Source organism: Rutidosis leptorrhynchoides, chromosome 4 (genome assembly GCF_046630445.1).
Source record: "Rutidosis leptorrhynchoides isolate AG116_Rl617_1_P2 chromosome 4, CSIRO_AGI_Rlap_v1, whole genome shotgun sequence".
NCBI classification, from domain to species: Eukaryota; Viridiplantae; Streptophyta; class Magnoliopsida; order Asterales; family Asteraceae; genus Rutidosis; species Rutidosis leptorrhynchoides.
In genome coordinates this window covers 539,081,379-539,153,467 of record NC_092336.1, presented here as the reverse complement: position 1 = coordinate 539,153,467, position 72,089 = coordinate 539,081,379, and the positions used below count along the sequence as shown (strand labels likewise).

Genomic DNA, 72,089 nt, shown 5'->3' with positions numbered 1-72,089 from the left:
ATATAGAGGTCAAGTACCTCGTGATGTAATCAACTGTTGTGAATCGTTTATAATCGATATGGACTTCGTCCGGATGGATTAGGACGGGTCTTTACAGTTGGTATCAGAGCGGTGGTCTTAGCGAACCAGGTCTTGCATTAGTGTGTCTAACTGATAGTTGTTTAAATGCATTAGTGAGTCTGGACTTCGACCGTGTCTGCATGTCAAAAGTTTTGCTTATCATTTCTAGTCGGAAATCATTTGCTTATCATCCTTAGGAAAACTACCTACTTATCATTCTTAGTCTAGACACATCTTACTGCAATGATTGCATGAATAGTGTATAGACAGAATTCATATCTTAGCGTATCTGATAATTCATATCTTAACGCATCTGTTGCTGTAGATTTGCCTCACATATGCCGTAAATTTCTCCGTAGTCTACGAAATCTTTAGTACTATATATATAGATATTCTATGTAGTTAGAATATCATCCAATATTCGAAAATCATTTCATATCGAAAAATCCTCCATCTGATCGTACGAGATCAAACTCGCAACTAGTTCAAGTCCCTCAGATTTCGATAGCTATTCTGACATGGATATTCACCTATGCTCCGGAAGCGGTGTCACCAGAATGAATCAATCAATCAACCATTCCTAATTCATCTGATGGGTTCGTAGTCGACTTAATCAATGGAGATGCGAAGAAGGCGATCCCTTCCACCAACCGAATTCACCTCTTGACGAAGAACCTGAAGCACTTACCGGCAAACTTGTCCGAAACAACATATTCACCCTCATTGCCAGGATATTCCACAACGATTATATGATATCCCAAATTCTGAACCTTATTCATTCGCTCATTCCTATCAATAATCATTCCGGGGTAATAAGTCAACGAGCTTCGCGCCCGAGTTGTAGCCTTGGAAAATATGGTGCAAAACGTACCAGCTTCAGCAACATCACCGGCACTAATAGTACCATCAATAACAGCATCAGTACCATCAACAATCCATGCCTCGACATCTCATTCTGTACCTCGAATATAATTATTGTTCTACGAATCGTTCTACATCATTTATCTTCGTTCGACATGGCGATTATGTAATCTCTAATGTTTTAGAGATTATATATTCTTGTTCTAACGATAAATCAAATGAGTTTAATATCATATTGACTCATTAAATCCATGATTACATCTGAAGAAAATATATATGTATATATGTTTTCATAAAGATTGTAATTAAAAATTCTTTTGTACAAACTGTTAATGGTGAAAATATTTTAACGGGTAGGTAATACCCGAGGAATATTTAAATTTCACATTAATAAGTTACACTGTATATTCTTCGAATCTGATTCAACAGTTATTCACTATCCTACTTACATCCACCGGTATCCGTATCCGTTCACCACAGAATAACCATATTCATCCAATTTCATATTTGGATTTTGATTTATCATAATCCAACAAGTGGCATAATGAAGAAAACATTGGACAAAATAAAATTTGTTAGAAACAAACAAATTAACTATGAGAAATTTTGTTAAGAATCCACGCTAACTGTTTCCAGCTAACTGTTCCTAGCTAACTGATTACATTTTATTTATCACAGTTTATTTATCGCAATTTAATCATCGCAATTTTATTTATCGTCATTTAATTTTTGTTATTTACTTTACGCATTTAATTTATTGTCATTTAATTTCTGTTATTTATTTTACGCACTTTAAATATCGGGACACGTATACAAGGTTTTGACATATCATATCGACGCATCTATATATATTATTTGGAATCACCATAGACACTCTATATGCAGTAATGATCGAGTTCTCTATACAGGGTTGAGGTTGATTCTACAATAATATATATAGTTTGAGTTGTGATTGAGTCTGAGACTTATACGGGTCACGATACGTATTAATTAATTCGAATATTATATAGTAAACTATATATGAATTATTATTTGTACACTGCTAAATGTGGACTATCAGCTGAAGACCATCAACATTGGACAATTAAAATGAATTAAAATATTGACTATAACATATGAAACTAAACAATTCTTCAAGTTTGCCACTTGATTTCATCTTAAACCTCATTTGTGTCTTGACGATTATGATCTGCGTTCAAACCTATCATTATTCCTGAAAACACCTCAAACGAGAGGATTAACCTACCGAACTTCATCTACGGAAGGAAAGATTTATGTATATAATATCGCACCTGAGAAACTCTCGGCAATTGAGTAAAAGTTTAACACGTAGCCTCGTCAGATCCTTTGGCATTTATTAGCAAAAATAACTTTGCGATCCCTTTTCAAAATTAGCCAATTTTGTCACAGCTCCAACAAGTCAACTTCGACTTTTCGTACAAAACAACTTTATTATAACGTTGATATATACGCGTGCCCTTTTATTGTTACCAGGGAACCTTTCATATTCCACCATATTACCATCAGCGTTTAATCGTCTAAAAACACAATTTTCCTGAAACCACCTCGGATTAATAACCGATGATTCAGATATCATAGCATTAAATGCAGAGGAAACGGAAAAATAGTAGATGGTCTAAACGACCAAAAGTTTTATGATAAAGAAAGGAGTGTTAGGAACGCTCGATAGAAAAATTGGGTATTGAAAAACAGATTAAGCTACCCATGAAGAAGACCAAGAATAAATACAAGGACCAAACCCTATATTCAAAGGATTCAGGTAATTTTGGATCCGGTGAAATCTTTAGAGAATATATTGCTCCGAAGTCATGTTAAAATCTTGCGGAAAATCTTTCTTCATCAACCATCGAACTTAGAAATTCCAAAATATCATCATCAATATCTTCGATATTTCTGAGGATATTTTCATAAATATTCTCGCCCGAAATCATCTATCTCCTCGTGCTTCCTGTGTATCATTATATTGAAAACATTCAATAGAAAATTTAGTACCGAAAAGCAGATTAAGCGAAACTATGAAGGAAGCTGTGGACAAATCACAAAGAATAAGTTTGACTTCAAAGAATCCAAATGATTCAATACCTGCGGAAGTCTTTAGTGAATATCTTGCTCCTTACTCTAAACTCTTGCGGACAATACTCTTCATCATCCTCTGATCTTAGAAATTCCAAGATATCATCGTATCTTTCATTATAAATATCCTTCATATTTCTGAAGATATTTTCATAACTATTTTTATCTAAATCATTAATCTATTAGTGCTATCAGTGTTACATCATATAGAAACTGTTAGTTTCTATATTCTGTAAACTTTCGAGCTTAAAATATAAATGTTATTGAAGTAATGTTGGGAACGGATGCATGAGTTAGTATAATATAATGACACTTGATCAACGTGATTATATTACAGTAAGTCATGCTGAGTTCTAATGGGACATGATGGTTCACAGTAGATCATACCACCATCATGTGTCATGTTACATAACTCTTTCATTCTAATTAACTTCTGAACATATCAAGAAAGTATATTCTTGATAACTCTATTCTCAATGATTCTGGTAATTTGACAAATCAAATCGTGCGATCACGTTCTTTCTTGCTTAGAACATGGAGTTCATTCGAAACTCCATATTTACGAATTCTGGACCATTACTCGCTTTATTAGAGGTCGAGAAGAGAATAAAAAGGCAAAGAGCTCCAAAATATAAGAGAAAATATAAAGCCCAATAACAACACCGAAATTACAAACTGTGGATATCAGTGCGTATAGCAATATAAAGACACGGGAGGATTACAAATACAAGAATCCCTAGAGTATAATAGAAGTGAATAGATTCCTCTGGTGGTAGATGAAAAAGAAGAACGATAGATATGAAAGTTAGGAGTATATCAAGAATCAGAACTGGATGAAGCATGTTGGCGAATGCTAAAAAGTATGAATTTGGGGAGAAAGAATAGAAGGTGTGAGTTGTAAGGAAACGAAGGGGGTGAATTTATAGTAACATATCCGACAAAGCAATCAAAACGGATGATCGCATTTAAAGCGGATCCTAATTTCCTTGAGTACCGAAGAATCAAATCTTATAACAAAAATTTTCTCCAAATCTCTTGAACTTCGAAATCAATCATATCTACGTCAAAAGATATGACGAATCTATACATACTCATTTCACTCTTTGGTGATAGCTTCACCCGTACTTTTCACAAAACCAAATGGTTTTATCCATATTACTAAATGATGATAAGACTCTATTTATCAACTCAAATTTGTCATGAAAACATTCTTATTGTATTCCATGACGACATCTATCAAATTTCGGGGACGAAATTTCTTTAACGGGTAGGTACTGTGATGACCCGGAAATTTCTGATCAAATTTAAACTTTAATCTCTATATGTTTCTGATACGATGTAATATTTTCAACACGATAAGAGATGTCCGTTAGGTTGAGTCTCAAAAATTTTGAACTGTTTTCATATATTCAATTGACCTTTGACTGTTCTCGAAGATTCACGAACAATTAAATTGTAAATAGATATGTGTGTAGGTATATATAAATAATAATTTGAAATATAATTTGAAGTATTATATGTTGTTGTTATTAAAATAAAAACAGGATATTATAATAATTATTATTTAAAATATATCTCTATATATAAATAAAGTATATTAAAAATAAATATTAAATGATTGTAATACTTGTTTGATGGTTCGACTGATATTAAGCAAGTTAAATACAAACTTATGTAATTTTAAAATAAAAGGTGATCCGAAAATGAGATATATAAGTTATAGGCCTTTTAGTTTAAACAAAATGAGAGGGACATTTGATGTAATTTTTATTTAATAGATAATGACCGAATTTTATACCATAATAACTGAAATAAATAAAGATGATTAATATAAAATTTTGGAATTTTTTCGAAGACTTTTTATCCGCCACTAAATTAATCACGGGGCACGATATAGTAGTCCATGATAAACTGTCGGCACATAATTCTAACTAATAACTCATAAAACCGTTTCCTTTTCTTGAATTCACACATTATATTTATTTTATGTTATTATTAATAACTCATGACGAACGAAACAACCAATAGCTTCTTTACTATTCGAATTACTATTTAACATAGTTGATAATATTAAATATTAATATTGTTTACTGTGTTTGTATGTATATATATGTAATAAGCATATTTCCTTTCATCAAACGAATCAATCCATCATGTTAGTTACATTTCTCTATCACTCATATATATTATATATACATATATGCATGTAGGACATCACCACACCCACTACTACTTCCCTTTTTCTTTTCTTGTCTTGTTTTCTTTGTAAATCCACTATCTTATCATCTTTATAAATCACCAAAACCTTTATCCTCCCCATCGATCACCTCCTATGATATTAACCGAAATCATAGACGACTGTGTTGCTACTACTAATCCATTTATGTTTCTGAACCAAACTCACCTTACTCTCTAATCTCATAACGTTTTCACACAATCTCAGTTTCCAAATAAGTTTCAAAACTCATTTGTTTATCTACTCCTCTTACTAAATCTATGCTTAACTTCAACTATGAGCTATCAACAACCATCAAACCACGTAGTTTCTATTTTCTTGTTTTTAGTTCGAACACCACACAATAACAAAAGGGACGATTGCAGCTGCTACTACTCGTTGGTTGCTGCTATCTGTGGCAACCCTCAACTACTGTATCCATTCCAATACCACTATGTAAACCATCACCCAAAACTACCTGATGATTTCTGTTTTTGTCGCTACAACTTATGTTGTTTAAATTTCTGTTGCAAACCTAAGAACACCACGATCTGCTATGTACTTCTATTAGATATCTTTCAACTTTCTATTTTGGATCGAGCCACCACATATCAATATACATTACCTATCGTTCTTCTGCCTCTTGGTTACCTGTAAACCCAAAACCAAAACCACCAATCATCCTCCATACGTATCTTTCTTTCTTTCATTTCCATTTCTTCCTTTTGTTTCGTATTTAAATTTCGAACAGCTGCACTTGTGTTACTACTGCTTGTTCTTCCTGTTCTGAACGAGCACACCCACCCAACCTTCACCTCCCCGACACCGTGAACAACTATATAACCTATCGTGTTTATTTTGCAACCCCACTAAAGAACCCACTTGCTGCTACTGTACGCCTTCTGTCTCCACTTCTGTTCTCATTTAAACACCCTCAGTTACTATCACGATATGGTAATGATAATTAAATGATAATGATTCTGTTTTTCTATTTCCTGTTGCACTTTAACCAACCACCGAAACCAGTCGCTACTTCAATTTCTATTTGTGTTATCATAAAGATAACTATGGTATTGATGATGCCACAAAGTTAAGAAAATAATGATGATAGGATTACTGACGATCTAGGCATATTGTATAAAGCTTTGTCAAGTGGGATGTATTAGGTATTATTATGTTGAAAATGGAACTAGTTACAACTTTATGCCAGACAAGTTGACTATTTAAACAATTCATGTAGCCCATGATGGTCAAGCACTTTTGCTTTTCAAAGTGAGATTGAAATTAATCCAAACACGAGGATAGTGTTGCTAGGTAAACGAAAATAATATAGATATATGATGTCGTGATGATAATCATATAAAGATGATTTTATGATAATGATAAAGATGGTATGAAATAAATGATGGGAGTTTAAAGGATAATGGCGATTGATGACGTTTTATTTTTACTCCACAAAGTCAATTACACCTTTTAGTTTAAACAAAATACACTACACAATGGGCCTATAGATCCATAAAGCTTGATAATTCCAGTTGGGCCAAAAACTTATCTGTTGGGTCGAATCAAGCCTGGGCCGTATTTATTTTGATGTTGGACTGAGACAGATAAAACGGGTTATATTTAAATGGGTTACAATTTAATTCACAAGGGTGTTAGAGGGGGAGCGAGAGGTCGCGGGTTCGAGTCCTGTCTGAGCCATTTTGTTTTTGGGAAAAGCTTTTGAGGTTCGTGAATCCGAGGTCAACCCTACACTTGTTAAATGCCGTCATATGTATTTTTACTACAAAATACAGTATAGTGAGTTTCATTATTCCTTTTTTATATATATTTTTAGGCTGAGAAAACATGCAATGTTTTAATAACTATTTTACAATATTTATATGCGTGAGTTTCATTATTCCCTTTTCATATATATTTTTGGGCTGAGAAAACATGCAATGTTTTAATAACTATTTTACAATATTTATATGCGTGAGTTTCATTATTCCCTTTTTATATATATTTTTGGGCTGAGAAAACATGCAATGTTTTAATAACTATTTTACAATATTTATATGCATGAGTTTCATTTGCCTTTTTACCCTTTATATTTTTGGGCTGAGAATACATGCGCAATTTTTATAACTGTTTTACGAAATAGACACAAGTAATTGAAACTACATTATATGGTTGAATGATCGAAATCGAATATGCCCCTTTTTATTAAGTCTGGTAATCTAAGAATTAGGGAACAGACACCCTAATTGACGCGAATCCTAAAGATAGATCTATCGGGCCCAACAAGCCCCATCCAAAGTACCGGATGCTTTAGTACTTCGAAATTTATATCATGTCCGAAGGAGGATCCCGGAATGATGGGGATATTCTTATATGCAACTTGTTATTGTCAGTTACCAGGTGTTCAATCCATATGAATGATATTTTGTCTCTATGCATGGGACGTATATTTAAGAGAACTGAAAAATGAAAATCTTGTGGTCTATTAAAATGATGAAAATGATTATTTATGTTAAACTAATGAACTCACCAACCTTTTGGTTGACACTTGAAAGCATGTTTATTCTCAGGTATGAAAGAAATCTTCCGCTGTGAATTAGCTCATATTAGAGACATTACTTAAAGTCATTCATGGCATATTTCAAAAGACGTTGCATACGAGTCGTTGAGTTCATCAAGATTATTATTAAATCAATTATAGTTAGATGTATTATGAAAAGTTATGCATGCCGTCAACTTTCGATGTAATGAAAGATTGTCTTTTCAAAAACGAATGCAATGTTTGTAAAATGTATCATATAGAGGTCAAGTAACTCGTGATGTAATCAACTATTGTGAATCGTTTATAATCGATATGGACTTCGTCCGGATGGATTAGGACGGGTCTTTACAGTCGATATCCTGGTGTAATTATTAAACAAAGTATTAAGACCTTGTTACAGTTTAAGTCCCCAATTAGTTGAAATATTTGACTTCGGATATAAGGATAATTTGATGAGGACACTCGCACTTTATATTTATGACTGATGGACTGTTATGGACAAAAACCAGACGGACGTATTGAATAATCCAGGACAAAGGACAATTAACCCATGGGAATAAACTAAAATCAACACGTCAAACATCATGATTACGGATGTTTAAATAAGCATAATTCCTTTATTTTCATATTTAATTGCACTTCTAATTATCGCACTTTTATTTATTGTCATTGTATTTAATTGCACTTTTAATTATCGTACTTTTTAATTATCGCACTTTTATTTATCGCAATTTCATTATCGTTATTTACTTTACGTTTTAAATTAAGTTGTTTTTATTTTTAATATTTTACATTAGGTTTTAACTGCGACTAAAGTTTTAAAATCGATAAACCGGTCATTAAACGGTAAAAACCCCCTTTTATAATAATAATATTACTTATATTTATATTTGTATTTTTATAAGTTAAAACTAATATAGCGTTAAGCTTGTTTAATTTTCCCTGTGGAACGAACCGGACTTACTAAAAACTACACTACTGTACGATTAGGTACACTGCCTATAAGTGTTGTAGCAAGGTTTAGGTATATCCATTCTATAAATAAATAAATATCTTGTGTAAAATTGTATCGTATTTAATAGTATTTCGTTGTAAAAATAATACTATTTCCTAGTACACCTCGCACACATCAGTATTTCGTAGTCATAATATTCCAATTATGACCAAAGTTAAACGTGTACCGACAAACATAGCTCGTTCTAAACGTTAAGTGACACTAACGGTCGTAAAGGCTTCCGGGGATCAAGTTAAGTAACCTACGTACTTAATGACACGTTTTAATATATAAACGAAAGTAATCCACATGTAGTAAGATCCCATAGTATAATATAGCTCAGTATGCACAAATACGCAGTTTCGTGAAGGCACAAAGCACAAAAGCAAGTCGAAAAAGTCGGGTCGTTACAGTTAATTTGGTTAACCATCTACGGGAAAAAAATTAATTTAATAAGTTTGTTTATATAATACATAAATAAATAACATTTTAATATGAGACTAGGTCATTGTCTCATATTTTTAATCGACAATTAAAGTAGATCAATCTCGTTTTTACACTCTAAATTGATGCAAAAGACCATAAGTTCACGTAAAGTTTTTAATAAATAAACTTTCCTTCAAACTATATCATCCCTCCATCCGAGAGTCATTGATCAAAGTGTCTTTCATTAGTGTGTTTCCCTTTGGTATAATTAATATGTATGCTTAACTTTTCTCTAATATAAAAGTCAAAATAATATTACACATTGATCTACAAGGTTTAATATTTCAACATTTTGACCACCTTCCATAGAAATGATCATATATAAAATACTAAATGATGCGGGTGCGGTTAATTCAGTGCGGGTACCTACTATTTTCATAATCGACCCATAAAGTGCGGTTAACTTAAAAGTGTTAACCAAACCCGCTGTTATCCATTTGGTTTGGTTAATTTGGTGCGGTTTTATCGGTTAATATGGTTACGGTTCGATTAATGCGATTTTTTTGCTCACCCCTAAATCTACTCACCCCAAAAAAAGTATGGAGTTGTGAACAATCAAATTTTGGGTCAAACGATGAGGGATGACTTGAATGAATGAAACAGGTGACTAAGTGTATTGATTCTAGACATTAAGTATAGTTTGGAAGTTGAATTCTACGTGGATTCACTCCACATAATCTTAACGTGCATACAAGTAATGTTACTAAGTAGATTACTTCTAGATGCACTTGGGGGAGTATGGTGAACTTGTGGATGGTATGAGTCAGGAAGTTGTAGAAGTGTGTTGACATGGGATATAAGTGTGTTATCGTAAAAATAATTAAGGTATATGAATGACAATCTCATGCTAATATATATAAATGTAAATATGAATATTAAACTAAAATTATACTCCGTACTACATAGTAGCTTAGTCATACATTCTAGACAGGATATATTTATACTTCGATATATTAATTTAACTAACTTAATTATTTCTAAAAATACGTAATTCGTTTATTCATTAGATTATTTGTAATATCAAATTAGTAGGTTTATTATTGTAAATATATTACTCCGTAGTTAAAAAGTCATAGGATGTTACATATGTGTTTGTATACAACTGATATCTTAAATGGTTTATGATGTTTGTTGATTTAGTGTATGTCTCAAATGATGTCAGAGATGTTCCAAATGTTCGTTCAGTTACGTAGTTCTAATTAGATTGTATGACATATTCAAACGGATGTTTCCGTTTTTCACCGATAAAAAAAAATTGATTTGGTCAGGGGAGGAAAAGTAATGTAATACACGTTAATGATAGGGGTACTGTGGTCAAAGGAAGAAAACAACAGAATTCAAACGTGATTTCCAATTCCAATTCAAAGTCCAAGAGGCGGAAATTTGTTTTTACATATCAAACATTCTAGTATAGAGGACCAATGACATACGGAGTACATAAAGTCCACTATGCTCGGTAGGCTGGGAAAAGTCGAAGATAACGTACCAATGGCTACTTTTTAGGTGATGTGACAAAATGATGAGTGAAAGTAAATAATGGGGAGATATATTGCCATCATCAAATTTACTTCTTCTACCATATTTTGATGTTTATTTCCCAGAATACCCTTTAATAAATTATTATAAAAAGTTTTACAGGTTTTGTGTAAGACATTCATTAAGGGTAGTTTAGATAATTTTGGTGGAAGAAGTAAATTTAATGTTGGCAATATCATCTCCCTAAATAATGGGGCTTCACTTTTTTTCACCTTTTTAATGTTAAATTTATGGTGAGGGATGTGGTGAAATATGATTAGAAGTTGTGGTAATGTGATTGAAAGTTGAGGATAAAATAAATAAATTAATATTATATAAAATAATTTAGTAAAATCTGACTGGTTAAAAAAATCACTTTTTTCAGTCAGTTCCACGAGTGACGCCCCAATTTCATCAAAAACGATGCCCCGTTATTTGTATCTGTGGGCGTCAGTCAGTTTCACATGGGATGCCACATAAGTGATGAAAAAAAGAGAAGCCCCGTTAAAAATGGTCTAAGAATGCAAATAATAGTCGACGAAAAGTAAATTAAATACTCAACACATATGTAAGAAGGCATAAAAAGAAAAAATAATGTCTTTAATTTTTATACTCCCTTCCTTCAAAAATAACTAGTTTAGTAAGAGTTTATGCATTGTAGCGAAAAATCGTTTGAAGAAATACATTATTCTATTATATACATTAGATGCCATTTTAGTATTTTATAATTATGTACGCACATTGAAGATTGATATAAACACTTTATTAAACGAAAAGTGAAAAAATATAAAAATACTTGAAGAAGTTTAAAGGAAAACACCGATGAGAAAATATTTTAAAAAGAAAAAATCATTTCAATAGTTTAAAATTTCAGTACATACAATACATTGACGATTGATATAAATCATTTATTGAATGAAAAGTAAGGATAAGTAGTCTACAAAATTTAAAGAAAACTTTTGGGGAAAAAAGATTTAAAATGTTTAAAGTAAAAAATAAATTGGGGAAAAAAGGTTTAAATGCTTAAAGAAATTTAAAATAAAAAAAACTATTTACAAAAGTGAGTGTAACTATCACTTTTGGAGGAAGAAGTGTACATGAAACAACTCGAAGTATTTGTAATGCTTGGACAAGAAAATAAAGTGTGCAAGCTAGTTAAATCATTGTGTAGACTGAAACAAGAACTCAAGCAGCGGCATGAAAAGTTTGATGATATTATTTTGTCCAATGGTTTTCAAATAAACCATTCTGACAAGCGTGTGTATAGAAAATTTGATTAATAATTTGCAAAAGGTGTGATCAGTTATCTATATGTTGATTACATTTTGATTCGTTCGGGTGTGTCACAACTTGGATATTCTCAAGGAATTGGTTGTAAAATGTATGCTATGACTAGTACACGACCTGACATTACTTATGTTGTTGGAAAGTTGAGTAGGATGATCAGTAATCATTGATAATTAAGAGAATTTAATTCTGTAAATATGATTTGTATTGATCAGTTTAATGTGAGCTTTGAATTGATACAACTATTACAGTTTTTACAAGTGTAAGTGTGTTTATATACACTTAGGACCTTAACAGCTAATTCTAGTTTGAGGTTAGGCTCCATTGAACTTTTGGAACCACCTCTACAAATAAGGAAATATGCTGTTTTGGCTTGGGGCTTGTAGCCGTTGAATCTGTGCAGAATCTGGTTGCCTTGTGACGTGTACAAATCAGGAAATGATGAAGGATCCCTTCTGATCCTAAAGTCAACTTACCATAAAAGGTAAGTTGACTATTCTTGACTTTTTCTTGAACGCATTCTAACACTCCCCCTCAAGTTGAATAGTGGGGTTTTCAATATTCAACTTGCTAAGCACTTCACTGAATAATCTTCCATTGACATACTTGGTGAGAATATCGGCTAACTGGTCTTCTGATCTGATAGATGGGAGAGAGATGATTTCACCATCTAACTTTTCTCGAATAAAATGTCGGTCTATTTCCACATGCTTGGTTCGATCATGCTGAACTGGATTCTCTGAAATGGCAATTGCTGCTTCATTGTCGCATAAGATTTGAATAGCTTCTTTTAGAGGGAATCCTATTTCTGTCAAGAGTTTTCGAATCCATAAATCTTCCATCACTCCCTTTGCGATTCCTCTAAATTCTGATTCAACACTTGATAAGGAAATGACCTTTTGTTTCTTACTCTTTCACGCAACTAAGTTTCCTCCAACTATTGTGAAGAAACCTGAAGTTGATTGTCTATCTCCTTTTTCTCCAGCCCAACTTGCATCCGTATAAACTTGTGCTTCAAGGTGCCCATTCTTTTTTAATACAACTCCATTGCCTGCAATTTTCTTTAAGTATATGATGATCCTCATTACAGCTTCCATATGGTGAACCTATGGTTGATGCATAAACTGGCTCACAACTCTAACTGCATGTGCTATATTTGGCCGAGTGTAAGCAAGGTAGATGAGTTTTCCCACCATCCTTTGGTATTGCCCTTTGTCAGCAAGATCAGCTTCGTCTTCCATATATAACTTTTGATTTGGAATCATTGGAGTATCAGCTGGTTTGCAATCAATCATACCTGTTTCTGCAAGAAAATCAAGAACATACTTCTTTTGACAGATAAATATTCCCTGTTAGGATCGTAATACATTAATCTCCAAAAAATACTTAAGTCTGCTCAAATCTTTCATTTTAAATTCTTTAAATAAGTTCATTTTTAAGTTAGAAATTTCATCTTTATCATTTCCTGTTATTATCATATCATCAACATAAATGATTAAGCATGTAATTAAATTTCCTTTTCGTTTAAAAAGGAGAGTATGATCCGAGTTGCTTTGTTTAAAATCATATTTTTTCATAAATAGTGTAAATCTCCCAAACCAAGCCCGTGGTGATTGTTTTAACCCATATAAAGCCTTTTTAAGTCGACAGACTTCCCTGTTTTTAAAGTTGTCGGTGAATTCGGGTGGTGCTTCCATATAGACTTCCTCTTTTAATTCACCATGGAGAAAAACATTCTTCACATCAAATTGATGAAGTGACCAATCTTCATTTGCAGCGATAGAGAATAGAACTCTAATGGTATCAATCTTTGCAACTTGTGAGAAGGTTTCGGAGTAATCAATCCCGTATGTCTGAGTGTACCCTTTCGCAACCAGTCGTGCTTTGTATCTTTCAATAGTTTCATCGGGTTTATATTTTATCGTAAATACCCATCGACATCCCACTGGTTTCTTTTCTTGAGGTATGACACATTTTCCCAAGTATCATTATCATTCAAAGCTTCCATCTCAACTTCCATTGCTTTTTCCAGTTTTTTGATTTTAACGCTTGTTCAACAGAAGTTGGAATATTTGTAGTGACCCGAACTTTTCCATGTTTATATATATATTAAATGAAATTGTTATTTACATGATTAAGTGTTTCCAACATGTTAAGCAATCAAACTTGTTAAGACTTGATTAATTGAAATAGGTTTCATATAGACATTTGACCACCCAAGTTGACCGGTGATTCACGAACGTTAAAACTTGTAAAAACTATATGATGACATATATATGATTATATATATAGTTAACATGATATTATGATAAGTAAGTATCTCATTAGGTATTTTAACAATGAGTTATATACATAAAATTGAGTTTATTGAATTAAGAAACTCGAAACGATATATATAACGATTATCGTTATAACAACTTCTTACTAAATACATATGAATCATATTAAGATATTGATACACTATGTTTAATCATGATAAATGATAAGTAAACATGTCATTAAGTGTATTAACAATGAACTACATATGTAAAAACAAGACTACTAACTTAATGATTTTGAAACGAGACATATATGTAACGATTATCGTTGTAACGACATTTAATGTATATATATCATATTAAGATATATTAATACATCATGATATCATGATAATGTAATAATTTAACATCTCATTTGATTGAATAAACAATGGGTTAACAACATTTAACAAGATCGTTAACCTAAAGGTTTCAAAACAACACTTACATGTAACGACTAACGATGACTTAACGAATCAGTTAAAATGTATATACATGTAGTATTTTAATATGTATTCATACACTTTTGAAAGACTTCAAGATACTTATCAAAATAATTCTACTTAACAAAAATGCTTACAATTACATCCTCGTTCAGTTTCATCAACAATTCTACTCGTATGTACCTGTATTCGTACTCGTACAATACAAAGCTTTTAGATGTATGTACTATTGGTATATACACTCCAGTGATCAGCTCTTAGCAGCCCATGTGAGTCACCTAACATATGTGGGAACCATCATTTGGCAACTAGCATGAAATATCTCATAAAATTACAAAAATATGAGTAATCATTCATGACTTATTTACATGTAAACAAAATTACACATCCTTTATATCTAATCCATATACCAACGACCAAAAATACCTACAAACACTTTCATTCTTCAATTTTCTTCATCTAATTGATCTCTCTCAAGTTCTATCTTCAAGTTCTAAGTGTTCTTCATAAATTCTATAAGTTCTAGTTTCATAAAATCAAGAATACTTCCAAGTTTGCTATCTTACTTCCAATCTTGTAGAGTGATCATCCAACCTCAAGAAATCTTTCTTATTTATAGTAAGATATCTTTCTAATATAAGGTAATACTCATATTCAAACTTTGATTCAATTTCTATAACTATAACAATCTTATTTCGAGTGGAAATCTTACTTGAACTTGTTTTCGTGTCATGATTCTACTTCAAGAACTTTCAAGCCATCCAAGATCCTTTGAAGCTAGATCCATTTGTCTCTTTTCCAGTAGGTTTATCCACAAAACTTGAGGTAGTAATGATGTTCATAACATCATTCGATTCATACATATAAAGCTATCTTATTCGAAGGTTTAAACTTGAAATCACTAGAACATAGTTTAGTTAATTCTAAACTTGTTCGCAAACAAAAGTTAATCCTTCTAACTTGAATTTTAAAATCAACTAAACACATGTTCTATATCTATATGATATGCTAACTTAATGATTTAAAACCTGGAAACACGAAAAACACCGTAAAACCGGACATACGCCGTCGTAGTAACACCGCGGGCTGTTTTGGGTTTGATAATTAAAAACTGTGATAAACTTTGATTTAAAAGTTGTTCTTCTGGAAAAATGATTTTTCTTATGAACATGAAACTATATCCAAAAATCATGGTTAAACTCAAAGTGGAAGTATGTTTTCTAAAATGGTCATCAAGACTTCGTTCTTTCGACTGAAATGACTACCTTTACAAAAACGACTTGTAACTTATATTTCCGACTATAAACCTATAATTTTTCTGTTTAGATTCATAAAATAGAGTTCAATATGAAACCATAGCAATTTGATTCACTCAAAACGGATTTAAAATGAAGAAGTTATGGGTAAAACAAGATTGGATATTTTTTAATTTTTGTAGCTACGGGAAATATTAACAATTCTATACAAATCATATCCTAGCTAACTTATATTGTATTATAAATGTATTCTAATATATTATGTAATCTTAGGATACCATAGACACGTATGCAAATGTTTTGACATATCATATCGACCCATGTATATATATTATTTGGAACAACCATAGCACTCTATATGCAGTAATGTTGGAGTTAGCTATACAGGGTTGAGGTTGATTCCAAAAATATATATACTTTGAGTTGTGATCTAGCCTGAGACGTGTATACACCGGGTCGTGGATTGATTCAAGATAATATATATCGATTTATTTCCGTACATCTAATTGTGGACAACTAGTTGTAGGTTACTAACGAGGACAACTGACTTAATAAACTTAAAACATCAAAATGTATTAAAAGTGTTGTAAATATATTTTGAACATACTTTGATATATATGTACATATTTGTTATAGGTTCGTGAATCGACCAGTGGCCAAGTCTTACTTCCCGACGAAGTAAAAATCTGTGAAAGTGAGTTATAGTCCCACTTTTAAAATCTAATATTTTGGGATGAGAATACATGCAGTTTTACAAATGTTTTACGAAATAGACACAAGTAATTGAAACTACATTATATGGGTGAATGATCGAAGCCGAATATGCCCCTTTTGCTTGCTAACCTAAGAATTAGTAAACCGATCTACTAATTGACGCGAATCCTAAAGATAGATCTATTGGGCCTAACGAACTCCATCCAAAGTATCGGATGCTTTAGTACTTCGAATTCGTTTTTATCATTTCCGAAAGATTTTACGGAATGATAGGGGATATTCTTATATGCATCTTGTTAATGTCGGTTACCAGGTGTTCACCATATGAATGAATTTTATCTCTATGTATGGGATGTATATTGAAATATGAAATCTTGTGGTCTATTATTATAATTTGATAATATATAGGATAAACCTATAACTCAGCAACATTTTTGTTGACGTTTTAAGCATGTTTATTCTCAGGTGATTATTAAGAGCTTCCGCTGTTGCATACTAAAATAAGGACAAGATTTGGAGTCCATGCTTGTATGATATTATGTAAAAACTGCATTCAAGAAACTTATTTTTGATGTAATATGTTCTTATTGTAAACCATTATGTAATGGTCGTGTGTAAACGGTATATTTTAGATTATCATTATTTGATAATCTACGTAATGTTTTTTAAACCTTTATCGATAAAATAAAGGTTATGGTTGTTTTAAAAATGAATGCAGTCTTTGAAAAACGTCTCATATAGAGGTCAAAACCTCGCGACGAAATCAATTAGTATGGAACGTTTATAATCAATATGAACGGGACATTTCAATATTTTCAGAGTAAATTGCGGAATTAAATTTTTGAGCTTCTTTTGACAGATTTCCTTGTGCTATATTAGCCATAGAATATCTAGATCTTTGCGCTTCTTTTTCTGGAGAATATCATTTTGGTGGGACACCTATTGGCTCTTTGAGGTAGAACATATCATTGGGTGGTTTCATCGTAATTTGAGTCACGTTGTTCCTCTTAAGTTTGATGCTCATTATTTGAGGAGGTTTCAGTGGTCTCATGGTTTGGTGAAATGGTTTCTATAGGCTCGGGGTTTAGTATTGGTTCGGAGCCTATTGGCTCAGGGTTTGGTATTGGCTCAGGATTTGGTATTGGTTCGGGGTCTACTGGTTTAGGGTTTGGTATTGGTTCGGGTTCTTGTGTTTGAGGTGGTACCCATGTCATCCAACAAAGAGTGTCATTACCTTCGTTCTCCCCCTCACTCGTGAGTTGGGTATCATAATAATATTCGGTTTCAACAAAGTCGTAATTCATTATAGTAAAAACATGACGTCTTTTTGGACTATAACACCGATATCCTTTTTGGTTTATTCCATAACCAACCATGACACATTTTTTCGCACATGGATCAAGTTTGGTACGCTCATGTTTTGGAATATGGACAAAGACCGTGCACCCAAATATTCGTGGTTCAATGCTAAATGAAGTCAGAAGGGTATGAAATTGAGAAAGAGTATCTTTCGGGGTTTTCGTGCCCAAAACTTTAGTAGGTAGTCGGTTAATGAGGTAGGTAGCGGAAGCAAGAGCTTCGGGTCAAAAACTTTTCAGAACTTTTGATTCAATTAATAATGCTCTTGTCATTTCTAAGAATAGTCGATTTTTCCGTTCGGCTACTCCGTTTTGTTCGAGAGTATGAGCACAAGATGTTTGGTGAATAATCCCTTTATCTTCACAAAATTGTTTCATTGATGTATTGACAAACTCACCCCCATTATCAGATCTTAAAATTTGTATATTTTTGTTAAATTGAGTTTGTATCATTTTATAAAAAAGAGAAATTTTTTTGAAAACTTCTGACTTGTGAGTTAAAAAATAAATTCAGGTCATGCGTGAATAGTCATCAATAAATAAGACAAAGTATCAGAAATTTCTTCCCCCAATAACCGGTGTAGGACCCCACACATCAGAATGGACTAAAGCAAAAGGGACTTCTTTTCTAGTGTTACTAGGTTTAAACGTATTTCGGTGACTTTTAGCCAAAATACAAGTTTCACAATTTAAAGTGATATTAGAAGGAAAAAGACTTGGAAATAAAGAGTGTAAGTATCTGGCAGATGGGTGACCTAACCTCCTATGCCATAGCCAAGCTTCCCTCGTAGGTGTTCCGTGAGCAAGCATCACGGTACCTTGTTGGGTTACTTCGTTCACATAGTACAACCCACCTCGTTCGGTACCAAGTCCAATAATTACCCCAGTCCTGATATCTTGAAGGATACAGAATGTGGGGTGTAGTAAAACGGAACAATTTAATTCCTTTGTAATGTGACTAACGGATAATAATTTGTGAGATATGGTTGGAATATATAAACAATTGGATAATTTTATAGTCGGAGTAATATCGATTTTCCCTCCCCCTTCTACTTGTACAATGCCCCCGTTAGCCGTTTGAATATTATTAACCTGAGGTTTTGATGTGGAACAAAAATTCGATTTTTCAAAGGTCATGGTGTGAGTCGAACCGCAATCAAAAATCCATTCATTACTTTTTTCATTGTTTGAAATCATATTAGCTTTTCCTGTAGAACCCGAGCTATTGATTAAATGTTTAAAGATAGTGTTTTGGGCTGGTCTAAAAAGATCTTGGGCCTGAATATTTTTGGCCAAATCATTTGTATTCATAAGCCCATCACTATTGATTTTCTCAATCCTACTTGTTTTAAGGCCCACCTCTTTCAAGCCCATTTCACCCTTTCTCTTTTCTTCATTAATTAAAAAATATTCCTTTTCTTTTTAAAAAAAACCGTAAGTCTGAAAATCATCTTTTTTATTTTCTTTATTTATTAGAAAATCCTTCTTTTTATTCATCTCATACGCTTGATATTTGGGAACACAAACGGGCACAACTTTTTGAGGCTTTTCTTTGGGGTTCGTTCCATCTATGGTTTCACCTGCAATCTCATCTAGATCTTGCAAAGGGTGAAACCGATTATGGTTCCTACAACTTTGTTTCTCCCTTTTTTTGATTAATTGATTCTGTTTCCTCCCATCGATTAACTTTTTCAAATTAGGGTTTAAGAGATTTATCCCTTTCACCCTTTTGGTCGATTTCTGCAACGAATAGGAGTTAAAGGGTAGAGGTTTACCTCTTGTAGTGCCGTTGCCAGCGGTGACTTCTTGATTGTCGCCGGAGACTCCATGGTTTCTGCCGGCTTCCTCTGCCATCACAACTCTGCCAAATTTCGATTTGTGCCACCAATTAGGATACCCAAGAAGCTTATAACAATTAATTATTTGTGTGTCCTGGTATTCTACAATAGACGCAACTCAGTGGTTGTGGTGGGCGATGGTGGTTCATGGTGACGGTTTTTGATTCGATAGGTGTTTGACACAGAGCATCCATGTAAGTTACTTTGCTACCGTCTTTGTTTGACATGGCAGCTTGATTAGTAACTTTAACCTAATTTAAGAAGCCAATTTTTTGCTTCTTCAATATTAAGCTACCGTCGATTATTGACATGGCAGCTTGATTTGATTCTGGTAGATGATTGAAGCTAAAACCGGCTGTATTGATCCCTTGATCTACACCGTTAGCTCTGATACCATGATAATTAAGAGAATTTAATTATGTAAATATGATTTGTATTGATCAGTTTAATGTGAGCTTTGAATTGATACAACTGTTACAGTTTTTACAAGTGTAAGTGTGTTTATATACACTTAGGACCTTAACAGCTAATTCTAGTTTGAGGTTAGGCTCCATTGAACTTTTGGAACCACCTCTACAAATAAGGAAATATGCTGTTTTGGCTTGGGGCTTGTAGCCGTTGAATCTGTGCAGAATCTGGTTGCCTTGTGACTTGTACAAATCAGGAAATGATGAAGGAACCCTTCTGATCCTAAAGTCAACTTACCATAAAAGGTAAGTTGACTATTCTTGACTTTTTCTTGAACGCATTCTAACAATCATAACATCATTAGCATGCTATATATATAGAGTATTCAAGTACTTAAATTGTGTCATGGATTATGGTATCACTTATACTGAGTTTCCTGATCATAGAAGGATATTCATATGCGAATTGAATTACCAACATCAAAGATCATTCACTCTGACCCGAAAATTTTAGGTACAATAATGTATACCGAAAAGTCTTTCACCTAATGTTACATCTTTTCGAGTGTCAGATTTTCCCGCCAATTTTAAGGGTTGCATCCTTTCATTATTCAACCACAAATATAACATAATTATATGGCACTATACTTTTAAAATTAACAAACATAAAAAACGCACATTCTCTCTAATACTTCATATTTAAATTGCTTGCATGCTATCAACTCTCGTTCTTGTCGTATTCTAATTATAATTTCGAAAGCTCGAGACTTAAGGTGTGTTTGATAAAACTGAATTATTTAACGCTGAATGGTTCGGAATGTAAATGATTCAAAGTCTCTGAATAAAGTGTGTTCTGAATGAAAATAAACTATTTCATAATCATTTTGAATGAACTATATAAATTGAGTAAAATTACTTTATGAACGTGTTACACGAATAAAAACTTCAATATAATTGTTGGTTAAGTGTTCTGGATATGATTTGAGGGGGATATTACAGAAAATTTAGGTACTCAATGGTTAAGAGAGTGTTTCAGTTTTGAATTATAAACCAATCAACACCATATGTCATTCAGAAGTTAGAAATAAACACGCTAAATGCTGAATGATTCCTTTTCATTAAAATACAAATAAACACACCTTACATGATCGAAATAGAAAGTAATTTATAATTCAAGAACCAATTGTACTATCAATTTTAACCATAATTTTTTCACAGTTGTACACTAGTAGTTATTAAAAAAAAGGTAAAATGGTTTATAAAATTATTTTGATGGTGAACGGTGAATGAGTAAACGTCACATTCCATATTAAAAAAAGGAAAGCTCGATGCATGTGGACGGACCTGTCTCAGTAATAATTTTATTATTTTAAAATTCATAAAATAGAATTTATTTCATAACAGAAGGTGAGTGCGTAAGCTTGTATTGCATTCATACGTCACTTGCTATGTTCACGGGCGCGTACGATTTTTCACCTAAAATTGACGAAATCGCCACAACTCATAACTACAAATTAGCGGCACGTTTACGTTGACAATGAAGTCATCAAGTTAAGTATATAATGTTTTATTCGCCTTCATTATTTCTTCATTATTAACAACCATCAAATTAATTCACTTTCTAAAAACACACATAACAGAGAACAACATCTGCATTAATCAATTACCACACTTCACAAATTCTGTTCAACTAACAGATCAACCAATCTATGGATAACAGGATTCATATACTGAACGATGAAGATGAGATCGTAAGCATGCGAATACCGGATGATAAGCACACCATAACTTCAGAAATTGAGCGGTCCAATTCCAAGGAAGAACATAATGGAATCATAATTAACCAATCACCACCAGACGATTGGTTTCCAATCACGCAATCGATAAGAGGGAATTCGTGGACCGCAACGTTTCATTTGATTTCTTCAGGAATTGGAATCCAAACACTTTCGCTCCCACTCGCCTTCGTATTCCTTGGCTGGTTTTGGGGCATTTTCTGTTTATCTGTTACTTTTATATGGCAGCTCTACACAATTGGATTGCTTGTGAGTTTGCATGAATCTGTTCCGGGTACTCGTTACAGTCGATACCTTCAACTTTCTGTAGCTGCATTTGGTATGTATAAAAGCATCCCTTTGTTATTATTATTATTATTATAAATTATAATAATTGACTTTTTCGCCTCATTTATACATCAATTCACATGCCGCTTTCCTATCTTTTCTTTTAGCTCCGGAAGTCCCTTGATTTTACAAATGTTGCCTTGGTGGTCCTTCTGTCTATTTTTCGTTAAAAATGTCCATTAAGTGCCCGTCGTTTAATGATGTTTAATTTATCTTAAACGACATCACGTGATAGTAATTAACGGACATTCTTGAAAAATAGACGGAAGGACCACCAAGATAACATTTTTAAAATCAAGCAACCACCGGAGGAAAATAAGGCAGGGACGCGACATGCGAATTGAGGACCACCGGCAAAAAAAGTTTAATAACTGACTTAAAAACTAATTTATGCGAAACTAACATGATATATGTCAAATGACGTTTCAGGTGTTAAAATGGGGAAACTTTTTGCACTTTTCCCAGTGATGTATCTATCAGGAGGTACATGTGTGTTGCTCACAATCTCGGGTGGTGGGGCCATGAAGCTATTCTATCGAATCATGTGTGACGATTGCTCTTCGAAAAACCCTTTGACAACAACACAGTGGTTCTTGGTTTTCGTATGTTTGGCAATTTTCGTGTCCTTATTTTGTCCAAACTTGCATTCGGTATCACTCGTCTCATTTCTAGGAGCAGTCATGGCTGTTAGTTATTGTACAATCTTATGGATACTTTTCGTCGCTAAAGGAAGAGCTGATGATGTTGTTTATGATCCATCAGAAGCTGTTTCTTCAGATGCTGGCCGAGCTCGAAGTATTTTGTATGCTCTTGGGCTCATTGCTGTTGCATTCAGAGGCCATAATGTTGTGTTAGAGATTCAGGTAGTTTTAACAAACTATTCCATATGTATTATAAGCATCATTTTAATTGTTAATCATAACATAATAACACAATCAATGTATATATGCTGATTAACAAGTTACTTAATTTTGTTGTTATAGGGTACAATTCCATCAACCCCGAATCGTTCCTCGACAAAAGTGATGCGAAAAGGAGTTGTAGCATCTTATCTCATTATTGCAATGTGTTTCTTTCCTGTTGCAATTGTTGGATATTGGGCATTTGGAAACAAGGTAATTAATTACTTGGTCAAATTTACTACTTTTAATGAATTAATCAACCAAAAATGTACCCTAGTCATATTTCATTTTTCATTATCTTGTAGTACTAATTGCTAAAATTATTATGATTGTAGATTCCAGTCACCACCGGAATGCTAATCGCACTGTCAAAAACACTTCATCACCAGACCTCAAAACCATTACTCGGTCTCATATACGCGCAAGTTATCATAAGTTGTATAACCGCTTTCCAAATCTACAGCATGGTTGTTTTTGACAACTTGGAGCGTGCGTACGCAAAAATAAAACATCAAGAATGCCCAAACTTGATCCGTAAGGGGATCAGAATTTTGTACGGAGGCTTTACTTTCTTTATATCGGTTGCATTCCCATTTTTGCCAAGTTTAGCGTTACTGATTGGAGGTATTGCGCTGCATTTGACATTTGGGTACCCGTGTCTTATGTGGATCGCGATCAAGAAGCCGCCAACGAAATCGTTAAGGTGGTGGGTTAACATTGTGCTTGGTTGTTTAGGGACTGGATTAAGTTTGTTAGTGATTGTTGGTGCGGTTTGGAACTTGGTTTGTAGGGGTTTAGATGCCAACTTTTTTCATCCACGTTAACTTAGATCTTTTGGTTCAAACTAGAGACACAACCATGTTTTTTCATTTTTTTATACTTGTAAATTAGATAAACAAATTCTCAATTTTAATTATAAATGGTTTATTACTCTAGATTACATGACTAGGCCCAATGATTTGTTCATTCTATTATTCTGGGTTGTTAATAATTTTTTTTTTCCTTCTAGCTAGCTCTTATGGACCCACACTCTTTCGTCTTCTTAATTTTCTTTACATGGACCAATTCATATTTCTACTTTCCAACATTCAACATACTTTATTGCGTGGACCCTTTCCACCGACGACAAATGAAGAGCTCCTACCGACACTGTCATATGAATTTAAGAAATGACACTCCCAACGACCAGGCCCGGCCCAAAGGAGAACAAAGTGTACAATTGTTCAGGGCCCATTATATTTGAAGGGCCCAATATTTTTATCACACATTTTATTATTATTATTAAGCCAAAAATTCTAACCGACTTTATTACTAGTTACCAGGACCGATCCTGAATATTTGAATGCCCTGGGCGATATGGTTAAATGATGCCCCTACTAAGATTATGAGCTAAACTTTAGATATAGAAAAAACGTAGCACGTAGAGCTTATCACAATTAAACTACTCTGTCCCAATTTAATGGTCAACTTAGTATACATGCTACTTGATTTTATATTTTAAAAACTACAACCGTAATATTTATATTCATACCCTATTATAAATGGGAGGTGATTTTCACACACCACTTTTTGATCAATTTATATGTTTGTCTCATAAATTCACAGTTATACCCCTGAATTAATCTAAGGAGTTGAACTTATAATATTATTCTAAATATAATTAATGGTATAATAGTAATTAGGTGTAGATGAAATTAAAAAATGGTGTATGACGATCATCTCCCATTATAAATACTTAAACAAATATTATATATTTCATTATATAAATCAGTTAATCTTATATTAATAATAATATGTATATTCGTTACATGTGAAGTATAAGACCAATTATCCATTTGTTTTGCTAAATCTAAAGTACAAGACGCTTTACTTGTATATACACATTCAAAATATCAAAGTGCTAAAATGAAAAAGGTTTATATTTAGAAGGTGAGAGATACAGTTTATTGAGGTCTAATTTTAAAATTCAGGTATAGTGTAGGGGACCTTTGTGATAATTTAATCATCTCTCTCATCTAGATCCACTAAATAAACAGACTAGAATTTCAATTCGGGTTTTCTCATTCCGCCATTAATATCCTAATAGAAGCTACCATAAATCCGTTGAATACGTTGCTAAATGATGCCCCCTAACATTTGCTGCCCTGGGCGGTCGCCCAGTCTGCCCTGGTGCAGGACCGGCCCTGCTAGTTACGAGACATTTAAATGGGAAAGGGAAGTCAGCTTCAAGGAATTCAGGTCCAAATTTTTTCCATTCAACATGGACCATTACTTAGAGCCTTTCATACGAGTATGTAAGTTAAAAGCTCGTAAAAGTTATTAAAAAAAAAAAATTGTGGAGCTCGAAGGCACCGGGGCCGGATGGTTTCAACTTTAAATTCTACAAAAAAATTTGAAGTATTATCAAAGATGATCTTGTAAATGCACTTGATTGGTTTTGGAGATTTGGAGAGATTTCAAAAGGATGTAATGCGTCTTTCATCACATTAATCCCGAAAAAGGCTGATGCGCTTAATTTTGCAGACCTATAGGCATATTAGCCTTATTGAGAGTTATTATAAGATCATTGTGAAACTTCTCTCGACTAGAATTAGGAAAGTTATTCCGAATCTCTTAGGTGTTAAGCAAAGTGCCTTTAAAAAAGACGGGTATATTCTAGACAATGCCAAGAAGATGAAGAGAATAGTGTTCAAAGTCGACTTTGAAAAAGATTTCGATTACCTATATTGGGATTTCTCAATGGAGGTCATGACATGTATGGGTTTCAGAGAGAGATGGAATAGATAGATTTTGGCTTGTCTTAATTCAGCCTCGATTTCGGTTCTATATAATGGCTCTCCAACTAGGGAATCTGGTATGAGATGGGGGTTAGACAAGGAGATCCTCTATCTCGCGGCGGAGGGGTTAAACTTGCTTATGAAATCGGTAATTATTGTGTGGCATGCAAAGTTGCAGGGTCTTCATGCGTACCGAAATCGATAGACGTGGTATTGATTTACATACAGTTAGGTGTCCATTATGCGATGAAGATTTAAAAAACCTTGGATCATGCTTTATTTAGCCGTAAGAACGTGGCTGATATTTGGCTTCGGATATACAATTTGTGGTGTTTGGATCTTCCTGTTAATATGGGCTGCAAAAGATGCATTTAAATGTTTTGTCCGAGTCCAGTTTATTTAGATATCAAGTCTAATAATATGATCTCTTAGAAAACTTTAGAAGCAACAACATTATCATTCAGCAACAATTTCAAAACAACAAGGGTAGTTACAAAATGTGTAAGTATTTAAAAAAAATAATATTACATCAATTTAAGCAAATAATGTAGTCCTATGTGAAGATATGATCGAGTTCCCACGCCATGACTGAATGATGTGATCCTTAAAAAGGAATTTCATAGTCAACAACGTTTAAATTTATATGAAGATGACCTGCAGCGAAAAAGAGATATAATAAGCAAACCAACATAAGAAAACCAAACTCAGTAGAAAGGTAAGCAATACAAAAAGCAACAAAAAGACGACATGTTAACAACATGTAAACAACAAAAGGAAACACATTTTCCAGTCAAACTGTAACACTAAGAAAATGAATAGCAGCTCTTAACAATCATAGACGGCGAACAAACTTACCTTAGAATAACTAAATTCGAATGAATTCAAACGACCTACAAAATGAACAAAAAAAAAAAAAAAAGAACCAAATAAGTTGCTGACTAAGCAAAAGATAAAAATTAACAAACAAAAAAAAAAAAAACACTTGTTGGACAACAATGGCACTAAATACCGTAAAAGTGACAAGAAAAAATAAATGAAAACAATCAGAAAAATTTGTAAGCCTATTTAGAAAAGAGCGAAACAGTAATAACGATAAGTTCTTAAAAAAGCAACAAAAGAAAACGCTGTAAACATGCAACTAATAAACGCCATTTTTTTAGTAAAGTGAAAAAAATGATACATGTTATGCGAATAAGATAGCATAGGCGGAGCCAATAGACTGGCCAAAGCTGGCTATGCCACCCTCAACAAATTTAAAAGGCCAATTAGTATATATTACGTAGTATTTAGTATTCTGGGCCATCAATATTATATTAAGAAGCCTCCTTAACTAGTTAACTGGTCCATAGTAATTAAAGCCCAAAATATTGATATAAAACATAAACTATACCTACCATCAACTTATACCATCAACTTATAATTAAAGAAAAGGTAATTCCAACTCAGTTATGTAAATTACTCACAATTAGGTCTCTGTGCGAAAATTCAAGGTTAGTTTTTCTTCTTTCTTTTCTTCCTTTTTTATTCAACGATGTTTATGTTCCATTAAGTAAACCCTATTTATTAGATTAACTATTACGAATAAATACAATATAGTTAAGATTTTATTATTATTGTGATATTGTGATTGATGTAGGCATGTAGCTTTTTGTTTAACGCTGTTATTTTATTACTATTTGAAATATTATGTTACTCAATCAGAAAGCGGACAGACATGAAGAAATTTGAATATATTATTGAATTATAGTTTTGAAAAACTCATCTATGAAGTATTAGTGTAATTCGTATGGTTATATTTAATAACAGTGTTGCTATTGTTTTAGTAATACATCAGTATGATGCGAAGAATTTTTTTTTATTACTATATAAGTAGTGCATATGCCACCCTTAATGATAAATTCCGTCTCCACCACATGTCACTAAACAACTTAAAGGATACATGAAACATCTAAAACAATTAGTAACCTCTTCAGTAGCGGTAGTAGCTGCGAATATGTTTTCATTATTTTTGTTGTTTAATAGTGACTGGGTTATGATAGTAGCATTCGAATATTACCTGGAATTGGTTACAGAAGTTTCTAATGGGCAGCAAGTTTATAGGACATGAACTACAAACGACAAAGGCTCAGATAAGTGGGTAAAATCAACAATGAGAATAGGTATCACAGTGGCTGCAAACTGTAAGTTGTTAACCAAAGTACGAAACTATTTTAACTCATTTGTTGACCCATGCCAACTTCTATAAATTAATCATCAAAGCCTTTTTATTAACCTTCTATTTAGAGATAACACTCTTTATAGTTAGGAGTTGTGAGCATCTTTAATCACAATCATTAATACAAATTAGTTTTTTGCCCCGCGCTTTCGCTGCGGGTTGGTTTAAAAAAAAAAAAAAGTACTGTAGCCACAGTAGCGGGTATTCGGGTCGGGTTGGTGGAGCGGGTCAAGGGGGATCCGGATGGTATTGAGTTAGTGGTTTGGGGGTGTTGGGCAAATCATGTTTTGAAAAAAAAAAAAGTTACTATTAACGCATGGTGTCAACCAATCATAGGTTGACACCATTTACCACAATTAAATATATGTATAATGTATCGTGTGACTAAAGAAAACCCCTCAAAAATTGCTTTGCCAATCTTTGTGGTCCTCTTTCTGGCTCAGACATATACATAAACTAGGCAACTGTAAAACAATCGCCATGGATGCATTCCGGAGACTTCCCTGCCAAGATACGAAAACATTTAATCAATTTACTTACGTCACGTGCAATATGTTTATCATCACAACCTAGTTCTTTATAGCATACAAAATAGAGAAGTCTATAATAACAACATCAAAATACCCTTTAAGCAACAAAATAATGGTGTGAATGGTAATCGTATAGTTTCTAATGATATAATTATAATTAATTATCTTAGAAAACAGGACGGTGACTGCAATCCATATGTTACCACACCAACATATGATCCGAAAACATATCACCATGGTTGCAATATAGATATTGCCGCGCCAAGATATGATCCTTTTTCCCTTGTAAGGCTCAAGTTATAAGGGATTCTATCGTTTTGCAAGTAGACAACAGATGTTATTGTAACAACATGGAGCTGCAACAACATATTAACAATAGCAGCAGAATACGTATACCTTATAACACGCATACAGTTTTAACAGAAACTTAGATACAATTAACGAACAAAGAAAAACACACATTCTCTCTAATACTTCGTATTTGAAATTGTCTGACTGCAATCAACTCTCAAGTCTCGTCCTTGTCGTATTTTAATTACAATTTCAAAAACTCGAGGCTTAAGTAGTTTAAATATTTAATTGAAAAAGTAATTTATAATTAAGAATCAGTTGAACTATCAATTTTAACTCTAACCTTTTACAGGTGTACAATAGTAGTTATTAAAAAAAAAAATGTTAAAATGGTTCATAAATTTATTTTGACGGTGAATGAGTGTAAACGTCACATTCCATATGAAAAAGTGAAAGCTCGATGCATGTGGACCTGTCTCAGTAATTTTATAATTTTTAAAATTAATAATAAAATAGAATATATTTTCTAACAAAGGTGAGTGCGTACGTAAGCTTGTACGTATTGCATTCATACATCACTTGCTATGTTCACGGGCACTCGATTTTTCACCTAAAAAAATTGACCAAAAGGCCACAACTCATAACTACTAGTACAAATTAGCGAGCCATTTACGTTGACAATGAAGTCATCAACCATTTTAAGTTAACTATATAATGTTTTATTCGCCTTCATTATTTCTTCATTAACAACCATCAAATTACATCACTTCCTAAAAACACACATAACAGAGAACGACATCTGCATTAATTAATTACCACACTTCACAATTTCTGTTCAACTAACAGATCAACCAATCTATGGATAAAAGGATTCATATAGTGAACGATGAAGATGAGATCGTAAGCATGCGAATAACGGATGATAAGCACACCATAACTTCAGAATTTGAGCGATCGGATTCCAAGGAAGAACAAAATGGAATCATAATTAACCAATTACCACCAGACGATTGGTTTCCAATCACCCAATCGATAAGAGGGAATTCGTGGACCGCAACGTTTCATTTGATTTCTTCGGGAATTGGAATCCAAGCACTTTCGCTCCCACTCGCCTTCGTATTCCTTGGCTGGTTTTGGGGCATTTTGTGTTTATCTATTGCTTTTATATGGCAGCTATACACAATTGGTTGCTCGTGAGTTTGCATGAATCTGTTCCGGGTACTCGTTACAGTCGATACCTTCAACTTTCAGTAGCTGCATTTGGTATGTATAAAAGCATCCCTTTGTTATTATTATAATAAAATTGATAATTGACTTGTTTTGACTCGTTCATACTGAATTCGCATGCAGCTTTCGTATCTTCTCTTTTAGCTCCGGAAGTCCCTTAATTTTACAAAAGTTGCCTTGGTGGTCCCTCTGTCTATGTTTCGTTAAAAATGTTCATCAAGTGCCAGTCATTTAATGACGTTTAATTTATCTTAAACGACATCACGTGATGGCATTTAACGAATATTCTCGGAAATTAGACGGAAGGACCACCAAGATAACATTTTTAAAATCAAGCAACCACCGGAGGAAAATAAGGCAGGGACGCGGCATGCGAATTGAGGGACCACTGGCAAAAAAAGTTTTATAACTGACTTAAAAACTAATTTATGCTCAACTAACATGATATATGTCAAATGACTTTTCAGGTGTTAAAATGGGGAAACTTTTTGCACTTTTCCCAGTGATGTATCTATCAGGAGGTACATGTGTGTTGCTCACAATCTCAGGTGGTGGGGCCATGAAACTATTCTATCGACTCATGTGTGACGATTGCTCTTCGAAAAACCCTTTGACAATGACACAGTGGTTCTTGGTTTTTGTCTGTTTGGCAATTTTTGTCTCCTTATTTTGTCCAAACTTGCATTCGGTATCACTCGTCTCGTTTCTAGGAGCTATCATGGCCGTTAGTTATTGTACAATCTTATGGTTACTTTTCGTCGCTAAAGGAAGAGCTGACGATGTTGTTTATGATCCATCAGAAGCTGTTTCTTCAGATGCTGGCCGAGCTCGAAGTATTTTGTATGCTCTTGGGCTCATTGCTGTTGCATTCAGAGGCCATAATGTTGTGTTAGAGATTCAGGTAGTTTTAACAAACTATTCCATATGTATTATAAGCACCATCTTAATTGTTAATCATAACATAATAACACAATCAATGTATATAGCTGATTAACAAGTTACTTAATTTTGTTGTTATAGGGTACAATTCCATCAACCCCGAATCGTTCCTCGACAAAAGTGATGCGAAAAGGAGTTGTAGCATCTTATCTCATTATTGCAATGTGTTTCTTTCCTGTTGCAATTGTTGGATATTGGGCATTTGGAAACAAGGTAATTAATTACTTGGTCAAATTTACTACTTTTAATGAATTAATCAACCAAAAATGTACCCTAGTCATATTTCATTTTTCATTATCTTGTAGTACTAATTGCTAAAATTATTATGATTGTAGATTCCAGTCACCACCGGAATGCTAATCGCACTGTCAAAAACACTTCATCACCAGACCTCAAAACCATTACTCGGTCTCATATACGCGCAAGTTATCATAAGTTGTATAACCGCTTTCCAAATCTACAGCATGGTTGTTTTTGACAACTTGGGGCGTGCGTACGCAAAAATAAAACATCAAGAATGCCCAAACTTGATCCGTAAGGGGATCAGAATTTTGTACGGAGGCTTTACTTTCTTTATATCGGTTGCATTCCCATTTTTGCCAAGTTTAGCGTTACTGATTGGAGGTATTACGCTGCATTTGACGTTTGGGTACCCGTGTCTTATGTGGATCGCGATCAAGAAGCCGCCAATGAAATCGTTAAGGTGGTGGGTTAACATTGCGCTTGGTTGTTTAGGGACTGGATTAAGTTTGTTAGTGATTGTTGGTGCGGTTTGGAACTTGGTTTGTAGGGGTTTAGATGTCAACTTTTTCCATCCACGTTAACTTAGATCTTTTGGTTCAAACTAGAGACACAACCATGTTTTTTCATTTTTTTATACTTGTAAATTAGATAAACAAATTCTCAATTTTAATTTGTTCATTCTATTATTCTGGGTTGTTAATGATTTTTTTTTCCTTCTAGCTAGCTCTTATGGACCCACACTCTTTCGTCCTCTTAATTTTCTTTACATAGACCAATTCATATTTCTACTTTCCAACATTCAACATACTTTATTGTGTGGACCCTTTCCACCGACGACAAATGAAGAGCTCCTACCGACACTGTCATATGAATTTAAGAAATGACACTCCCAACGACCAGGCCCTGCCCAAAGGAGAACAAGGTGTACAATTGTTCAGGGCCCGTTATATTTGAAGGGCCCAATATTTTTATCACACATTTTATTATTATTAAGCCAAAAATTCTAACACACTTTATTACTAGTTACTAGACATTTAAATGGGAAAGGGAAGTCAGCTTCAAGGAATTCAGGTCCAAATTTTTTCCATTCAACATGGACCATAACATGGACCATAACTTAGAGCCTTCCATACGTAGTATGTAAGTTAAAAGCTCGTAAAAGTTTAAAAAAAAATTGTGCAGCACGAAGGCACCGGGGCCGGATGGTTTCAACTTTAAATTCTACAAAAAAATTTGAAGTATTATCAAAGATGATCTTGTAAATGCACTTGATTGGTTTTGGAGATTTGGAGAGATTTCAAAAGGATGTAATGCGTTTTTCATCACATTAATCCTGAAAAAGGCTGATGCGCTTAATTTTGGAGACCTATAGGCATATTAGCCTTATTGAGAGTTATTATAAGATCATTGTGAAACTCCTCTCGACTAGAATTAGGAAAGTTATTCCGAATCTCTTAGTTGTTAAGCAAAGTGCCTTTAAAAAAGACGGGTATATTCTAGACAAGGCCAAGAAGATGAATAGAATAGTGTTCAAAGTCGACTTTGAAAAGGATTTTAATTACCTATATTGGGATTTCTCAATGGAGGTCATGACATGTATGGGTTTCAGAGAGAGATGGAAGAGATAGATTTTGGCTTGTCTTAATTCAGCCTCGATTTCGGTTCTATATAATGGCTCTCTAACTAGGGAATCTGGTATGAGATGGGGGTTAGACAAGGAGATCCTCTATCTCGCGGCGGAGGGGTTAAACTTGCTTATGAAATCGGTAATTATTGTGTGGCATGCAAAGTTGCAGGGTCTTCATGCGTACCGAAATCGATAGACGTGGTATTGATTTACATACAGTTAGGTGTCCATTATGCGATGAAGATTTAAAAAACCTTGGATCATGCTTTATTTAACCGTAAGAACGTGGCTGATATTTGGCTTCGGATATACAATTTGTGGTGTTTGGATCTTCCTGTTAATATGGGCTGCAAAAGATGCAGTTAAATGTTTTGTCCGAGTCCAGTTTATTTAGGTATCAAGTCTAATAATATGATCTATTAGAAAACTTTAGCAGCAACAACATTATCATTCAGCAATAATTTCAAAACAGCAAGGGTAGTTACAAAACGTGTAAGTATTTAAAAAAATAATATTACATCAATTTAAGCAAATAATGTATTCCTATGTGAAGATATGATCGTTTTCCCACGCCATGACTGAAAGATGTGATCCTTAAAAAAGAATTTCATAGTCAACAACATTTAAATTTATATGAAGATGACCTGCAGCGAAAAAGAAATATAATAAGCAAACCAACATAAGAAAACCAAACCCAGTAGAAAGGTAAGCAATACAAAAAGCAACAAAAAGACGACATGTTAACAAAATGTAAACAGCAAAAGGAAACACATTTTCCAGTCAAACTGTAACACTAAGAAAATGGATAGCAGCTCCTAACAATCATAGACGGCGAACAAACTTACCTTAGAATAACTAAATTTGAATGAATTCAAACGACCTACAAAATGAACAAAAAACAACAGAACCAAATAAGTTGCTGACTAAGCAAAAGATAAAAATTTACAAAAAAAAAAAAAACATTTGTTGGACAACGATGGCACTAAATACCGCAAAAGTGACCTGAAAAAATAAATGAAAACAATCAGAAAAATTCGTAAGCCTATTTAGAAAAGAACTAAACAGTAATAACGATAAGTGCTTAAAAAAGCAACAAAAGAAAACGCTATAAACATGCAACTAATAAACGCCATTTTTTTAGTAAAGTGAAAAAAATGATACATGTTATGCGAGTAAGATAGCATAGGCGGAGCCAATAGACTATCCAAAGTTGGCTATGCCACCCTCAACAAATTTAAAAGGCCAATTAGTATATATTACGTACTATTTAGTATTTTGGGCCATCAATATTATATTAAGAAGCCTCCTTAACTAGTTAACTGGTCCATATTACTTTAAAGCCCAAATATTGATATAAAACATAAATAATACCTACCATCAACTTATAATTAAAGAAAAAGTTATTCCAACTCAGTTATGTAAATTACTCACAATTAGGTCTCCGTGCGAAAACTCAAGGTTAGTTTTTCTTTTTTCTTTTCTTCCTTCTTTATTCAACGATATTCAACGATGTTTATGTTCCAATAAGTAAACCCTATTTATTAGATTATACTATTACGAATAAATACAATATTGTTAAGATTTTATTATTATTGTGATTGTGATTGATGTAGGCATGTAGCTTTTTGTTTAACGCTGTTATTTTATTATTATTTGAAATATTATGTTACTTGATATTGCTCTATTTATACACGTTTTATCTCGCAATACTCCCTCATTTCATTCGGTTTTGTGGATCATTGGGGCCGAAAGTTGATCATTTGCGCTAAAGTGTCGGTTCAAGGCTAAAAGCTTGATTTGGTGTAAAATTGACCAAGTCTTGATCAAAAGTGGCAAAGAAAATGGCAAGTGCAGAAATCAGCTCCAAAAGCGCCGCACCTAAGATAAGAGCGCTGCTCCTGATGACCAAAAGCGCCGCACCTCAATGAAAAGCGACGTTCTTGAACACGTTTTGGCACCATTTTCCACCAGTGGCGAAAAACGCCGTTCCTCATTGCCAAAAGCGCCGCTCCTGATATAAAAGTGACGCTCTTCGTCACAAAGCGCTGCTCCTGAATAAATCCAAAAGCGCCGCTCCTGAGCCAAAAGCGGTGCTCCTGTCGCTGTTCAGCCCAGAATTTTCAGCACTATAAAAGGAAAGAGATGAGACCATTTTGAAGAGAGCTGCAATTCCAAGTCCAATTTTCATTTCCAAAACCCTAATTTCATCATCTATTGGAGTTTGAAGGTGAATTAAAGGAGGCAAGCTCAAGTTCCATCAATATTTAGCTCTAGATCTTCTTCTCTTTGTATTTGGGTTGTAATCTCCACCTTACTTTCTCTAGTTTTGAATTAAATACTTGTAATAACTCAATATGATGTTAATTTGTGTTTCAATGCTTATGATTAGTGTAATCTTAGCCATGCTTGGCTAATTTGATTGTGTTTGCTTATCTATGAATCTCTAATGCAAGGATTTGCCCTATAATCAATTGAATGAAGTTGTTTGAATGAAATACATAAACAAGTGTTATTGTGTTAGCTATAGATCCATTGCTATGCATTTGTTTTAGGCTTTACTTTGATTACATAGATTGTGTAGCGCTCTTAGTGATTTGAGAAGTGAATCAATTTATGCTTCAACACCTTGTGTGATCTAGAAACTAGATTAAGGATTTCAAGTGATTGCGTTTTTTTTTTATTTATCTAAGTTGGTTTTCAATTGGTCTTTAGTCAACATAGTGGTGTTCAATTATCTTAAGTGATTTTGATAGTTGAAGGGTGTTAAGTGATTTCAACCCAAGCATAATCTTAATAACCAATCATGCTTAACTTGATCTTAGAATGCAATGTTTATGTGAGTTCGCAAAGTGTAATTTGATTAAGGTTTGGTAGTAATGCTAAACAATTAATAGTTCAATAACTAATGCGATAGCAAATTGGGTAAAACGGGGCAATCCAAGCATAGAGAAGATTAGGTAAGTGAACACTACTTAGTTAATTGATTTAGTTCTTAATATTTCGTTACTTGCTACTAGTTTTAATTGCTAAGTTTAAGTTTGTTTACTTGTGCACGTCTTAGTTGTTTATTCCCCCAAATCAAACAAACCCTTGGACAATTAATAGTTACACTTATTTAACTTGCATCGCTCTCTTGGGACGAACTTGAAACGAATACTTACATAAAAAGTGCTATAATAACCGGGTTCTAAGTGCTCGTTAGTTGTGTGTGCTTATTTGTAGTGTTTGATTCTTGTATAAATTTTGAGGGTAATTGATGTATTGTTTCGCACGCATCACACTTTCTTGGCGCCGCTACCGGGGAGCGGTTTGCTAAGTTGGATTTTTGTTTTAAGCTATTGATTGTTCGAACCTTTTGTAAGGGTTTACCCTTACAAAAGTTACTTTTTTCATTTTTATATTTTATTTTGTATTCGGAAAACCGTTTGTGTTGTGATTGAAGGATAGGTACTTTGGTGTATGAAAACAAGATCCCACAAGGATCAAGAGTTTACACATCCATTTTTTCGATCCGGAGAAACACGTGCACGGGGTTTACGAGCGTAGAGTAGCAAGGGTATTAAAAAGAAATTTCGAAGCTTTACCATTTTGTTTAAACGAGATGGATCATAACGGTCAACCAATTCACTATGAAGAGGGTAATTCGATTGGTCATGGTCTACCGGTTAATTAAGAGCAACTAGATGATCCAAATGACACGCTGATGTGGAACACTAGGTTGGTTGCACCCACCTTGGTGCCTCCGGCTATTACAAAACCACCAATTGGAGCCGATAATAGGAAGATTGAGGGAAACTTTTTCACAATGATCAAGGATATGCTATTTCATGGCTTGATAGATGAGAATCCGTTTGAACACATTCAACAATTTAACGACATTTGTGATATCTATAAGAACAAGGATGTGTGCGATGATGTTTTCAAGTTAAGGGCATTCCCCTTTACACTTCAAAGAGAGGCGAAAATATGGTTAAGGAACTTACCTTCCGATTCGATTAGGAGTTTTCAAGATTTAACAGATGCGTTTATCAAGCACTTCTTTCTGCCATCAAAGGTGGAACGACTTAGGATGGGAATTAATGGATTCACTCAACGGAGTGATGAGACTTTGTATGACGCATGGGTATGTTTCAAGAAGATGCTAAGAGCTTGCCCACCACATGGTTTGAGTAAAAAGGAGTACATCAACACGTTCTACCGGGGTACTAATGCTTTGACTAAGCAATATCTTCATTCATCTTCGGGTGGAGTATTTATGTATAAATCGCCAAATGCGGCTGAAACTTTGCTAGAGGAAATCTCGATTAATACATATGAATGGGCACCTTCACCGCGAGATTTACCAAGGAAAAGTGTAGCACAAGTAGAGAATGATAATGGGAAGTCACACTTGCAAGCTTAAATAATCAATTTCAAATGTATGAGAAAGAGTTGAAAAAGCTACAATAATCAATCGTCGCAATGCAAGAAGGTTGTCAACGATGCGAAGGGCCACATCTCACAAAGAATTGTCCCCAAATTACTCAATGCAACCATATTGATTTAGATGACATTCCCATGAATTCAGATGCTCATGTCAACTACGTGAGTAATCAAAACTATCAACGGGGTGGAACATCAAACCAAGGCTACTACAATCATAATCAAAAGCAAGTCTCGTTCAACAATCAAACCAATACACCATTCGGATTTACAAACCAACACCGAAACCAAAGTTACAACAACAACTATAACCAAAGAAACAACAACTTCCAATACCAAAACCAACAACCTTACAACAACCAATCCAAATCGAATTATTAAAACAACCAAGGTTATAGTCAACCGTAAAATAACCAAGGTTACAATCAACAACCTCAACAAAACACTCAACAATCCCAACCTTCGAAGAGCCTAGAGGAGATGATGCAAAATTATATCAAGAAGATGGAATCGACCTAAGCTTTTCTAACAAAAGAGAATGAGTTCTTGAAGCAACAAATACGAAACCAACAAACTTCATTTCAAAATTTTGAGAGCACCGTTGGAAGACTTTCAAATCAAGTTGTCGAAAGACCACAAGGAACTTTACCTTTAAACACTCAAGTTAACCCAAAAAACAACCGAAACAACCAACACTCCCAACAAAACCAACAAAACAATAACACGAGAGTTATTCCTATCGAGAGCAACACTCCCAGCCAACACAACAACCAAGCAAGTTCATCAAATCCCAATAATAATTATGCTCAAGTGAATTCGATTGCTTCAATTGAAGAGGAGGATCAAACCGATTGTCCTCATGTTTTTACGTTCGATGTTGAAGAGGACAAGTTTGAGTTTAATGAAACATTGGAAATCGATACAATGGATTTTGGGGTATTCACATTTTTGAATGATTCGGAAGAGGCAAAGTTCATTCCCTTTCAAGTTAAAATTGTAATGTCCATGGAGGCTACCGAGTCGACATGCAAGGAATTAAAGGGTGGTGATTTTGAGAAAATCAATTGGGAAAGGTAGAAAAGGTTTAAATGCAAAGAAGCAAAAGAACGAGGTTGAGGTTTATGCTACATCAATCAAGGAGAAAAATGAGACACCGGTCTCACATCCTCAACCATTACCTCCTACACATCTAAAGGATGTGAATTGTAAGTCAACTCTACCCGATAATGAAAACATTTATATTAAACTCCCCCTGGCAGAGGTGCTTGAGAATATGCCCAATTATGGAAAATTTTTGAAGACACTCATGGCCAAAAAGGGAGATGTTGAGCAATCATCCACCACTTTCTTGAAAAAGGAGTGTGATGAGATTTTAAAGAAGTGTAACCTGCCAACAAAAATGGGTGATCGCAGACCTTTCCTTATCCCATGTAATGTGAACGGGTCAGAGATGTTTACATCTTTAGCCGACTCGGGGGCTAACATCAATTTTATGCCCTATTCTATTTAGCAAAGACTTAGCTTAGGTGACCTTTCACCCACTACAATGGGAGTTAAGTTGATTGACCAATCCATTAGCTCTAGTGTGGGGATCGCCGAGGACCTAATAGTGAAAGTAGGGGACATGGAATTTTCAATTGATTTTGTCATTGTCGATATTAAGGAAGACCCGGTAGTACCCCTTATTTTGGGAAGGCCATTCTTGGCAACCGCAGGTTCTTTTTTTGACTTTAGAACCGGAAAATTGACGCTTAGAGATAAGGGTAAATGCATGATTATACGAAACAAATATGTTAAATTGTCACCAACCCCCTTGACCACACCACAAATTGTTGCTAGTGTGTAATGCATCACAAGCACAAAACAAGTTAGTTCATTAACTAAGTGTGGTGAGGGATTGACCAAAGGAACTCCAAGTAAGCCCAAAAATCAAATTGACATTATTGATAAGTCCTTGAGGAAATTGTATGAGCGGGTACATCGGGCTTCATCCAAAAAGGATGAACATTTGAGAAAATGCCTAGTTTCAAACTTGTCAAAATATGAAAAATTCAAACTCAAGGAGTTAATTAATGAAGCTAAAGTAACAAACGATTGGTTAGTGTTAATGGTAGATGATGGTCGTCATGCGAATGTTTCCCTTAGTTCAAAAGGGGGGAGGTTTACCACCCCAGGATTAGTTGAAATTTCAAGAGGAAGGGAGTCGGGTGATAGAATCGTTAAAAAACTTTTCGCAATCGTGTACATAACTTCTTTTAGTTGCATTGCATTTAGGATTATATGATATTCCTTTTATTAGTTGTATTTGCATGTAGTTGCATTTCATGCATATGGGTAAACTGGAAAATACCAAAAATAGTTTATGAACGGGTCAAAATGGACTTTAAACTGAAAATCTGCATTCAGGTACAAAAGCGGCACTTTTGCTATTAATAGCGGAGCTCCTGTTTCAAAAAGCGACGCTTTTACTTGTGTTTTGGGATAAAAATGGACAGTAAGGAAGAGTGACGCTTTTGTCTCTTAAAAGCGGCGCTTTTGTCCTCCAGGAACGACGCTTTTGAATTAAAAGCGGAGCTCCTGGACATGTGTACATAAACTTCCTGCACGACCAAAAACCTCACTTTTTCACCCAAAACTCATCTTTTCTCTCTAATAGCGGCGTTCCTAAACCCTAATCGACCCTAATCACCACCAAACTTCAAATTTCTTCAATTTTCTTGCAAATCTTCAAACATTAACAGGGGGAAAAGTAAGAATCCATCACTTAAATTCAATCTTTAACATGATTTTTGTCATTTTTACTAATTTTCTCTTTATACTTGATTTGTTTATTATGCTTGATTAATGATGTTAATTGTCGAATTGTTGATGAATCTAGGTTACACTGATGTTTATTAACATGATTTGCATGATTATTTACATCATTTTTTGGAGTAACGGTCCTTATATATCGTATTAACAATCGAAATATGGTCGAAAGAAAAAATCTCTATTTGATAGGGCGAAGAAATAGAGTTATCATCCCACTCGAATCAATTCAACAAGATGAGAACCAACTAATACCTTCATATAATTTTATTATATAAATAAATACATAATTATTATATATATAAATATTTAACTAATAAAATAAATAAAAAATAATAATAAAATCTAAAATAATATTAAGAATAAGAAAATTACTGAAATTCTAGGGTTCATCCAATTTGGAGGTTTTTGATTATGGGTCAAATTGGAGTGATAATTGATGTTGTTAATGCTTAATTGATATGTTGCCATGATTAACTTGCTTTGAATTCATCTTTCATGCTTGTATGAATTGAAATTGCAAATTAGGGTTCTTAAGTTTAAGGTTTGACTTGGTTTGACCAATCTAAACATGTGATTAGTGATGTTGTACTTTTTGCAGCCTATGAATGTTATAACATGAAGAATTGCGATAAATTGATGAATGCTCTTTGTCTTAGCCAAATTTTGAACGAATTAAACTTTGACTAGGGTTGACTTTTTGCAATTGGTTCATGTTGACCATGTTTGACTGAGTGAAGCTTAATGATTGATGATAATGCATGTTTAGCTTATGATATTACATATGATTTGACATTTGATTCCATGAGCTAAATATTGCAACTTTTTGAAGAATTTGAGATTGTGCCAAGTAGATTATCCTTGTTTGATTTCATGCTTTACCATGCGTAATTGCACTTGTTTTAGTCATGTTTGACTTGCATGATACAACTTGTTGTGAATTATTGGAATCAACTTGATGATGATGATGATTGAAACTTGAATGCAAATTGTCTATATGCTAACCTATACCTCTCAACAATGCTTTTCTTGTTTGTCTTGTTTTGTAGACTAACGAAACCCAAAGAACACACGGTGCAACTGGAAGTGGCACAAAATGACAAAAGATAATTGGAGTGAAGGGTAAAGGAAAGCGACAAGCACCACCTCAGGAACATCATGAAGAAGAAGAAGAAACGATGATCCCTGAGGACATCCAAAGACTTTCATCGGACCCATGGTTACAACAAATTTTGATGACTGAGCGCTATAGATCGGGCCTTGAATTCAGGCTTAGGGATGAATTCTACCCGGGCAAATACATTGATTGGTCCCCCTTGGATGAAGCGGGTATGCGTGAAGAGTGTGAGAGCCTGTTTAAGGTTGATTTCAAGGGTTTAGAACTTAGCCCTTGGATCCCTCTTTTTAACTTGAATAAACCGTTTACATTGTCCCCGCCTTAGAGTTCACATCCACCTTAAGGGTCAACTTTAGGGTAGAATCAATCAATTTCCCAACTTACATGCACTTTTACCTTGCAGGAAAACCCCGAAGCATGAGCATGCTTCAATTCATAAAGGCCTTAGGAATCTACCGCGAATTTCGAAACCATACTGAAATCCTTTGGAACTATCTTTGTGCATGCGAAATCCCCTCCACCAACAATAAAGATTTTGACTATCCTGGTGTTTGGCATCAAATTAGCACCGGACCATTTAGCCCAGGCAAGACCGTGGCTGATACTTTGGGAACCATACCACTTTGGGTCATAGCCCGTTTTGTTGCTAATACAGTGAACTACCGTTATCATAGCAATGAAAAATTGTCTTATTTGGACATTTGGCTTACCGACTGAATCTTTAACAAGGCCCACGTTCACGTCCCACACATAATAGCCGATTATCTATTTGATAAACATGAGAACAAGGGTAAAAAGGGAACGATAGGTGGTGTTTTTGTGACCAAGATAGCTAGGCAATTGGGGATTGATCTAGAGGGATGTACGGCTAAGGCGATGGGTAAATTCAATTACATAGATTATAAGGGGGTAAGATTTTAAAGAGGGACCAAAACAAAGTTTTGAGGGGATGGTTCGATACGAGGAATATCAGTGTGGAGGAGAAAAATGAAGGAGAAGAGGAAGAAAGGGTTAGGCATGAGTTTGAAACAGGAAACATTGGGTCTAGTAGTAGAGCACCGGGTGCGGGAAGTGGTGTTCCGGGGGATTATGACCACTCTTGGTTTGCCAACCAAATTTCCCAACTTAACATTAATCAAGGCAACCAAGAGTATGAGGCACGTTACAACTTTTGAGACTCCAAGCGATATCACAATGGCAAGTCTATTGTGATCAACTAAACCGCTCGGATCCTAGCGCCCCGATGCCATTTTCCCCCGTCTATAACCCATATGATTATGAGCACCCACGAAGTCAACCCCTAATCGGCTATGACCAAAACGAAGCTTTGAGGAGAGTGATAGGTCCCTATTTGACACGATCGTTTGTGCTTAATTACGTGAAATTAATCATGTGTGAGTGAAAAATGAGATACTTTGATATGGTTTTGTGTTTTATAGGCAAGAAAAGATATTGGTGTGAAACGTGGTAGAAAATTGCGGTTAAAGGCGGATTGCGGGCAAGATTGAAGAGATCAAAAAATGACCCAAAAATTATAACTGGCGTAAAATACGCCAGTAGTGGCGTAAAATACGCCATATACCAGGTCTATTCAGAGCAAAATCCAATCTCTGGCGTAAAAATACGCCCAAGCTGGAATAACACTGGCAAAAATTACGCCAGGTATGGCGTAAAATACGCCCACACAAAAAAACTGGTGCCGGGAAATATGAATTTTAGCTTTGTGCCCAAGTTATCCAACCCTTATATAAGGAGAGCATTAGGGTTACGAAAGGGACACTTTTTCCATCAGTTTTTGCAGCAGAGATCATCCTTAAATACACCATAATACTCCCAAATCATCATTGTTCAAGTATTCAAGTTAGGATTAAAGTGTTGTTCATCATGAAATCTTCAAGAATCTCCATGATCATCATCACCAACATGCTTGGCTAGTCCTCTTAACTTTATCCTTTCCATGAACAATTAAAATATGTATGATTTCATTCAAGATTATGTGATTTGTGATGTTTTAATACTTTTGGATTACGGTATTGTGAACCAAATCAATTGTTGATTAATGCAAGTTCTATGTTTTGTTATTGCAAGTTAAATTATTGTGATTTAACAGCGTGTTCTTGATCCAACTTAGTGTTAATTAGATTAGGGATAAAGACATATTGTCTAGGTTACAAAGTTTAATCCCAAGATAATAGAAGTAATGAACTTAAGAAGTTTTGTCTATGAGATTTGATTAACATTTGGTAAACATAATACTTGGTTGAATGAATACATGTTAGATTGGGATTGTGAAAGGATAAAGGCTTTACTCTCATTGTTTACATCTCAATACTCTCAATTGCACTTTAGTTTAAGTTGTAAGTTTTAATATTAGTTGAAAAATCTTAGTAGTTTTTAGTTAAACAACCAAACCAACCTTGAAATTGCTTGCTAGTTAACTATAACTTCCCGTGGAACGAATCCTACTTACCCTATCTAAAGTAGAGTAATTAGGCTATTTTTGACCGGCCCTTCGACACCGATCAAATTTTGGCGCCGCTGCCGGGGAAGTGTGCGCTTGATTTGCAAGCTCTTATTTTAATTGCTTTCTTGTTAAATTAGAAAAACCATAAAAATTATAAAACATAAAAATCTAAAAATATTGTTTTTTTTATTTTGTTTGTCGGTTTTACGCTCGGTATTCTTGTTTTTGTTGAAGTGCAGGTTAGTGTATGCAAACTCGGAGTTCAGGAGATCAAAATCTTGAGCCTTTAAATTCGGAAATCGAGAAATCTATAAAAGCTAATCGAAAAGCTACAAGAATATTAAAGGGCTCGACAGTGGCTTCAGCTTCCACTCAACCACAGCTAGAGTCACATCCGATTGTTCCACCAAACTCTCCTAAATCAGATTCCGATACTGAAGAGGAAGTTTTTAATCAACGAAACGAGATGGCTGAACGAAAAAGAGGGGTAGACACCTACTACCAACCGAGTGATTATGAGGATCATTCACCCATTGTTTTTCCCGCACCGGCATGGGGAAACACACGACGATTTGAGGTCCGACCTCAACTCATTTCGATCTTGCCAACCTACCGAGGTATGGCTAATGAGGAATCATATGAACACATCACTGAATTTAATGAGATATGTACTACTAATTAGGTAAATGGTTTAACTGATGATGAGGTACGTCTGCAATTATTTCCTTATTCACTTAAAGATAAGGCAAAACGATGGTTTTTCTCTTTGCCCGCCCGGAGTATTAATACTTGGGCGGAGATGAAAAAATGGTTTTTAGAGGAGTTTTATCCTATAAGTAAAACTTCAGACATGCGTAGGCAAATAAAATCTTTTAGGCAATTGCCTGGTGAACTTTTTCATGAAGTGTATGAACGTCTGAAGGAATTACTTAGGGCATGCCCACACCATGAGATACCAAAGTGGGAATTGGTTAAAGTTTTCTATGATAGTTTGGATTCCCAGAATAGGCAATTCCTGTTGGCGGCTAGTGGTGGGGCGTTTTTAACTCGATCTAGTGAGGACGAATGGACTTTCTTTGAGCAGTTAAGCAAGGGTTCGAAAACCCAAGCTTCAGTTAATCGTAAACAACCTAGTACCTCCCGAGTGAATCATATTTCCGACTCGAGTGGTTCATCTAGGAACTTAGAGCAAGAATTAGATGATTTGAAAATGCTTATATTTAACAACCCAAACCAGGGTCTTGCTTGTAATGTTTCACAGGTTCAGGAAGTTTGTGAGATTTGTGGAGATCCTTCTCACTTTGCATATGGATGTAGAAATGGGATTCTACCGGTGAATCAACAAATAGTGGAGGAACAAGTTAATGAAGTGCAGGGACGGAGATTTGATCTATACTCCAACACATATAATCCGGGTTGGAGAAATCATCCTAATTTTAGTTGGAGCAATAACAATGCTCTAAATGCCACCCAAGGGACCCAACAAAGACCGCATAACAACTTTCAAAACCAAGGGAACTTTCAGAATCAAGGCAACTATCAAAGAAACTATCAAAACCCTTTTCCCAACTGCCAGAACCAAAACCAAAATAATACCAAAATTAAGGCCAAAACCAAAATCAAAATCAAAACAATGTCCCACCCAATCAACCATCTAGCTCGGACGCCAAGATGGACGCGTTTATCTCCGAAATGAGTAAAATAGTGGAAGTGCAAAACAAGTTAATTGGTGCATTGGCTAAGGAGATTGGTAATGTAGCGGAAAGTAAGGGAAATCGGGAGCCGGGTACAATTCCAAGCTACACGGTTCTAAATCTGAATCATAAGGATCAGCTAAAAGGGCATAGTGTGAATATGGTAGGTACCTTGTGAAGTGGAAAGAAATATGACAATAAAGTTGGTGAAAAAGAGGTAGTACAACAAGAGTCAAGTAAGTCTCCGATTGTTCTTGATGAAGATGAGGTAAGTGAAAATGATAACCATGGGAAGGGGGAGAAAGATAAGGAAACAATCATTAATGAGACCGGGAAACCGAAGACGGAATCAAAAACCATCCCATTTCTCAAGGCCTTAGAGTCCCCAAACCAATTCCCTTATGAGAAGAAGGGACCACAACAAGAGGATATGTGAGAAACGTTTAAATAGGTTAAGATAAATTTACCCCTTCTCGATGCTATTAGGCAAGTCCCATCCTACGCTACGTTTTTAAAGGATCTTTGCACTCAAAATAGGAAGCAAAGGGCGACCTTACCCAAAAAGGTGGAGCTAACCGAACACCTAAGTGCGGTTGTTTCGGGTACACTCCTACCTAAATTTAAGGACCCGGGGACCCCATTGATAGCTGTGACTGTAGGCAACGTAAATGTGAAAAAGGTGTTATTGGACCTAGGAGCTAGCATTAATATTTTACCCTTTTGTCTAGTTGACCGATTTGAATTGGGGTTAATGAAAAGAACCGACATAATTATTTAACTAGCGGACCAATCAATCAAAACGCCTAGGGGAATATTAGAAGATGTAATAGTAAAAGTGGAGGATTTCTATTACCCTGTTGACTTTGTTGTAATGGATATTGAATCTAGGAATAGGGATTCCTAACCCACTATAATCTTGGGGTGCCCGTTTTTGGCCACCATAAACGCCCACATTAATTGACGAACGGGTGCCATGGACATATCATTCGGAAATCGCAAGATGAGGATTAATATCTTTAATTCTCTTCACACCCCAAGTGTCCATGAATGCTATCAGGTAGATGTGATTGATGAACAAGTTGAAAAACATACTTCTCATTTGATAACAAATGACCATGTGGAAGTATTTTGCTTAGGTGATGAAGAAGATGTTGAATGTGAAGAGGTTAAGGCGATTGAGTTGGCCATAGCAAGTATAATGGACTCTAGGTTACCACCTTGGACTTATAAATATGAGCCATTACTCAAGTCCACAGACAACAACACAAAACCTTCGCTAGAGTCACAGCCGACCCTCGAGCTAAAACCATTACCTTCTCATCTAAAGTATGCGTTTTTAGGTACTAACGGCACTTTGCCAGTTATTATTGCTTCAGATTTGACAGGTGTGTAGGAAAAAGCTTTAATGGAGGTGCTTCACAAGTACAAGGCTGCGGTGGGCTGGACTATAGCTGATTTGAAAGGGATAAGTCCCTCAGTGTACATGCATCGTATAGTTACAGATCCGGAGGTTAAACCCGCTCGTGACACGCAACGCAAGTTAAATTCGAACATGCAGGAAGTTGTAAAGAAGGAGGTTCTTAAGTGGTTAGATGCAAGGATTATTTTCCCTATTTCAGATAGTCAGTAGGTAAGCCCCACACAAACAGTGCCAAAGAAATCTGGGATCACAATTATGGAAACTGAAGAAGGAGAAAAGATCACAACCTGTCCTATGACGGGTTGGCGGGTATGTATTGACTATAGGAAGTTAAACGCTGCAACTTCAAAGGATCATTTTCCCTTGCCTTTTATTGATCAAATCATCAAAAAGTTGTCAGGTCAGGAATTTTACTGTTTCTTAGATGGGTATTCGGGATATAATCAAATACCTATTCACCCTAATGACCAAGAAAAAACAACTTTTACGTGTCCTTATGGAACTTATGCTTTTAGACGAATGCCTTTTGGTTTATGTAATGCACCGGCTACTTTTCAAAGGTGCATGATGAGTATTTTCTCAGAATTAATAGGCGAGTCTTTAGAAATTTTCATGGATGATTTTTCATTATTTAACAAGTCTTTTGAATCATGTTTAAATATGTTGGAAAAAGTTTTAAAATGGTATACCGAGACCAACCTTGTCCTTAGTTGGGAAAAGAGCCATTTTATGGTAAGGGAAGGGGTGGTTTTGGGACACATTGTGTCCGAATGGGGATTTGAAGTAGATAAGGCAAAAATTCAACTTATTTCCACACTACCCCCACCGACCAATGTTAAGGGGGTAAGGTCGTTTTTGGGACATGCGGGTTTCTATCGTAGGTTTATCAAAGATTTTAACGTTATTTCTAAACCATTGTGTAATTTGTTATTAAAAGACGCACCTTTTGATTTTGATGACCAATATAAGGAGGCCTTTGATACCCTTATACATAAGTTGACTGAAGCACCCATTTTACAATCACCTGACTGGACCAAACCATTTGAAATTATGTGCAATGCTAGTGATTTCGCGACTGGGGCTGTTTTGGGTCAAAGGGTTGATAGGAAACTGGTTATTATCTATTATGCTAGTAAAACTTTCTCGGATGCCCAAATAAACTATACCACAACCGAGAAGGAATTACTAGCGGTAGTGTTTGCCTTAGACAAATTTAGATCATATTTGTGGGGGACTAAGGTATTTTTTTTCTCGGACCATAGTGCCCTAAGACACTTACTATAGAAAAAAGAGTCTAAGCCTAGATTAATTAGGTGGATCTTGTTACTACAAGAGTTTGATTTGGAAATAAGGGATAAGAAGGGTATAGAGAATGTGGTAGCCGACCATTTATCTAGAATACCCCCGCCACCATTTGACCCTGCTAAACCGATCCAGGAAAATTTCCCTGAGGAGTGTTTGTTTAGTGTTGTGCAGGTACCTTGGTTTGCTCATATTGTTAACTATTTGGTGACTAAAAAAGTACCGGAGCATTGGAACAAGCACAAGAAGGATTACTTTTTCTCGTAGGTTAAGCATTACATTTGGGAGGATCCGGTTCTTTACCGAATTGGACCCGGCCAAATCATAAGGAGATGTGTGGCGGAAGATGAGTATAAACACATTCTAGCTCATTGTCATACTTTTGCATGTGGAGGACACTACGGAGTAAAGAAAACTGGGTACAAAGTACTCGACTCAGGTTTCTTTTGGCCTACTATTTTCAGAGACGCATGTGAGTATGTTAGAAATTGTGCTAGGTGTCAACGGATAGGGGGAATCTATATACGTAATGAAATGCCCTTGAACCCAATTTTGGTTTGTGAAGTTTTTGACGTTTGGGGCATAGATTTTATGGGACCTTTTCCACCGTCTTTCGGGTTTAAGTATATATTAGTAGCTGTTGATTATGTCTCCAAATGGGTGGAGGCTGAGGCTACTCGGACTAATGACCACAAAGTTGTCCTAAAGTTTGTTAAGAAAAATATTTTTTGTCGTCATGGTGTACCTAAACCCATAAATAGTGATGGGAGTTCACACTTTAAGAACTCGCATTTTGCTAAACTTTTAAGGGATTATGGGGTAAATCACCGAATTGCTACGCCTTACCATCCCCAAACAAGTGGGCAAGTGGAAGTATCTAATATGGAATTAAAAAGGATATTAGAAAAAACCGTAAATCCTAATCGCAAAGATTGGTCTTTAAGACTAGACGATGCGCTTTGGGCTTACCGGACAGCTTATAAAACCCCTATTGGTACTTCACCTTATCGACTTGTTTATGGGTAGATTTAACGATCTGTCAAAGTACACTTGACGACCATCGTTATCTTGGTCTCACATCTTGATCACAACTCTATATGAATTTAATAAATAACCTTGCATTTTTTATTTAAAAATGATTTCCTATAAAGGAAACCTACCAAAATATGTAAGTTTAGAAAAACCATACATTATTACTTAACCAAAAGTTGACCAAAACAAAGTCAACAACATCTACTATTAAATGTATCAAAATAGAATGCAAGTTAATGTTTAACAAAAGCTGCCATCATAAATATGCAGACTCTCTAAGCACAGCGGAAGCAATCAATCATGAACCTGAGAATAAAACATGCGAGTAACTGTCAACAAAAATGTTGAGTGAATTATAGGTTTAATATTGCAAACAATATTTAATTTGAACCATAAAAATTTATGTTTGAAAACATAAAAACTCCCTTTTGGACCACAAAATTATATGCTAGAAAACATATAAAAACATTATTCCATTTACCGTGAGCCACCTGGTAACCACTTAACCATTTATTTACCCTTGCCAAACACAATAAAAAAAAATACACCGAACAAGTGTATCTACAACAAATTATGAAGTACTAAACATTCCGATTATAAATTGCTAGCGCGACTAGCTCGAAATGGGGTTGTCAAACCCGATAGATCTATCCATAGGATTCGCGTTCACCAGTAGAAACCAGTGATTACAGATACCAGACTAGGGAATATTTTTGTTCAACTCACAATGAATAATTTAAACCAACTTCCACATGTGTCCAAAATATAAAATAAATTGCATGTATTCTCATCCCAAAAGATTTAAAATAGAAAAATGGGACTATAACTCACCTTAAATAGCAAACGAAGTAACCACACAAATATGCGAACAGCAAATGAAGTAAAATGATCAGGAATGATCACAACGCCGACCTATAAATAAAGCAGGTCGATATAAATAACTAACTTAGGTCAAGTCTTAGTATGATAGCTATTGTACATGTTGCAAGTAGTCATAGAACAATACTCAATATGCATTGGTTTAATTGGAACAGCTTACGGACACACACTTTCTATTTTTAGAAAGTTTCTATTTTTAGCAGGTTTCCATATTTGGAAAGTTTCTATTTTTGGAAAGTTTCTATTTTTGGAAATTTTTTATTTTTGGAAAGTTTCTATTTTTGAAAAGTTTCTATTTTTGGAAAGTTTCCAAATTTAGAAAGTTGCTATTTTAGGAAAGTTTATAAGTTAGGAAGGTTTCCTTAATTAGAAAGTCAACAAAAGTCAACTGAAAGTCAAAGTCAACCGAAAGTCAACTCAAAAGTCAACCTTGGTCAAACCTAGTCAACGTAAATTTTAAAAGTGTAAGTTGTAATAATAATATAAGTTATAACGTTTATTAAAGTTAAATATGTCTAATTATGTCATAACATAAGTATAATTAAATTAAAATGAATTATTAAAGTTAATATAAGTTTAAATGATATAATTAATATAACATAAATATTTAATTAATTAATTAAATATTAGTCATAATGTAAATATTATTAATTAATAATAATTTTTAAATCATATCATAAGTATTATTAATTAATAATGAATTATTAATCATATCATAAGTTTCTAATTATGATTATTAAATCATAAGTATTTAATAATTAAATTATAATTAAATAATAACTAAGCCTTATAATAATTAAATAATTAATTAATCTTTATTATAAGTCTTATTATAGCAATCTCATAATATAAGTTTAATACTTATAAAAGTATTATTAATCATATGTTTAATTAAAATGTTAATTGAATCATAAATATTAATTAAATGATATAATAAATATATCATAGGTTGTAAATAATAATAATTACTTTTTTTTATCATAAGTAATTAAATGATAATGAAATCCATTATTTATATCATAAGTTTCATAATTAGTCAAAAGTTTTAAATCAAAAGTTCATCGGGTCGTATCCTGAGCCCCGGGTGTCGGTTTTCGGCGAGCCTTACATATATCTCCGCCTAAGCAAACCACCCGATACTTTGGTACACTCAAGAACACACCATGAACAGCCCACAAGTCGTGATATACAGCCAATACACTACTTGGAACTTCAATTCAATCAAAAACGTGTTTTAGACGTAACGGGTGATTCGTGGCTCGGATTGAGATGACCCGAACATGAAAGTTCGCCCCACCATCAGTCCTAACACACTAACACACCCTAAAGTCACCAAATATGGTCACAAAGTCGGACCAAACCTGGTTCATAACAATATCACATTTCAATCTTTACAAAATACCACTTTGATCATATCTAGGGCTCCGGAAATCGAAACGACATGAATCCGGAGTCTAAAATTAATGTCTTGATGAGAGGAACTCATTTATATACTTTATTTTATGATCAACATCAGTTACAATATCAGAAACACATGAAAAAGCTGCTGTCCCAATTTTTATCAAACCGAAAAACATGCAATCGAGCAATTCTACGCATACAATCAACATTACAACAACTAATAATCATCATACTAATAATATAAACCTAAAATACAGAAAAATAAATAAAAATTAAAAATCTAGGGTTAGGATTTATACCCTAATCGAGAATCAAGAGGTGTAATCGTGTAGAGAAGAACGCGTAGAATCCGTTTGTGTGTATAATCAAATGATCCAAGCTTGATTTTTAATGAAGATGATGATGATGGTGTGATGGTTGGCGACGGCCAAATGGGAGAGGAGGAAGGAGAGAGCACCAAAAAAATGAGTTAGGTTTAAAATGAGAGAAAAGGGAATGTCTTAGCAAAAATCAAATGGGAAATCAAAACTAACACTCCCCTTAGGGAGTTTCGGCTGAATGGGGTCATGGGGGTGGGCCCTCATGGCCCAAATTTTCTATTTGGTTAATTCCCTGTGGCCCGAACGCCCGATCGAAACCCGAAACGCGAAAACCCGCCTACGCGATTGAAAATTCGGAGAGATAACAAATACGCAACGAAAAATATATATAAATACTATATATAATCATATGACCTTAAAATATCATATTTAAAATATTTAGGATTTAAAAATCCCAAAAACTCGACCGTTGGTTTGAAAACCGAAAAGATTCGCCGGATAGAAATCCGCGACACGTAGAAACGTACGATTTAAAATATGAATACAAATATTCATTTAACACATAATAATTAATATATTATTACAAAATAATAATATAGTTCATAGAAATGACGTGGCACGAATAACAGTTAACGGTCGTTAAATAATTAACGGTAAAAGATAACGGAGAAAGTAGGGTCGTTACAGTACCTTCCCGTTACGGAAATTTCGTCCCGAAATTTAAGCAGGTGCAGGGGTTTCCTCGTCATTTTGGAACAAATGCGGGTACTTCTGCCTCATCTGACCTTCACGCTCCCAAGTGAACTCGGGATCGCGTCTGGCGTTCCATCTAACTCGAACAATAGGAATTCTACTCTGCTTAAGAGTCTTAACCTCTCGATCCATAATCTCGACAGGTTCCTCAATAAAATGGAGTTGTTTATCAACCTGAAGTTCCTCCAGAGGAATAGTTTTATTGGCCCCGGCCAAACACTTCTTTAAATTCGATACATGAAAAACATCGTGAACAGCACTGAGTTCTTGTGGCAGTTTCAAACGATAAGCCACTGGTCCAACTCTCTCAATAATCTCAAACGGCCCAACAAAACGAGGATTCAACTTTCCCCTTTTACCAAAACGTACCACACCCTTCCAAGGTGAAACTTTCAACATGACACGATCACCGACCTGAAATTCGATATCGTTCCTTCTCTTATCAGCATAACTCTTTTGCCTACTCCTGGCGGTTCTCAATCTTTCCTTAATCTGTACAATCTTCTCGGTAGTCTTGTGAATAATCTCTGGACCTGTGAGTTGAGCATCCCCAACCTCATTCCAACAAATAGGAGACCTACACTTTCTACCATACAGAGCTTCAAACGGTGCAGCTTTAATACTTGCATGATAACTTGTTATAAGAAAATTTAGCCAACGACAAGTATCTATCCCAACCATTACCAAAATCAATTACGCATGCCCTCAACATGCCTTCCAACGTTTGAATGGTCCTTTCACTCTGACCATCTGATTGTGGATGATAAGCGGTGCTCATATCCAATTTAGTTCCCAAAGTATCTTGTAAGGACTGCCAAAACCTCGATGTAAATCGACTGTCTCGGTTCGAAATAATCGATACGGGAACACCATGTCTCGAAACAATCTCCTTCAAATACAAACGAGTAAGCTTCTTCATTGAATCTGTTTCCTTAATTGGCAAGAAATGAGTTGACTTAGTGAGTCGGTCAACAATCACCCAAATAGTATCATAACCACCCACAACTCTCGGTAGCTTCGTAATAAAGTCCATCGTAATACCTTCCCACTTCCACTCGGGAATTTCAGGTTGCACCAAAAGTCATGACGGTTTCTGATGTTCAGCTTTAACCTTAGTACAGGTCAAACACGTAGCCACATATGTAGCCACATCAGCTTTCAAATTAGGCCACCAATACAGCTCCTTAAGGTCATGATACATCTTTCCTGAACCAGGATGAATAGACCCAGACTTATGAGCTTCATCTAAAACAAGTTGTCGCAAATCACCAAATTTCGAAATCCAAAGACGTCTAGCAAAATACCGAGTACCATCGATTCATACCTCTAACTGTTTACTCAAGCCTCGGACCTTCCCGTTACAAAATTCTCCTCCTTCAAGGCTTCTTGTTGAGCTACAAGAATCTGCCTTGCGAGGTTTGTTCAAATGGTCATATTCAAGGCTCTAAACCTACGAGGTTCAACTCTCTCCTTTCGACTCAAAGCATCAGCCATGACACTGGCTTTTTCCCGAAATGGCTAAAAGAGTTCACAATCATAATCGTTCAACAATTCAACCCATCTTCGCTACCTCATATTCCACTACCTTTGATCAAAGATATGTTGAAGACTTTTGTGATCACTGTACACTGTACATTTGACCCCATATAATTAATGTCTCCAATTCTTGAGTGCGAACACAACAGCTTCCAATTCTAAATCATGGGTTGTATAATTATGCTCATGGATCTTCAACTGACGTGACGCGTAAGCAATGACTTTCTTTCGTTGCATCAAAACACAACCAAAGCCCTGACGCGAAGCATCACAACAATTAACCAAATCGTCATTACCTTCAGATAGTGATAATATCGGAGCGGTAGTCAACTTCTTCTTCAGAGTTTGAAAATCAGTCTCCTGTTCATCCTTTCACTCATACTTCTTCCCCTTGTGCGTTAAAGCAGTCAGAGGTTTCGCTACACGAGAGAAATCTTGAATGAACCTTCTATAGCAACCTGTCAACCCTAGAAACTGACGAATCTGAGTAGGAGTCTTCGGAAATTTTCCACTTCCCAATTGCCTCAATCTTAGCAGGATCAACTTGAATTCCCTGTTTATTAACACGTGCCCAAGGAATTGAACTTCTTTCAACCAGAGCTACCATTTAGAAAAATTCAGCATACAACTCTTCTTTCCTCAACAAATCAAGCACCAACTTCAAATGTTCTTCGTGCTCTTCATCACTCTTGGAATAAATAAGGACGTCGTCGATGAAAACGATAACGAATCTGTCCAGATAGAGTCTACACACACGGTTCATGAGGTCCATGAACACAGCAGGTGCGTTAGTCAATCCGAACGGCATAACAAGAAATTCGTAGTGACCATAATGGGTGCGAAAATGCGGTTTTCTGAATATCGGATTCTTTAACCCGCAGTTGATGATAACCGGAATGAAGATCGATCTTAGAATAAATGAACGAACCTTGAAGTTGATCGAACAGATCATCAATTCTCGGAAGAGGGTAATGGTTCTTAACCGTAAGTTTGTTCAACTCACGATAATCAATACACCATCGGAGTGAACCACCTTTCTTCTTAACAAACAAAACAGAAGCTCCCCAAGGGGACGTATACGGATGAATGAGGTATAGTTACAGCCAACAAAGGAAGAAATATAGAGAGCAACCATATCATTGGTAATGATGTTTAAGACAATTCATTCAAAGGGAATAACAAGGATCATGAACTTCAAAGTAATTTTCATTACATTTCCGAAAGGAAGACATACAAAAGGTGTGATCTTTCAACGACAGTGAACTTCCTCGCACCATGAGCGAGTCAATCTAGGATTCATCCTTATTCTTTAATTTATATGCGGATGAAAGGAAACGTGAATCGTGGGTTATAAAGAATGGCCGACTTCAGGTGAGATGAATCTCCAAAAATAATTTCGTGCACCTCAAAGTATTGGATCATAGGGTTGATGTTGCGGTTGACAGCGAATATTGAGAGTAGAAACTCCTCAAACGGTTTAGTGTAATATACATCCATGATACCCACTATAACAACAGTTGGGGTAGAAACCCACTTAGTGCCTTTTCTACAATAGGGTGATCACCGAGTGTACTCCAGAAAGTTGATTTATCGGTCCGCGTTTCGGCCATGTCCAACCATAAGAAGGAAAATTTTATGAGCGCAAAGACTTTCCAACAAATTTTATAAAACCGGCATCCAAAGTGTTGTAAGAGTTTCTATCAACGAACTTAATGGTAAGTTTCATCCTTAAACGGAGGATGAGAAGAACTGTGATCCAGACACTCTGTAGAGTAATGCGAAAAGTTGATAAAATTAGTCAAAGGAGTTTTGATAAAGCTTTAAGCGTTTGATGTGACAACATAAACGGAACGAAGTTCTTAGTAATTTAGAAGTATGTACAATGTGTACCATTTTATATAAAACAATTTGACCCAGTTAAACAACTCAATAAAGGAGTGGTTTTAAAATAATTTTGAAGGTATAATTTAGTGTATACTAGCCAAAATAGGTAAGGGTAAATTTATTCATTTGAATCCATACATACATATATGATTTTTATAAATTGTATACATGACAAAATATTTCATTAGTTCTATTCACCCATAAATCCCGTGAGAACCGCCCAATTAAACAAATGTGTAAAACTCCTGATGATAAACAGAGTATCTGTATTGCAGAGGTTACAAGTTGAAGTAAGATCGTGGAAGATCGAGTAAAGGACTTGAATCGTCGTGCGACATTTGACCAACAAATGTTACGGGGTCATGAAAACCAATGAGTTAAATGTTGTTTTGACTATTATCTGGACATAAGTCCTTGGGCCAAAACTGTTCCCGAACGAAGCTGTTGCTAACAAGCGAGTTATGAAGGATAGGGCATGAGATAGATAATCTGGTTAAAACGAGCTTCTCGTATATCAACAAATAGGATAATGAGTATTCTCCCTACCCATGTAATACATCGGAATTTCTAAATGAGTAGCGTAAAAATTTTCTTTGACTCGCCTTCTATTCCTCATGTCACAATATTGGGACTTCTTTATGAATTAACGTAATATAATCACGTTGGCCTGACGCCATTATATTTCACTAATTCATAGTTCCATTCCAATAGCACTACATGAGGTCAGGACATGCGATCAACCTCGAATTTCCATACAATTTGTCTAAAACAATTTCTTAAACAATGTGCTAAGGATAGCACAAGAGACAAAAACATCGAAAGTAATGAATAGGAGTAACGATGACATAAAAATGTCTTCGAAGTACCAAGAATCTCTAAAAGTCAAGAATGACGTTTTTCGGTTCAAAAACCAAAGCACATAGGCACGTAATATAACAAGAATGTTATATACCTAAACATAATAGCTGTCATTGAAATGCCGAGCATTTAGAAGTCAAGAATGACATCTCGTGTAAAATAATTCAAACGTTATATACATAACCATAATAGATGACATAGAAATGTCGAGAATTTCAGAAGTCAAGAATGACATCCCTCGGTTTCACTTTCTGAGGTGTTCTAATAATGATAAACTCGCATGAGTTGGAGAATACGTTTAAATTAGAATGGGAGTTCCTCCCGGATTCGGAACATAACCAGATGTATGTATGATAACAATATACATACTAATATGATACAAATAATCACATATAATAATATATTATAGGCCGGGCTGTAGACTAGACTCACTAATGCACCCTATTGACTCGGGTAACGACATCAATGCAGCCTAATTCCCTACAACCAACGCTCTGATACCAACTTTAACGATCTGTCAAAGTACACTTGACGACCATCGTTATCTTGGTCCCACAGCTTGATCACAACTCTATATGAATTTAATAAATAACCTTGCATTTTTTATTTAAAAATGATTTCCTATAAAGGAAACCTACCAAAATATGTAAGTTTAGAAAAACCATACATTATTACTTAACCAAAAGTTGACCAAAACAAAGTCAACAACATCTACTATTAAATGTATCAAAATAGAATGCAAGTTAATGTTTAACAAAAGCTGCCATCATAAATATGCAGACTCTCTAAGCACAGCGGAAGCAATCAATCATGAACCTGAGAATAAAACATGCGAGTAACTGTCAACAAAAATGTTGAGTGAATTATAGGTTTAATATTGCAAACAATATTTAATTTGAACCATAAAAATTTATGTTTGAAAACATAAAAACTCCCTTTTGGACCACAAAATTATATGCTAGAAAACATATAAAAACATTATTCCATTTACCGTGAGCCACCTGGTAACCACTTAACCATTTATTTACCCTTGCCAAACACAATAAAAAAAAATACACCGAACAAGTGTATCTACAACAAATTACGAAGTACTAAACATTCCAATTATAAATTGCTAGCGCGACTAGCTCGAAATGGGGTTGTCAAACCCGATAGATCTATCCATAGGATTCGCGTTCACCAGTAGAAACCAGTGATTACAGATACCAGACTAGGGAATATTTTTGTTCAACTCACAATGAATAATTTAAACCAACTTCCACATGTGTCCAAAATATAAAATAAATTGCATGTATTCTCATCCCAAAAGATTTAAAATAGAAAAATGGGACTATAACTCACCTTAAATAGCAAACGAAGTAACCACACAAATATACGAACAGCAAATGAAGTAAAATGATCAGGAATGATCACAACGCCGACCTATAAATAAAGCAGGTCGATATAAATAACTAACTTAGGTCAAGTTTTAGTATGATAGCTATTGTACATGTTGCAAGTAGTCATAGAACAATACTCAATATGCCTTGGTTTGATTGGAACAGCTTACGGACACACACTTTCTATTTTTAGAAAGTTTCTATTTTTAGCAGGTTTCCATATTTGGAAAGTTTCTATTTTTGGAAAGTTTCTATTTTTGGAAATTTTCTATTTTTGGAAAGTTTCTATTTTTGAAAAGTTTCTATTTTTGGAAAGTTTCCAAATTTAGAAAGTTGCTATTTTAGGAAAGTTTATAAGTTAGGAAGGTTTCCTTAATTAGAAAGTCAACAAAAGTCAACTGAAAGTCAAAGTCAACCGAAAGTCAACTCAAAAGTCAACCTTGGTCAAACCTAGTCAACGTAAATTTTAAAAGTGTAAGTTGTAATAATAATATAAGTTATAACGTTTATTAAAGTTAAATATGTCTAATTATGTCATAACATAAGTATAATTAAATTAAAATGAATTATTAAAGTTAATATAAGTTTAAATGATATAATTAATATAACATAAATATTTAATTAATTAATTAAATATTAGTCATAATGTAAATATTATTAATTAATAATAATTTTTAAATCATATCATAAGTATTATTAATTAATAATGAATTATTAATCATATCATAAGTTTCTAATTATGATTATTAAATCATAAGTATTTAATAATTAAATTATAATTAAATAATAACTAAGCCTTATAATAATTAAATAATTAATTAATCTTTATTATAAGTCTTATTATAGCAATCTCATAATATAAGTTTAATACTTATAAAAGTATTATTAATCATATGTTTAATTAAAATGTTAATTGAATCATAAATATTAATTAAATGATATAATAAATATATCATAGGTTGTAAATAATAATAATTACTTTTTTTATCATAAGTAATTAAATGATAATGAAATCCATTATTTATATCATAAGTTTCATAATTAGTCAAAAGTTTTAAATCAAAAGTTCATCGGGTCGTATCCTGAGCCCCGGGTGTCGGTTTTCGGCGAGCCTTACATATATCTCCGCCTAAGCAAACCACCCGATACTTTGGTACACTCAAGAACACACCATGAACAGCCCACAAGTCGTGATATACAGCCAATACACTACTTGGAACTTCAATTCAATCAAAAACGTGTTTTAGACGTAACGGGTGATTCGTGGCTCGGATTGAGATGACCCGAACATGAAAGTTCGCCCCACCATCAGTCCTAACACACTAACACACCCTAAAGTCACCAAATATGGTCACAAAGTCGGACCAAACCTGGTTCATAACAATATCACATTTCAATCTTTACAAAATACCACTTTGATCATATCTAGGGCTCCGGAAATCGAAACGACATGAATCCGGAGTCTAAAATTAATGTCTTGATGAGAGGAACTCATTTATATACTTTATTTTATGATCAACATCAGTTACAATATCAGAAACACATGAAAAAGCTGCTGTCCCAATTTTTATCAAACCGAAAAACATGCAATCGAGCAATTCTACGCATACAATCAACATTACAACAACTAATAATCATCATACTAATAATATAAACCTAAAATACAGAAAAATAAATAAAAATTAAAAATCTAGGGTTTGGATTTATACCCTAATCGAGAATCAAGAGGTGTAATCGTGTAGAGAAGAACGCGTAGAATCCGTTTGTGTGTATAATCAAATGATCCAAGCTTGATTTTTAATGAAGATGATGATGATGGTGTGATGGTTGGCGACGGCCAAATGGGAGAGGAGGAAGGAGAGAGCACCAAAAAAATGAGTTAGGTTTAAAATGAGAGAAAAGGGAATGTCTTAGCAAAAATCAAATGGGAAATCAAAACTAACACTCCCCTTAGGGAGTTTCGGCTGAATGGGGTCATGGGGGTGGGACCTCATGGCCCAAATTTGCTATTTGGTTAATTCCCTGTGGCCCGAACGCTCGATCGAAACCCGAAACGCGAAAACCCGCCTACGCGATTGAAAATTCGGAGAGATAACAAATACGCGACGAAAAATATATATAAATACTATATATAATCATATGACCTTAAAATATCATATTTAAAATATTTAGGATTTAAAAATCCCAAAAACTCGACCGTTGGTTTGAAAACCGAAAAGATTCGCCGGATAGAAATCCGCGACACGTAGAAACGTACGATTTAAAATATGAATACAAATATTCATTTAACACATAATAATTAATATATTATTACAAAATAATAATATAGGTCATAGAAATGACGTGGCACGAATAACAGTTAACGGTCATTAAATAATTAACGGTAAAAGATAACGGAGAAAGTAGGGTCGTTACAGTAGACATGTCACTTACTTGTTGAAATTGAGCATCGTGCAGAGTGGGCTATTAAACAGGTGAACATGAACATGGATGAGGCAGGAAAAGCAAGAAAGTTAGACCTATCGGCGCTAGACGAGTTGAGAAGCGATGCTTATGAAAGTTCAAAAATCTACAAAGAGAAAACGAAAGCGTTTCATGATAAGCAAATTGTAAGGCAAACTTTTGTGGTAGGGCAAAGTGTGTGGTTTTTTAATTCAAGGTTGAAGTTATTTGCGGAGAAATTGAAAAGTAAATGGAATGGGCCGTATGTTGTCACTAAGGTTACTCCGCATGGGGCAATTGAGATACAAGATCCAAAAGGAGGAGAACCATTCTTGTTTAATGGGCAACGGTTAAAAATCGCTTTAAATTCATCACTTGAAGAGTCCAAGGTAGTTGAAACGGTTCACTTTGAGCCCATGAAAGTCCATCAACTTAGAACAATTCGGGTGAACGAATCAAGGAATCATATTAGTAAAGAGAGTATTGATGCGTGGCATGATAGAAATGTTACTATTAGTCGTATGCCCAATTGTGACGTGTGGGATGATGATGGACGATTTGATGATGCGCCCGAGGATGCGGTGTCCGAGGTTATTTCGGATGAATGTTTTGATGAGTTTGATGAAAAGTTGTCGTTGGAAGAAGATGCCAAGGGAAGGCCGGAGATTCTTTATCAAGAAGAAGATCCGGGTGAGATATTGTTTGAATTAAGTTTCATTGGGGTATTACTGATAATGCTAAAAACGAACACATATTTCTTAGCATTATCCCTCAAGAAAGACAAGCTTTTAGTTGCAATTGTTCTATTTACAAGTGATATTCGTTTAAATATTAAAAGGTGAAGACAAAAGACAGATTCGAAGATTTGAAGACGCAAATGACCAAAATGCTAAAAAGTACAAAGTACAATCCAAGTGGTTCAAATTATTAATGAGAAAATTCTATAAATTACAAGAGTATGAGCCACAAAATGCAAAGTAAAGATATTAAATCGTACGAAAGGATATTCGAAAATCCGGAACCGGGACATAAACCGAGAAGAAACGCTCAAGTCAACGGAGCTAAAATTACAAATCAACGGAACACAAGAATATAATATAATATATATATAATTATATTAAATTATATATATTATATTATATATATTAAAAAATCATAGCAGTCCACGTTTTAATCGACGAGTGACCAGGAATAGGCGGCCATGCGATCACATGGCCAGCATGAGAAAATCTTATGCGATCGCATGAGCCCAACAGTGTGACCACATCTATAAATAGCAGCATATTTCGGACGAATGGAGGACACATATATCATACTTCAATCTCACTCTCTCAATATATATATTTATAATTCTAATTTTAATTTTAATTTTAAGTTAATAATAATAATAAGGTTATAGTGGCGAATGTTTTAAGTTTGTAAGTCGAAACTCTATCCGTGTAACACTACGCGATTAATACTCATTGTAAGTTATGTTCAACCTTTTTAAATTAATGTCTCGTAGCTAAGTTATTATTATGCTTATTTAAGCCGAAGTAATCGTGATGTTGGATTAAATATTAAGACGGGGTAATTGGGCTTTGTACCATAATTGGGGTTTGGACAAAAGACCGACACTTGTGGAAATTAGACTATGGGCTATTAATGGGATTTATATTTGTTTAACTGAATGATAGTTTGTTAATTTAATATAGAGATTTACAATTTGACGTTTCTATAAATAACCATATACACTCGATTGGAAACGATGGGCGGGATATTTATAAATACTAATAATCGTTCATTTAAGCAGACACGGGAATGGATTAATAGTCAATGGACTCATTAAAACAGGGGTGGATTACATGCAAGGACACTTGGTGTAATTTTTAATAAAGTATTAAAACCTTGGATTGCACACAGTCGATAACCTGGTGTAATCATTAACAATGTATTAAAACCTTATTACAGTTTAAGTCCCCAATTAGTTGGATATTTTGACTTCGGGTATAAGGATAATTTGACGAGGACACTCGCACTTTATATTTATGACTGATGGACTGTTATGGACAAAAATCATATGGACATATCGAATAATCCAGGACAAAGGACAATTAACCCATGGTAATAAATTAAAATCAACACGTCAAACATCATGATTACGGAAGTTTAAATTATCGTACTTTAAATTACTGAAATTTTAATTATCGCACTTTTATTTATCATCATTTACTTTACGCTTTAAATTAAGTTGTATTTATATTTAATATTTTACATTAGGTTTTAATTGTGACTTAAGACATAAAATCGAAAAACCGGTCACTAAACGGTAAAACCCCCCCTTTTTATAATAATAATAATACTACTTATATATATATATATATATATATATATATATATATATATATATATATATATATATATATATTTATACAAATATAGTTTAAAAATATAGCATTAAACTTGGCTAGCTCCCTACGAAACGAACTGGACTTACTAAAAACTACACTACTTTACGATTAGGTACACTGCCTATAGTGTTGTAGCAAGGTTTAGGTATATCCACTCTATAAATAAATAAATAAATAACTTGTGTAAAATTGTATCATATGTAATAGTATTTCGCAATAAAAATATAACTATTTCGTATACACCTCGCATAACATCAATTACCTCACCTTGTTAGAAATCACCGAGAATTCAAAGTGATTGCCGATTCAGGGTTATCCATCAATATCATGTCATATGAAATGTACAAACGATTATTTCCTGATGAGTGTACTTTATGTGAGTTGAGAAAATCGGATGCGGTAATCACACTTGGCAACAATACCAAGTGTAGGGCACGTGTGATTCTTCGTAATGTGATGGTTTGTGTGAAAGGTGTTTTCCTCGAGGTACCATTCACCATTTTTGATATGCCAACAGATGAAGATGTTCCATTATTAGTAGGGCGTGGATTCATTGTAACCGCGGGTTGTAAAATAGACCCGGGGGCGGGTGCTATCACTTTTGAAGGAGGGAACGGAACTTTTAGATTTTGTAATTCGGAAAACATGCGGTTTCCTTCGGCCTATCTAGTTGAGAGAGAGTTTGATGAGGACTATTGCATGATGCTTGGGGTACAAAAGACTGAACCGAATAGAGAAATTAGCGAGGAAGTGGTTGGTGATACGATAGACATGGATGCGATCTATCAAAGTGTTGAATGTGGGGGTATTTGCCTCGATCAACGCTTAGATTCCGAGTTGAGTGAAGATGAAAAAGCTGAAATTTTGTATGACTCCATGAACCGAAAGTATAAAGAATTCAAGAAAGCTAGGGGTGATCACAAGCTAATCGAGAGGATGTTGTTTGAGTTTAAACTAGAAGAACGTGATGTACTTCTAGAGATTATGGAAGAAGAAAAGTCTTTTCTCTTCTACTTGGAAAGACAATTGAAAAGGAAGAGTGATGCGAGTTCAAGCAAAGTTGAAACCATTAGTGTTAACACGGTTAAGGAAGCGCCTAAATTAGAAAATGAACCGGATGTAGATGTAGAAGACATTCGAGAAATGCTTGAGAATATGTGGGGTAAAGAAAATACGGACAAGTTCATGAACAACACCAAAACGTCTTTTGTTGATGATGAGGGTTGGACTATTGAAGTTGAGTATGTTAAACCTAAACCACAATGTGAATTCAAGCCTCGTATAAGATATAGAGATCTGGGAGAGTTTTTGGTTGTATGTCGGTTTCAAAATGAAAAGATTTACTCGGCATTGTTAGACTCGGGTGCAAGCGTTAATATGATGCCAGCCGAAATTGCAAAGTCTATAGGCATTCGAGAGTTAGTTCGAACCACTATGAGGATCCGTTTTGGGAATCAAACAGTTGACAACCCAATCGGGGTTGTGGTAGATGTTCCTTTTATTATCCACGGTATTGGTTATAAAGAAGATTTCTTCATTATGGATTGTGAGCCGGACAAAAACACTCCAATTGTGTTGGGACGTGGGTTTTTAGTAACTGTAAGGATGTCGCTAGACTTTGACACGGGAACGTTGGTGATTAAAGATGAGGATATCATGATCACTCTCGACGATAGATTTTGAAGGGGATTCGACTTTAGCAACATCAGAGTCGAGGATCCCGGTGGTTGCTAAAGCATGGAAGAGGAGTCGAGTGCGCGACTCCATCAAAAATCGCACACCTTTGTAAAGTTTGTAAGTTGTAGGGTGTTTTACTTTGTTTTTGTACACGTGGGCGGGGCAACGGACCGATGTTAAGGCTTCAAAATGGGCCAGTTTAATGACTATCTAAAAATTTGGGCATTGAGGATAATGCAATGCTCAAAGTGTGGGAGGGGGTCAGGTTTTTAGTCCCAAAAATGAGTTGCGCGAGAAAGTGCGAGAAAAATGTGAAAATTAAACACATAAAAATTTTTCAGCATCTGAGTAATGGCGTATTTTACGCCATTTGGGGCGTATTTTACGCCAGTATTACTCGTGGCTTAGCACAAAATCCCAAGTTGGGCATAAAAATAAGCCAGTTTTATACGCCCGAATTACTGAAGGCGTATTTTACGCCATGTTTGGCGTATTTTACGCCAGTAGAAAAATGCTGGTGCCGATTTTAAGGGTTTTAAATAGAGAAAAATTAAAAATATATATACTCCTCATGTGCAGCCATTAACCACGACCACCATCACTCTAAACCCTAATTTTTCATCATCTAAACAACAAATCGAAGCTTAAAACATCTTCATTTCGTCATAACACTTCACAAAAACATCCAAATCTTTACAAAATCATCCAAAGTAGGTGTTGATTCGTGTTCTTGACCAAAACCTAAGTTTGGGGGTTTCGATTTTTGGAGTTTAATTCTTCAAGTATTCATTCAATTTAAGTGTTTTAACATCAAGGTAATCATCATTCTCGTGTTTTTCATTATTTTTGATTACCAATTTAGGTTTTTTGTTACTTTCATGTTTATGTGCTAGGGTTAATCTGAATTAATTATGTTTAAGCATTGTTTATGTTCTAGCTATTGTTAATTGTGCTTAGATATGTGAATAAGATATGTATGCATGATCAATTTGAGGGTTTAGGTTAAAACTTGTTGATTGCTTCCAAGTAGTTGACTAGGGTTGACTTTTACTGAGAATTGGGGATGTTTGTGATTAGAGTGTGTGTCTTCAATATTTAATATTTAATTTAGTGCTTGTTAAATGTTAATGCAATGTTTGTTAGGTAATAAAGTTATAGTTTTATTTAGAATGATGACTGAAATGTTATATGATGTTCACTTGAAAAAAAGGGTTGATTAATAACAGTGATAATGCATAACGTTTTGAATTAAGTGTCTTGTGGTTAAATGAGGAAAATATGGGGTTATAAAAGACTGACATGTTGATTTAGTGCATGAGGTTAGGATTTGCATGTATTGCTAAAAGTTCATAATGTTGATATATTAAGCAATAACATGTAAAGTGTTTTATTTAAGTACTAAATTATTTGTTGAGATTGTGTAATTGCAGAAAATGTTTGGAAGAGGTTAGAGAAGCCGTGGTAACCAACAAGAAACCACCCCGAACTGGATGGATAAGAAGTGGCTAAGTGAATTACCTTATGAGTGGCAGGTCTATTTGTATACAGAAAAGAAGGAACAACTCTTGAGAAACGCTTTCTGTGAAAGGTACATAACTGCAAGTGTGTGGAGAAAATATGGGGCATTTCAGGTATTTTCAGACTGGGGATGAGAAGCTGCACTACAACCAGTTCAAATAGGTTTTTCGAGTACACAGTTGAATTGCTCTTGGGAGATGACTTATCCCACACAGGTGTTTAATTGGCTGTCGACTTTAAAATGGGTTCAAGGGGATAATTTTCCACATACATTAGTCTTGGAGGGTAAAGTGGGAAACACTGTGATTCCAATGAGAATGGAGACTTTCATTCAGTTAGCGCATCCAGACCTCCCATATGATGCAGGAATAAGAATTGAGGGGAAGAATGGGTATGATTATCCGACTGCCAAAGAGTTGTTTGAAGTACCGGCTGATAGGTATGTTACGGTGGTGAAAACGCTATTTCACGTTGATCGACACGATGTCGAGAACTTTGAGCTTTCAAGAAACAAGCTAAAAATTATTCCAAGGTTGTTGTCAACGGTGATTCACTACAACATACTTCAGAGAAAAAGCGATCTTATGTTGGTTCGAATGCACGAGTTACCTTTGTTGTATGCTATGGTAACTAACTCAATGGTAACTTCGTTACGATTAGTGATGATGACTTGGATTTGGGAATGTCGAGAGCAATTAAAGAAAAGGGCGGTGATCCTTTATATGCGGTTTTTGTCTTTCTTTTTATGGAGGAATGGAGGGGTTTCGAATAATCCCAAAGGAAAACGGGAGGAAATTAAGAAAGTAAAAGAAAAGGTTCCCGGGTTCGAGTTTATGCGATAAGGGGATGGTTATGTAATAGAGAACCCAGCTTATGTGGAGCGATATACTTTTGGGGTAGAGGATGATGAGCTTCCTGAAGAAGAAGATGATTACAATTCAGCGGATTTAGTTAAGTAGATCACACGAGTTGTTGAGGATATAAATGATAGGGCTGATCTGGATTATAACCCTCAAGGTGAGGGAACGAGTAGGGGTAGGAGATATGTGCAAGTAGATGAACAGAGGTGGAATAGGATGGAGGAGCGACAAAATACCCTTCTTGATGCAGCTAGGGCTCAAATTTACCTGACTGAGCGATATCAACAGGATGTTTTTGAAAGGGATAACCGAAAGAGTCAATATGAGTATATGTTACAACATCGGCCGGTTACACAGTATTATGAGCCGCTGATTACACGACCTATACTTCAGAGTTTGCAGCGGGTGTGGAGTATGTGAATCCACCTGCACCATCTGTAGCACCACCATTATTTTATCAGCAACCCACGCCACTACCACCGGACATGGAGAGAGCTCGAGAGGAAGGCAGGAAGTCGGTGTTTGACATGGCACCATTATCGAGGAGTTTATTTGACAGCATTTTTGGTCCTGATCCCAGAATGGGATGAGCCTCTCTGATTTTAATCAGGTCCTGTGCCCGTCTGTAATAACATGTACACTTTTCTTTCTTTTCTTTTATTTTTCTTATTTTATTTTTCTTATTTTATTAGTAGTTAAATGAACTTTGTGGGTATGTTCACTGCAAGCCCTCACGAGACAAAACTCGTCCACCCGAGAGAATCGGGTGGTTTAAAACGGGATCCCTCCGAAAGTGGGCTAGATAGATTTTATGTTTTCTTTTGTTTTTGTTTTGTAAGAATAAAAGGATGGAAGGAACATGTTGTGTGATGAAATGGGAGTTGGTGTACGTGTCACAATTGTATTGGGAAGTGCTTTTAAGCCCGAGTAATATTGTTTTTTTCTTCTTTCTCTTTGTTTAATTTCCTCACTTTTGTCTAAAATAATTTCTAAACATGCATACGAGGACGTAGCATGACTTAAGTGTGTGGGGGGGGGGGGGGGAGGAAGGAAAGTTTCACATTTGGCTTAGCTTGAAAATGATGGTTATTTTGAGGTTTTATGAAATAGGTGGTTCTAAAGTGCCTAGGTGGTCAAATTTTTGATTTTAAAGCTATAATTGAGATGTTGACCAATGAGAGTACCCATGATAATTGAGAATTAACTTGAAAGTTTGGACTTGGCCAGTGAAGAATGATAGTGATTGAAATGTCCCGTTCATATTGATTATAAACGTTCCATATTAATTGATTTAGTCGCGAGGTTTTGACCTCTATATGAGACGTTTTTCAAAGACTGCATTCATTTTTAAAACAACCATAACCTTTATTTTATCAATAAAGGTTTAAAAAGCATTACGTAGATTATCAAATAATGATAATCTAAAATATACCGTTTACACACAACCATTACATAATGGTTTACAATAAGAATATATTACATCAAAAATAAGTTTCTTGAATGCAGTTTTTACATAATATCATACAAGCATGGACTCCAAATCTTGTACTTATTTTAGTATGCAACAACGGAAGCTCTTAATAAACACCTGAGAATAAACATGCTTAAAACGTCAACAAAAAATGTTGGTGAGTTATAGGTTTAACCTATATATTATCAAATCATAATAATAGACCACAAGATTTCATATTTCAATATACATCCCATACATAGAGATAAAATTCATTCATATGGTGAACACCTGGTAACCGACATTAACAAGATGCATATAGAATATCCCCATCATTCCGGGACACCCATCGGACATGATAATTTCGAAGTACTAAAGCATTCCAAATTCCAGAATGGGGCTTGTTGGGCCCGATAGATCTATCTTTAGGATTCGCGTCAATTTGGGGGTCTGTTCCCAAATTCTTAGGCTACCAAGCTAAAAAGGGGCATATTCGGCTTCGATCATTCACCCATATAATGTAGTTTCATTTACTTGTGTCTATTTCGTAAAACATTTATAAAATTGCATGTATTCTCATTCCAAAATATTAAATTTTTAAAAGTGGGACTATAACTCACTTTCACAGATTTTTACTTCGTCGGGAAGTAAGACTTGGCCACTGGTGGATTCAAGAACCTATAACAAATATGTACATATATATCAAAGTATGTTCAAAATATATTTACAACATTTTTAATACATTTTACTGTTTTAAGTTTATTAAGTCAACTGTCCTCGTTAATAACCTACAAATAGTTGTCCATAGTTAGATGTACAGAAATAAATCGATATATATTATCTTGAATCAAATCACGACCCATTGTATACACGTCTCAGGCTAGATCACAACTCAAAGTATATATATTTTTAGAATCAACCTCAACCCTGTATAGCTAACTCCAACATTACTGCATATAGAGTGTCTATGGTTGTTCCAAATAATATATATAGATGGGCCGATATGATATGTCAAAACATTTGCATACGTGTCTATGGTATCTCAAGATTACATAATATATTAGAATACATGTATAATACAATATAAGTTAGCTAGGATATGATTAATATAGATTTGTTACCAATTTTCACGTAGCTACAACAAGCAAAAATATCCAATCTTGTTTTACCCATAACTTCTTCGTTTTAAATCCGTTTTGAGTGTTTCAAGTTGCTATGGTTTCATATTGAACTTAAGTTTATGAATCTAAATAGAAAAAGTATAAGTTTATAGTTGGAAATACAGGTTACAAGTCATTTTTGTAAAGGTAATCATTTCAGTCGAAAGAACGACGTCTAGATGACCATTTTGGAAAACATACTTCCACTTTGAGTTTAACCATGATTTTTGGATATAGTTTCATGTTCATAATAATAATCATTTTCCCAGAAGAACAACTTTTAAATCAAAGTTTATCATAGTTTTTAATTAACTAGCCCAAAACTGCTTGCGGTGTTACTACGACGGCGTATATCCGGTTTTACGGTGTTTTTCGTGTTTTCCGGTTTCAAATCATTAAGTTAGCATATCATATAGATATAGAACATGTGTTTAGTTGATTTTAAAAGTCAAGTTAGAAAGATTAACTTTTGTTTGCGAACAAGTTTAGAATTAACTAAACTATGTTCTAGTGATTTCAAGTTTAAACCTTCGAATAAGGTAGTTTTATATATATGAATCGAATGATGTTATGAACATCATTACTACCTCAGGTTTTTTGAATAAACCTACTGGAAATGAGAAAAATAGATCTAGCTCCAAAGGATCCTTGGATGGCTTGAAAGTTCTTGAAGCAAAATCATGACACGAAAACAAGTTCAAGTAAGATTTCCACTCGAAATAAGATTGTTAAAGTTATAGAAATTGAATCAAAGTTTGAATATGAGTATTACCTTATATTAGAAAGATATCTTTCTGTAAATAAGAAATATTTCTTAAGGTTGGATGATCACTCAAAGTGGATTTGCAAGATTGGAAGTAAGCTAGCAAACTTGGAAGTGTTATTGGTGTGTTCTTGAGTAGTTATTTTATAACTTGATTTATGTATGGATTTATGAACTATATTGAGCTAGATATTGTTGAAGATGATGAAGAACACTTATAACAATGGAAGAATACTTGATAGAGAGTAATTTGATTCAAGAAAATTGCAAAGTGAATGTATTTGTGTGTATGCATGATCACGTGAACTAAGGCCTTCAATATAGGCTCCATTAGTTTGTTGTTTTGTTAGATATTTCTTGCTAGATGTTAACTGATGGTTCCCACATGTGTTAGGTGACTCACAAGGGCTGCTAAGAGCTAATCATTAAAGTATATATACCAATAGTAAATACATTTAGAAGCTGGGTATTGTACGAGTACGAATACGGTTGCATACGAGTAGAATTGTTGATGAAAATGAATGAGGATGTATGTAACAACCCGTCCTTATCCTCCTGGACGAAATCATCAACATCTGGTCCCATTGCAATGATCGACTCCAAGTAATGTCCTTAAAATGAGCAAATGCACAGCGGAAGACTTAATTCGTACCTGAGAATAACATGCTTTAAAACGTCAACATAAAGTTGGTGAGATATATAGGTTTGATGCTAGCAGCGTTATAACTATGGAACACAAGATTTCATATATAAACATTTTAATAAAAATATTCTAAGTGGTTGAGCACTTGGTAACCATACTTAACATTTAATCACGTCGCATATTCCCTTTATTATGAAATCTTACTACACTGTACCAAGTGTAGTCACGAAACGAAGTACTGTGCAACCGTTGAATACTGGTCGTCCAGTCCGGTTGGGGTTGTCAGGCCCGATAGATCTATCAACAGGATTCGCGTTTACAATACCGCTGTAAATATTAGTTACCAAGCTACAGGGAAGTATGCCAGTGGTACAACTCAACGTAGAATATATTTTTCAGTTACTTGTGTCCATAACGTAAAACATAAAATACATGTATTCTCATCCCGAAATATTTAGAGTTTAAAAGTGGGACTATATACTCACCTAATGTATTTTGTAGTAAAAATACATATAACATCATTGAACACGTATAAGGTTGGCCTCGGATTCACGAACCTACATTAATTGTATAACTATTAAAACATATACTCGAAGTCGATTAATTCTATTTATTAATAATAATATATTTATAAGTTTCATTATTTATTTATATTTTCATTTTATATACGTAGATA

General features: G+C 34.6%; 2 protein-coding genes, 1 non-coding gene and 1 pseudogene across 3 annotated transcripts; 3 read left to right on the top strand and 1 right to left on the bottom strand.

Moving 5' to 3' along the window:
* Positions 1 to 21,980: 21,980 nt before the first annotated feature.
* LOC139845078 (lysine histidine transporter-like 8) lies at positions 21,981 to 24,458 on the top strand. The gene is made up of 4 exons (XM_071835301.1): positions 21,981 to 22,482; positions 22,920 to 23,353; positions 23,474 to 23,605; positions 23,728 to 24,458. The coding sequence occupies exons 1-4, from the start codon at positions 22,077 to 22,079 to the stop codon at positions 24,214 to 24,216; spliced, it is 1,461 nt and encodes a 486-aa protein (XP_071691402.1). The 5' UTR covers positions 21,981 to 22,076; the 3' UTR covers positions 24,217 to 24,458.
* Positions 24,459 to 29,967: 5,509 nt separating this feature from the next.
* Positions 29,968 to 32,195, top strand: LOC139845138 (lysine histidine transporter-like 8; annotated as a pseudogene).
* Positions 32,196 to 36,944: 4,749 nt separating this feature from the next.
* Positions 36,945 to 39,173, top strand: LOC139842609 (uncharacterized). Its single transcript, XM_071832729.1, has 3 exons — positions 36,945 to 37,490; positions 38,216 to 38,634; positions 38,741 to 39,173. Exons 1-3 carry the CDS (start codon positions 36,945 to 36,947, stop codon positions 39,171 to 39,173), a joined length of 1,398 nt encoding a protein of 465 aa, XP_071688830.1.
* On the bottom strand, positions 37,302 to 37,408 carry LOC139845653 (small nucleolar RNA R71). Its single transcript, XR_011758419.1, has one exon. It is a non-coding gene; the product is annotated as a small nucleolar RNA R71 (small nucleolar RNA).
* Positions 39,174 to 72,089: the final 32,916 nt, after the last annotated feature.

Coding starts and splice junctions, on each gene's coding strand:
- LOC139845078 (XM_071835301.1), top strand. CDS start 22,077: ATGGATAACAGGATTCATATACTGAACGATGAAGATGAGATCGTAAGC. Junction 23,354..23,473: donor ATGTTGTGTTAGAGATTCAG/GTAGTTTTAACA, acceptor TTGTTGTTATAG/GGTACAATTCCATCAACCCC. Junction 23,606..23,727: donor ATTGGGCATTTGGAAACAAG/GTAATTAATTAC, acceptor TTATGATTGTAG/ATTCCAGTCACCACCGGAAT.
- LOC139842609 (XM_071832729.1), top strand. CDS start 36,945: ATGTGGAACACTAGGTTGGTTGCACCCACCTTGGTGCCTCCGGCTATT. Junction 37,491..38,215: donor TTCATTCATCTTCGGGTGGA/GTATTTATGTAT, acceptor GAGTTCTTGAAG/CAACAAATACGAAACCAACA. Junction 38,635..38,740: donor AATGATTCGGAAGAGGCAAA/GTTCATTCCCTT, acceptor TGGGAAAGGTAG/AAAAGGTTTAAATGCAAAGA.